General features: G+C 36.0%; 2 protein-coding genes across 2 annotated transcripts; both read right to left on the reverse strand.

Annotated features, from left to right (window-relative positions):
- Positions 1-11969: 11969 nt before the first annotated feature.
- Positions 11970-13914, reverse strand: LOC148847915 (protein STAY-GREEN homolog, chloroplastic-like). Its single transcript, XM_088948971.1, has 4 exons — positions 13452-13914; positions 13174-13347; positions 12784-12951; positions 11970-12685 (listed from the first exon to the last, which is right to left on the reverse strand). Exons 1-4 carry the CDS (start codon positions 13584-13586, stop codon positions 12332-12334), a joined length of 831 nt encoding a protein of 276 aa, XP_088805097.1. The 5' UTR covers positions 13587-13914; the 3' UTR covers positions 11970-12331.
- Positions 13915-26521: 12607 nt separating this feature from the next.
- On the reverse strand, positions 26522-56247 carry LOC148847916 (MADS-box protein SOC1-like). Its single transcript, XM_088948972.1, has 8 exons — positions 55875-56247; positions 55459-55710; positions 29108-29186; positions 27661-27722; positions 27436-27535; positions 27299-27340; positions 27114-27155; positions 26522-26940 (listed from the first exon to the last, which is right to left on the reverse strand). Exons 2-8 carry the CDS (start codon positions 55638-55640, stop codon positions 26794-26796), a joined length of 654 nt encoding a protein of 217 aa, XP_088805098.1. The 5' UTR covers positions 55641-55710; positions 55875-56247; the 3' UTR covers positions 26522-26793.
- Between the last annotated feature and the right edge of the window lie 1533 nt (positions 56248-57780).

Consider the following 57780-nt stretch of genomic DNA (forward strand, 5'->3'; position numbering starts at 1 on the left):
AACGGTTCGGCAGGTCTGTTGCTAGACTCGGGTGCATCCTTTTCTTGCTCCCCTTGCCGACCTGCTTTATTGTTATTGTTGTGCTGTACAAAATTTTTCAAGTATCCGCGACGGATGAGTCCCTCTATCTCGTCGCAGAGGTTATTACACTGTTCGGTGCTATGAGCATGGTCTCTATGGAAACTACAATACAAATTCTTGTTTCTATCGTTCGGATTTCCCTTCAGGCGAGGTGGCCACCTAACGTACGGAGCGTCTTTGATCGTCATTAAGATCTCTGTCCGCCTTGTGTTCAACGGCGTGTAGTCCATCCGAACTGCTAAGGGGGCCCGGAAGGACTGGTTCGGCTTCGGCTCCCGGATCGGGTTTTTTCTACTCACCGGGTTGGGGAGCTTGCCTTCTCTCTTTCTTTTCTCGTTCCCGCCTTCGGTTCGTTGGTTGATCTCTTCCTCACTCCTCATGAACTTATCCGCGAGTTTGAGGAATTCGGCCACGGTCGCGGGCTGGCTGGCCACCATGTGCCATTTGAACTCTTTGTGCGTCACCCCTCTTTTGGCCGCCGCGAGCTGCACTGCGGGGTCCAACCGTGGTATTTGCAAGCATGCCTCGTTGAACCGCTTGATGTAGCCCCGAATAGACTCTCCTTCTCTTTGGACCACTCCGAAGATGCTTTCCTTTGTTCTGGGGCACCGTGGGCTGGTGACGAAGTGCGTGGTGAAGACTTGCACGAACTGGACCCAACACATTATCGACCCGGGGGCCAGGTTCCTGCACCAAGTGCGGGCTACCCCTTGAGGGTGGTGGTAAAAGCCACACACATGCACGACTCGCTAGCCTTGGCGAGGTGCATTTGCGACTGAAAGGCGTCAACGTGGTCGTTGGGGTCGAAGGACCCGTCGTACTTGTCCAGAGGTGGGAGTTTGAAGTCTCTGGGTAAGGGGACCGCCAGGAGTTCCGATGCGAGGGGGGAAGGAACGGAGAGAGTCGGGGTAGCCCCTACCTCGTCCGAGCTCGTGGCTTTGCCTCTGACTTCCGACAAGCCGCGGGTGGCGGTCTGGCGGCTTTGCCGGCGCCTTCGCCGTTGAGCGGGCCTTGTGCTGGCGCTGCTGGCCTCCGTGTTACCGACCTCGATGGGCCCGGAGTGCTGGTAGTCCGCCGCCAGGGCGCTGAATCGATTTTCGGTGAGCGGGAGCTCGGGCTTGGAGCGCCGGGTTCCCGACCCACCCGCGGGTTGCGAGGCGGGGATGACATTTCTCTCTCTTCGGCCTGGGGACGAGGCCTGGCTGTTGGGGTGGTTTTGGGGCCGGGAGGCCTTTGCCTGGCGGGGGCGCCCATCCTGCGGGGAGGCCTTGACCAGCCTCGAAGCGGGGTGGCGAGGTGGAAGTAGTGGTTGGTTCAGTGGCAGTTGGGGGAACTGCTGTTGGTAGTGATACTGGGAGATGTTGTGCAGCACTTGGTGCTGGTGAAGTTGGTGTTGCTGGAACTGTTGCATTTGGGCTTGCATTGCCCGCATGCACTGCACCAGGTCCTCCAACCGGTCTTGGCTAGCTGCCAGGGGGACGACAGTTGGTTCAGTGAAAGTTGTCTCAATGGGGAGATGAAAGGGGACGTTTGTGGTAGGAGGGTTTACGGGTGCCACTACTTGTGGCGTGTTCAGGATGGGGATCCCATCCGCCGAAAGGGGGATGGTGAACTGTCCAACGCACACTATGGAGACCTGAAGTTGCTCCCCGGTGGCGTTTGTCTCCGTGCCGCGTCCGGTGTTGCTGGAGGAGGCCATGAGTATTGGGATTTTTAAAGAAGAAAGGGGCTATCGAAGTTTGGAGGGAGGCTTTTTGAAGCGTTTTCCCACAGACGACGCCAATTGATGGAGCGCGATCCGGCTGGTCTTAGCTGTCCGCTGCCTTGCTTTCGAATGAGGTAGCAGGGATCCTGAAACGGGAGAGATGGGAAAGCTCCGGGGGGAACCCGGTGTAGAGGCTCCGAAGCTCAAGTTAGAATCTTTCAAAAGCAAGGTAATACCAGATAGCGCAAAGTTTTTGCATACCTCCCTTATCGGGGGGGGGGGGGGGGGGGCAGGGGGCTCTTATATTCGCTTCGCGTACTCGTCCCAAGGCCCTTGTCAGATCGGGTATGATTACTCTGGCACTTGTCAACTCGGCTGTCGTCCCTTGTGCTGAGACAGAACCGTCACTGCCTAACCGTCTAACTGGAGATGGCGGCGTCAGTGGCGGTGGCAGGTGGCCGTTTAAAGTGCTGCTGCCAAAACGTCAGATCCCAAGTTAGTCAGGCGTGGCGCCCTCGGGCACGGAATTCCTTGGTGCCAGGCATGGTACTTGTTTGGCTTTGGTGCCTAGAAGATGATGCGAAGTGCTGAGCGAGGCCGTCTTGAGCTCGGAGGTATCCCGAACTGTAACAAGGTGGGTCAGTTCGACGAAGTGTGTCCCGAGCTGTTACAAGGTGGCAGTTCGGCGAAGTCTACCCCGAGCTGTTACAAGGTGGCAGTTCGGCGAAGTCTATCCCCCCGAGCTGTTACAAGATGGTAGTTCGGCGAAGTCTATCCCGAGCTGTTACAAGGTGCAGTTGGTTCGGCGGAGTGTGCCCTTGTTGCCGCCTAGGCTTGACCCCTTTTGCCGAGCTGTCGTTTCTGCCACGTGTCTCATAATAAAGAGGTCGGGCCAAATTTTCCTTCATAAAAAACCTAACGGAAAAAAAAAAAAAAAAAAAAAAACACTGTCGTGGCATCTTCAGGGAGGAGTTAACGCATTGGCAGCTGAGGCTGTGAAACATAGATAGCAAAATTTCCCATCAGTTCTGGATGTGTTGTTGGGTGAAGCTGCTACCCACGAACTGTTTCTACATTCTTACCCACACCTACATACATCTCCATGAATAATGAATAATGACAAAAGGGTGATATTCCGTATGCCCAGCTGTAATGCCTTGTCGGTAGGGATGTGGGTAGCAGATGCAAGCCTAAGCAAGTGTCATGTAGGGTGAGGCTTATAGTCAAAGTTTTCCCATTTTAGACAAACCATCCTACTAAAAACAAAGAGTCACTTGGGTTAATGAATAGTTTATAAGACATGGAATCAAATGCAAGAGAAAAGAAAAACCAGAGAGAAAAAAGAAGGTAAATATAATGTAGAGAGTAGCGGAGTAGGGACCAATGATCAATGGCGCCCTAAAATCTTTTTTCTCGAACTTCATCCACACGCATGTAATGTTTGCAAAAGGGTAGCAAAAGCATAACAAACTCATGCCCCACAGATTTGCAGCCCCTGAACAAAACAACACTCCCACCAGTCCCTCAACCAACATCAATCAACTTTATAAACATCTCCAACTACTAAATGAAAAAGAAGATATTATTATTTATTAGAAGGGGAAGAAGAAACCATTTTTGTCATCGGCGATTGTTCTAATACAAACAAATACCTGCCAGAGATTTTCCGACAGTTTTCGGACTTGTTAGGGTCATAATTATTTAAATATTTTATATAGCAATCGGCCTAATCTATACGACCTCAGCCATTATAGAAAGAAAGAAAAAAAGAAAAAAAAAGAAATTGTTTTTAGCTTTTGTGGGCAAGTGTTTAGTCTTATAGGATTGACTACTGATGCCGATCTAGAGGCTTGAGCTAGATTTAGATTAGAGTTTTAGTCAGAATAATAAAAATAATAAACGGGATACTAAGATACAAAACTAGCCACATTATTATATATTAGACTCTGACTGTGAGTTGTGGCTGCTCTAGCATCTGATATTGATATATGGAATGGTCCTCTACCCTATTTCCTTGGATAAGCTACAATTTTGGAATTACTCCACAAAGTATGTATTAAATGCCAGATGGTTCTTGATAAACATCACTCTGGGCTTCTGGGGTTTAGGGCTTTTTTCTATTTTTCTTCGAACTTCCCATCAAAGAGTTTAAAACTAATGAAACAAAGTAGGCGCAAACAAAAGAAAAGACAGCAAATTGGATCCTACTGGGCCCTGATTTCAAGCCCATGGCAGACGCTCTCTCAGACTCAGAAACATGCTAATTTAGCACCCAGAGAGAGAGAGAGAGAGTGTGTGTGATGGGCCCAAACACCCAGTTTTTCGTTGCCAGATGGACAATACAATAACAGACAGAAAGGCCTCTGGACCAACCCATGGCATCTTTATCTTAAACCATTAAAAATATGAGGATATAATCCACATTGTGTGCAGATCTTCACAATCTGAACGGCTGGGATCAACCCAATGTGGTGGTCATCCACTCTAAGTTCCCAACTAGCCTAGCACTAGTCTTCTCAATTTTTATTAAATATATTATTTTTGTCCAAAATGTATGTTTACAGATATTATTTTTGCCAAAATTGAGAAGACTGGTGCATTAGCCAAAATTTGTTTGAAGTGGTGTAAAATGCATGAGATGGCAAATAAGTTGAGTGTAAATTCTGATATATTTTTCCTTCAAATTTGACTGTATCTTTGTTAAAGTAGTCTAGATCTGCTGCGGACAATGCTGCCACAAGACACTATACTTTTTGTTTTTTGCTCCAAGGGTTATACATGACAGAAGTAGCCCATCCCCAATTCAGGTTCTGGCAGGATTCGATCCCAAAATCATCACTACAATCAACCGGTTGGAACTTGTTGTCGTAAGACACTATTGCCGTACATCAAGAACATCTCCCTATAATGGCAACTGAAATATTTCAGATGTGCGTGCATATGGCGGTAGCATTTTTGTGGGTAGCAGATTTGAGATTAGGAAATAAAATTATGTTTGCCCCCTCATTATATGAACGGGAGTGGAGATAGGAGGGTTATTTGTTTAAGAGTGAGGGGATATGGTTCTTTATATGAGAGAGAATTGTTGTAAGAGAGAAATAGTGCAAAATTTGTATCAGTTTTTGGAATAAATGTACAAATTAAGAAATAAGAATATTTATTATTTTGCTTATCCTAAACATCGAAAGTTGCATCCCTCCCATAAAACATGAACACAGCAGTTTTTTATCTTTCTTTTCTGCTACACAAAACAAGCAAAAGAAAGCGTTATGACCTTGGTTGTAACAGACTTGATCTCTCTTCAAACATGTACGATGTAGTGAGGTGTGGGGTCATCAAATATCTACAGATTCAGATTTGACAATTGTATAACTAATGCTAATGCTATGTTTGGGTTGAAGGAAAAAATAGAAAAAGGAAAGAAAAGTTAGAAAAACCTTCACCAATCTTATATAACTTTCCTTACCTTTCTTTTTTTTACTTTTTCCTTCAAACCAAATATAGCCTAAAGGTTTCGCTAATATTAGTAGACATTTCTCATATTAAGGAAACAAGATCTGCCATGCATTGAATGAATCTTACTATGCCGATAATTAGGTTGAAGCATGATTTCAAACAAGATCCTTTTCTGTTATGACTAATGACTTTCATGTAACTGTTTCTGTGATTCAAACTTGAAACACAGTAGTGAGCTCTGAATCTAATCAAACATTTGATCAATATACAATAAGCTTTGGAACTATTGGAAGCGTCAAACCAAGCCATTTAATGTTTAGGACTATAACTCAAAGTCTTGAGATTGCCCAAGCCCAAGATTGGAAGGATAATCTGGAATTAGAGCTCATCATGAAGTCGACAAGATTCATTCTAGTCAGCATCAAGGCTCATCCCCCAGAGTCTCCCTGGCTCGTGTGTTTCCTCTATGGGGAGCCATGTAAGGAAAAGAAAAAGGCTTTTTTGAAAGACCTTTTCAAAGTGCTAACGAACCTCTCAAACTTTAGAATGCCAATCCTAGGAGAATTCAATTTGGACATCAACCGAAGTTCAAAGTATTAATACGTATTGGCCAATATATCATTTCGGGACTCCTCAAATATGCCTCTACAGTGGGTGTATTGGAGTTTAGGGGGTGGAGCCTAAACTGCCCCCCCTGAATCGGTTGCAAAAAATAAATAAATAAATAAATAAAATCAAAAGCTGTATCGATTTGCCCGATATATCCATACCAGCGTATCGATATTTTGAATCTTGACATCGACTACAACTGTAACCTTGAGGATGATGTTACTGGTAAAGTAAATAGCTCTCCTCTAGCCAAGTGATTCAAAAAGGTGGTAGATGAGTTTCAGCTCCTTGACATCAACAGTTTTCCATCCCATTGGCATCAAGAACAAATTGATTTGACAAATGGTAAAAGGGATAGAAACTATTCCAAAATCTCTGATATTTCTGCTTATATTATTTGTGATGCAAATCTAAAATTCCTATGTGCGTTGGGTAACAAGATTGATTATGTTTGCAGCCCAATGGAAGCTGAGTGCATTGCGGTTTATCAAAGTTTACTTTTTGCAGAAAATCTGGAGCAGCCCAGCCTAAGGGTGTTGTCAATGGACCGGTTTTGGATTGGATCCGGTCCATTTCAAAATTAATTTGGACGGATTGGATTAAGATATTTATTAGATTGGATCGGATCTGGTCCGTGTGTAACAAATTTATATTCGATTAAGATTGGACTAAGCCAATATCTGGTCCATTAATATAAGATGAGAATATGTGTCAATACACTAGATTTGAGTAAAAACCAGTCTAAATCAAAATGAATTTAAACAGATTGAAAGGTCCAAACAATCATTTTGACTGGAGGCTGCTTCATTATCTAGGCAATGTTCTGTAAAGATTAACTTTTAGACCTAGGCATGAGACCTTTGCTACTCATCTAATAGCCCAACAGGCAAAAACCAAGAACTTTTATTGTTATTGGGAGAATATTCTCAACTGGCTGAACCTCTCTTTTGATTTTCTGATTTAATATAGTTATATCTTTTATTTATCAAAAAAAAAAAAAATCCCTTATATCCATTTCTAGTCTGGTTTAGCCCATTGAAAGATGAATGGTGACCTGATAAGTAGTGGTTTCTGTTTCTCTAAAGATGGTAATAGCATCGTCAGTTCGTGCATCTTAATCAACATAAAACTCATGCACAATAAATATTTAGCTTCTAATAAATTTCTATAAGGACCCCTGAAAATTTGTAAAGCAATCCATATGCTTTGATGTTACTAGTAACATACTAAAATAATATTCTTTATTGACTGCAGACTTATTCATTCATTAAAATAAGATTAAATTGGTTGAAACTCATACGATGCATGAACTTTGTTAAAAGAAATTGACGTATAAGGATAATATATATATATATATATTTTCTTTGTTGAAAAATAAGATGCAACAACAATTGAAAGCTGTGAAGTTATATTCGACGAAAGGCCCGAAAAGCTAAAAACATACATCCATGAGCTGGAAAACCAACTTTCCGATGAAGCTATTTTTGATAGTTTTTCGAAATCAGCTCAATCAACAACAATTGAAACCCTTTCAAATGGGCCTTGACAATGGTGAATCCTTTCCATAAGAAGACCTCCTAGCGCTTTGAGTTCATGTTTGGACCCAGCCTCTAACATCTAGGTTTGACCACATTACGGTTAAGAAGGTGGCTTCTTGTTGAATATGGGAGATATTGCTATTAATGGGTCGGGTCTGGCCTGGTCCAGGAAAGACCAGCCCAACCCGGTAAATAAATGTATAGAACCAGTTCCAAAAATTCTGTCATCGGTGCTATCAGATCTAACACAACAAGACCTTATTATAAATTGATAAACATATTTTTAACGTATAGAAGTACTACTTATTTGATAGATTTACACGTTTAGACATCATAATATGACAACATTGCAAATATATGTAAAAAATATAGGTATTAAACTGGGGACATCTTTGTACTTTGTCATCATAGTACATAAATTAATATATACAATCACAAAGCCCAGTCTAGACTGGCCCATGATCGCCCTTAAGAAGCACCCATCTGGGGCTTGGGCTGGAGCCTTACCAAGTATGACCCAGATAAGGAAATACGATGGGGATTTTGGGTATATATGTGCAACAAGATCACGATGCGAGACTACGATAAGAAATTGCGATGCAATGTGTTGTTACAGCTTCATTTGGAAGCATTACAAATACAAATATATTTGTAGAATGCAAAACTTTATATTTTGTATTATTTTGTACTGTGTATATTTATATTTATACTCCTTCCGAACTGAGCCAACAAGATTCTTCTGCAATGGAAGCTGAGAGACCATTGCGATGTGAATTTGCGAAGTAACTGTACCATGATTCCACTGACTAAGTATTGCCATCTCATCTCATCGCATTGTTACTACCATGCGATGACTGATCTAATAGTCGTATGGTATATACTGTTTTGTCACAACTCGCAAGAGGTGTGATATCTAAATCCATGTATTTTGCAGTAAAAGTTCTATCAATGTATTCAAGCATAACCATTTCTTTCCACTATATCCAAATGCGTATTGCAATTAGGTGTGCAACTCAGGCTGATTGGGTCGGATTGAAGAGCAACCTAGAACCAATCCAAGCTTAATCCAACATAATTTAGACTGGGCTTGGGATCAAGTTGGGCCAAGTTAGATTAGTTAGGCTTAGTCTGGTTTAAAAAAAGTTTATAATATTTATATTTTTATATAGCCATCTTTTATTGGTTTTTATGGCCCAATTTAAGAATAGAGTTAACTAGTAAAAAAATGATATTTTTATATAAACATAATACATATATATACGTATTTGTTTGGATGGTTAAGTCTGAATTGCATTGGGCCAGACTACCTAAAGCCTCAACCCAAGTCTACCCCAAGTTTAGGTTAAGCCCGAATTTTCTAGACAAGGCCCAGTCGCAACTAAAAAACTTAGGCCCAATCTAAAGTTGGCGTGAGGCACGCTCTTCACATCTAAGTGCTCTTCACAACTAAGTTGTAATTAGAGAAATATCCTGCTACACCCGTTGGCTTAGCCTTGGGAAAAAGCCATGAATTACAGCCCTCAGTGTATTGATGTGACCCCACCTTGCATAGAATAAAGTGGTGCTACAGTGAGGCCACAAAATACCATGATTGTAATTGGTGTCGCTGGTGTTCAAGTGAAAAAGCTATACCTCATGGTGAATCCCAATGTCCATCTACAAGTGTTATCAAGTTGGTGTGAGGAAGATATAAGGATTCAAGACCAGAGATGCAGTAAAATTTCCCAATGATTCCTTTTTGTGGTATTTTGGTGATTCATCTGAATCTCAGCACCACACTGACTGAACCCCCAAAAATTGATGGTTGCAGCAGGAATTGAATCCAGACTAGAGGTATCTACTGGGACAAACCAGCTGACGCACCAACCGAGCCACCACCCCTCAGCCCTCGGTTGGCGTTACATATAAACTGTAACTTATTCCTTTATGCCATATTAGGATTTCAATAAGGGACTAAGGCTGAGTTTGGAAGGAATACAAATGCAAATATGTAGAATGTAAAACCTTATATTTTGTATTATTTTGTATGTATTTACGCTGTATATATTTGCATTTGTATTCTTTCCAAACTGAGCCTAAACTACTGATCTGGGCACTTGACAGAAAAAGAAATCGGACATAGCTCGATTTGATCAAATAAATATAAAATATACAAACCGATCTAATAAAGAATATGATAGTAAAACGATTCAATTAAATCTGATCAATATTTGGATAATTGAATTTATAGGTCGAATTTAATTTGAATTTGATTATTTGGATATCCAATCAAATTCAAACGATTGTCTTTTTCTTAATTGGATTCGAATTTGAATATGATTTGATTTATTTCAAATCCGCTCTATTTTTTAATCCAAATTCAAAACGTTTACATCCATGATTGTAAGAGTTAAATCATGGGGGTTGATTCTGTCTTTTTAAATTGTATGATATGTTTCAACAGATTGGTGTTGGCTCAATTGGTAAATTTTCTGGCCCATTGTAGCAAAGACTTGGGATTAAAAGGTGTCAATGGACCAGTTTTGAATTGGACCTTGTCCAGTTCAAAATTAATTTGGACAGATTGAATGGACAAACGAGACATATTGGATTGGACCAATTTGGTCCAGAATGCTTATTAAATTGGATTGGACCTTTGTTCATCCATAATAAATTTATATTGGATTGAATTCAGCCAATATATGATCCACTGGACTGGGTTTGGGTTGAAACCAATCTAAACCAAAACGAATTTAAACAGATTGAACCATCCAGACAATGAACTGGACCGATCCAAAATGGTCTAAAATGTTTATTGGATTGGATTGGACCTAGTCCATTTATAAAGGATTCACACCGGACTGAATCGGATTGGACAAAATCTAGATCAATTGACACCCTAGTTGGGATCAAATGCCCGTGTCACCATGTTTGGGGATATGGATATAGAGATGGGCTACTCCCATTGTATAGTTCCAAAGGACTGTCAATGGGTCAGGTCTGATTTGGGATACGTTGTAATAGTTTTATTTCAATTATTAACCAGAACTATAAGAAAGATTTAGAGCCGAACCAATTATTAATCAGGAGAATGGGTCTGACCTGGTTATACTTAGCATCTACAATTACCAACAATAATAACAAATTTAGAACCAAGGTTCAAAATATCGATACGCCCAGTACGCCAGTAGGGATGTATCGGGCATTTTGATAATTGTTTTTTTACTTTTTTTTGTATTTTTTTTTTCAAAACTGGTTCAGGGGAGCCGCTCTAGGATCCCTCCATCCCCTGAACTGGTCAGACCCCTGATACACCCACTGTAGGGGCGTATCGGAAGGGTCCTGGAACGATATGTATCAGTTGATACGGACCGATACGTAATGATACTTTGAACCTTATTTAGAACTTCATTTTAATAATATAACCTTGATAAATTGACAATAAAATACTAAATTGTTTATATGTGGATAAAAGGTGTTTTTAATCATAATTATCTTACGTACTGTTTATAAAAATTATCCTTTTAGGCATAATTACAGAAAAAAAAATCAGATCTTTGTATGTTATTCACTATTAGTATGGGCTTGAATTGGTTTGGAACAAGAACTGGTCCCAACCCAATTCTTAATCAAAACAAAACCATAGAACCAGAATTGACATAATCGATTCAGTTGACTCAGTAGTTCTATCAGGTAGATTAACCCATTGACAGCTCCGAGTTCCATGAAGCCAAAAAAGGGTAAAAGACTTAACTTTCCTTGACATTTCACATAAATACTCAAACTTCCATCTCTTTTCAAGTCAGACTAAGTATGTTTTTGGTTCCACTTATGTTTATTGAATAAACGTTTGTATTTTATTTGCTGGTAAAACCGAGAAATGCAATAATTGCAGTCATTTATGACAACTAGGCGCCACTAGACACCACTTCAGCATAACAGTGAATAAACGCCTCGCTGTTTGTGAAAGCTTCAAAAAATAACTTCTACAAACGACTGTCATGCACATAAACCAAAGTTCACTTTTTACATTTTCGATGCATACAGAAGAGTAAGAGAGAGAAAATGCTGAGATGGTACCTATGTGGCACCATCGATAAATGTTTACTGAATAAACATAAACGGAACAAAACACCCTCTAAAGCTTTCCCTATTTAATGAGTGGTAGGGGTGCATGTCGGGTGAGCTGGGCTAGATTTAGCCTCAACCCAGGCCCAATTCTAAAAATTAGGCTTAAGGCCCAAGCCAAGTCTAACCCGAAATTTGATGCACTCGGGTTTCTTGGGCCCTAGTAGGGATCAGGTTGGTAAATTAGCCTATATTAAAATTTAACACAAATGTGATTTGAGTTATCTAAAAAGGCTAAGCCTGAATTCAAACCATAAAATAAAAAAAATGTCCAAACTTTTAGACCTAAGCCTAATCCAAAACCCTAAAATCCAAGCCCAACCCTTATAGAATTGTGGATTAGGGTTGGCACTGCCCAAGTTATACCCCTTAGTGAGTGGTGACATCATTTGACAAATAACTCCCCTAATCCATCAAGATTCAATTGCACATGATATCACGCAGATGAAACTGAATTATCACAATTACAATTATTGAAGTATCAAAGATAATGGAATTAATTTCAATTGGCATGGGATGGTGAATAAGTCATCATCTCAATTTTTTGTTTCCATAAATGAAGACACAACTCTTGTGCAGAGTGCAGTATTACTCAATTACAAACAAAAAGGAGACAATTACAAGTAACTGATACAAATTACAAAGGAAGACAAATAGAAAGAAATGAATTTCCCGACCCCTAGCTGTAACCAAACATGCTTGATGCTTGGATTGGATGGGTCTTTCGGGGTTGGAGTTAGACTGCTGGTAAATTTATTTTATTTACACTGAGTAGAACTGATCTATAAGCTTTAATATTTAAACCACGTACAACGTCAATCCAACACTTGCTGCGTTAAGTTTTGAACTTTTGATGTTTTTCGTGGCTTTCCTCTCTAAAATCACGGGACCATGGGATCAAGCTCGTTGAAGGGAAGCAACAAGTACAGTTACCTGGGCACGTCTCTGGTCTAATCCACATCTTCCTAATTTTATCTCCATGAGAAGAACTTTGCTTCTGGTGGAGGTGGAGGTGGACCTCTCCACCATCACCGTGGGAAGGTGCCGTTGCATCCTCCAGTGGACCCCAACATTCTAAATGATTGAACTCTGGAATGTTGGAATGGAAATAAACCCAAACCAGAGCTTCCTTCAACTCTGGGTAATTGTTGAAGAGGTACCCATCTCCATGAACAAAGGCCTTGAGTACCTTTTAATTTCATACAACAAACTAATTAATGAGATGGGGGATAAAGAGATGAATTAGTTAGCAACGAGAATACATATTAATTAAAGATCTGTACGTACCACTGGGAGCTCCTTGCGGAAGATGTAGTATCTAAGTCTGGCACAGAGATCTAACAGGAAATGACCTCCACTTATGTGACAGTGAACATGGAGGGACATCTTTCCTTTCACTTTCTTCCACTCTGCAACCACTTCATCTCTTTGGAGTTTGTGGTACCACCCCTCTAACTGCATGCACATAAGCTCTTATCTTATCAGTTTATTGAATCAACCTATTCTATATATTTTAATCTTTACACTTTCTAACAAAGAAAACCAATCGTTCTTTCACAAAGCCAAAAAGAAGAAAAGAACAAAAAACCCATTAGTTTTTTTCTTTTACTAAAATTCAAAGTTTCTAACGATAAAAGAATAAGATTTTGCATCTGGGTTCACGTAGAATTGGGTTACCTGGGAACTATTGATCGTATGAGAGATAGCCAGAGTGAGTTTAGCGGTGATATCGCTGTGGGTAAGCGTGTAAGCTCTCGGAAGATTACCAGGGTGTTTCTTTTGATCCACCCCTAAGAATAAAACATTCAGCTTCGATGCTTCAAAAATGGCAGGTCCAAAAAGCCTCGCAACCTGAAAAGCAAAAAAAAAAGAGAGACATCTAAATATCTAATCCTACAATAGAAGTCAACACCCATATGGATGGAATAATGAAAAGAAATTAAAGAAAGAAATACCGGAAAATTCGATCTGTAGGAGCGCTTCTTCACAGAGCGGTTACCATAAACGAGGAGCGAGCTTTTGTGTTCTGAGAGAGATGGAGATGGCTTTAGTGGCGTTGAGAGCATAAACATAGCCGCACTAAAACCCATCTCACAATCTCAGAATCAAGAGACGAACCCCAAGTCTCTGCTTGAAGCTCCAATGTAACTTCAATGGCTCCCTCTGTTTCTCTCTCTCTATCTCTCTCTTGTCTGAATAGTTCTACCGAACTTTCGGTATCTGATCAGGCTTTTGCTTTTGCTTTTTCTGGGAGTTTTTGTGTTGCTTCACGAACACGAATAAAGTTTGTTTTAGTCGGAGAAGGCGGAAAAGCGAGAGCAAGTCGCGGAAGCGTGTTGGACTGATCTTTCTTCCCCGGTAACGTAGGAGGACTGCTTGAAACTTGAAAGCCTCTAAGAACTTTATGGATAGCGGCTCTCGTCAAGTGGTACTAAACTACAGTCTACATGCTTTTCCCATGTGAAATTTTCTTTTCTTTTTTTGGGATGGAAATCAATCTGCCAACCCAGTGCTGAGATGTTTGTCGGCCCAGATCTGTGACAAGGCCAGACGTAGACCATATGTCAGTCAATATCAAATTATTACAGGGGAGAATGACGGTTAAGCCCAGACTTTTAAGCCCAAATTACAGTTCGGATTTACGTCTAAAATTTCCCTAATTTCCCTAATATTTTCACACATATTACGATTTTTAATGGAATCAGCATTTCCCCCGATGAACATTACGTAGAGTACAAGAGATGGTATTCACAACATATTTTCATTTTCACTTTCATGGTAGCAACATGAAATTTTATTAGAATTGGCATATTCCGTAGTAAACACTACCAGTACAAGAAATAGTATTATAACATAAGTTGGTGATAATATTGTAGATATGTGAAGTAATAAGTTATTATCCATTACAATTTTTGAGCTAATTCAATATTCATTTTGAAGTTAAATAATAGTTTTTGTTTCTGTAGTAGATTATTTGGTTGATCTATTACAACCATTTACATTTTCTATGAGTTTAAATTTTGCTTTAATTAATTCTATCATGAAGTTCTAAATTTTAAATTTTAAGGGTAACTTCAGAACATATTCTTTTGTCTATAACCTTAGTTTCTTGGTTTTGTTTAATAATTTAAAAAAGTGTGATTATGCTTCTTTTGTCATTTCATAAAATATAATTCAATATTTTGCATATTTTACAATATTTCCACCATTTCTAAAATTTTTATAATATTTCCATACGATATTTCTGACATTTCCAACATTTTCTTATATTTGGATGACCAACATTTCCACCAACGTAGACATTTTATACCTTGGTTCGGATAGGTGCCAGTTTAGAATTGATGCTAATTTACAAATCATCTTTGTAAACTATCAACGCTGTTACCCCTAAATTGCCATCTCTTACATGCATGTTTGAAGAATCAATTCCGACTGTTGGATTTGATTGGGCCCAATCAAAATCAGCATGATCAGATTTTCTTTAACTATCTGTTTCAGAGCTTTTACCCATAAAAAATGTTTTTCTCTCTCTCATCCTTTTCTTCTTCTGCAGACTCCTCTTCTCATCACCCCTATCCAATCCGATATATATTATATATTTATAAATATATATAATATATATATGGTATTTATTTATTTATAAATATATTTTTATATTATTAATTTTTGTAATAATTTATTAATTTTTAAAGGAAATAAGTCAGATCGGATCAGATCCAAGATCCAATTATTGATAGAATTTGAATTCAGATCGAGTCCTATCAAATTCAATCAGATCTTCGGGTTAGATCTGATTCGAAAATACCTAGTTAAAATTCAGTTTGATCTGATTACTTTCCTATGCTACTGTTCTACTGGGGAGTATATGTAGTCAATATCAAATTATAATAGTTACTGATCATATTTGTAAATTATCATCGTTGTTGAATCCTTAACCCTCAATTTGAAAGGAGTACGAATACAAATATGTACAATACAAATACATAACAAAATACAAGATTTTGCATTCTGTATATTTGTATTTGTACTCCTTCGGAGCCTAAGTTGCCATCTCTTACTTGCATGTTTCAAGAATCAACACCCACTATTGGGTTCGATAGGACCCAATCAAAATCAACATGACCAGATTTTCTTCTCGCAATTAGCTAGGGTTTTTCCAATACAGTATTGGTTTTTCTAATTCTAGCGCTGGTCGCTCATGAAGACTTCGGTGGTTTCTTCTCGCAATTAGCTAGGGTGGCATCTAAGGGGGTATTCGATACAGAGGTGATGTCTTGCCGTTGACGTTGCCTTTTGGGTTGATTAATGAAAATTTATGAGAAAGGGATTAATTTTTAAAAATGTTTTGAAATGATCAATAAAATTTGTTATTTCCACTTAAAACATCAAATTTCATTTTTCAATTGAAATGACACCCTAGAAATAAAAATTTCGTACATGTAGGTAAAAGTTAAACAGAACAATCCAATCGTCCGAGGCCCATTCATCCTTCCGGGAATCACCACCACCCCCAACACGACTGTTGGATTCAGCTACTGCAACTGAAATGTCCTCTTGCTGCTGGGTAGGTGGCCATTTCTATGGAGGATTATCGGAAACTGTTGCGTTAGTTAAGCCGCCTCCTCCGCTCAAGGAAGAAGACAGGGTTGAGGTAGATTTTAGAGGGCTTGGGCTCCTTCTTGTATTGGAGAAATCTCTGCAACTTCTAACACCCCCAACGCAACTGTCGGGTTCAGCTATTGCATCCAAGCTGTCCTCTTGCTGCTGGGTAGGTGGCCATTTCTGTGGAGGATTATCGGAAACTGCTGCATCGGTTGAGCCGCCGCCTCCGCCCAAGGAAGAAGACAAGGTTGAGAAATGTCTGCAACTTCTGAAACCCCCTTCCCCTGCAAATTAAAGGGCAATTACCCAGAGGCCAAAGCTCTACAAAAAACTAAAAGAACGCCCGGATTCATACAAGAAGAGCAGAACAAAAGAAAAGAAGAGAGCAAAACGTCTCTCTTTCTCTCTCTAAAAATTTTTCTTTTTATGTCATTGGATGGTCAAGAGGGAAATGAGGACTTGGACAACAATCATTTAGAGGCCGTGATGAACGAGGAAAATGCTAATTGTGACCAAGATGAAGGTCGAGAAGAAGAGGGGTCCAGACATAACGAACGTTTTCCAACGAAGAATCTTTGCTAGAATGTCCGTGGGGCTGGAAGGCCCAAATTTTGTCGTCAGACTTTGGAACTCCTAAGGTTGCATAAGCCTGATGTATGCTGTTTTCTTGAAACTAGAGTTAATCTAGCAGATCAAAAAAGATTATCAGCTCGTTTTCTTGTTTCAATGACCATTTTGTTGTTGATTCTGTTCGTTTGTCTAGCGGCTTATGGGTGGTATGGGATAATAACAAATGCAATATTGATGTTATATTTGATAATGAAAGACTTGTTCACACCCATAGATTTGTCAAATCAGAAATCATATTTATGCACTTTTGTTTATGATCTCCCTAACAATACAAGCCAAAAGCCAGTTTGGGAATGGATTAAGAACATTGGTGATAATAATAGTAGACAATGGTGCCTTATTGGGGATTTCAATGCATTCAGGTCAAATAAAAATAAGAGGGGAGGAAGAACCATTCATCCTTCTCGTATTAAGGATTTCAATAATTTAATTAGTGATTGTAACCTCCTTGAAATTAACATGATTGGGAATCATTTTACTTGGAAAAACAAATCTACTTGGGAAATGTTGGATTGGGTTTTTGTCAATGATGAGTGGAGGAGAGAGTTTGCTGATGCAACTCTCACTCATCTTCCTTTCTTATCATCTGACCATTCCCCCGTCATTCTCTCTACTGAGTTGTTAGCCCAAAGGGGCCTTAAGCCTTTCAGATTTGAAGCAATGTGGTGTGATGATCCCAATCTTATTGATGTTATTTCCCATTCGTGCAGTCATAATACTATGGGGTCTAGAGCTCTCCAATTTATTAAGAAAAATAATTTTCTTGTTCAAAAATTTTAAAAATTGGAACAAGGAACATTTTGGTAATATATTTACAAAAAAGAATGAACTCCTTCAAAGACTTAATGAAGTTCAAAGCAAATTACTTGAGAATCCAATGATAGAACCACCATTAATCTGGTGCTTGCTCTCCAAATTCAATTTGATAATATTCTTAAACGAGAAGAAATCTTCTGGGCATAAAAAGCCAAAATTGATTGGACGAATTTTGGTGACTAAAACAATAAATTTTTCCATACAATGGTTACTATTAGAAGAAATTCAAATAGAATATTCAGATTAAAAAATGATGAGAATGACTGGATAGAAGACCAACAACAATTAACAAACTTTATTGTCAAAAAATTTGAGGAGAGATATAAGTCTGAGAATGATCATGGGGTGGATGATTTCATCAAAAACATAAATCATTGCATCTCAGTGGAGCAAAACAAATTACTTTGTAACAAAGTTACAAACAAAGAGATTTGGGAAACTGTTAACTCAATGAAAGATCTCAAAGTTCTAGGCCCAAATGGGCTAAATGCTCTCTTCTTCAAAAAAATTTGAAATATCATTGGAAACACGGTGTGCAATGTCATTAAGAGCTTTTTTTAATTCTGAAAAATTAAATAAGGTTCTTAATGAAACATTCATCACTCTTATTCCCAAAGTTAAGAACCCAGATAATGTAAACAAATTCAGGCCTATAAGTCTTTGCAACGTGATTTATAAAATCATTACCAAAATTCTGGTAAATAGACTTAAGCCGATTCTTAATGATATTACCTATCCATTTCAGAGTGCTTTTGTCCCACACAAACATATCAACGATAACATTCTTATTGCACATGGAATGATCTATACCATGAAAAAGAAAAAAGGAAGTTCAGGCTTTTTGGCCTATAAGGTTGATATGAAGAAGGCCTATGACAAGCTAGAATGGTCTTTTATTGAGAAAGTTCTTACAAAGTTTGGCTTCCACAGGAAATGGATTGATTGAGTCATGTCATGCATAAAATCAGTCTCCTATAAAATTTTGATTAATGGCTCCCATTCTAGAAGTTTTGAGCCATCTAGGGGCATTAGACAAGGAGATCCTCTATCCCCGTACATTTTTGTATTATGTGTTGAAGCCTTAACTAGGAACCTAATTGATGAATCAAGCAAGCATAAGAGTCCAATTGGTTTTAAAGCCTCAAGGGATGGTCCTTGTATCCCTATTCTTCAATTTGCTGATGATTGTCTTATTTTTGCTAAAGCTACGATTCCGGCTTGTGTGAATATTAGGGAGATTCTTGATAAGTTTGCTGAAGCTTATGATCAAAGTCCAAACTTTACGAAATCAACTCTTAGAATCTCCAATAACATCATGTCTAGATTGCAGAAGATTCCTTCAAGAATGCTTAAAATCCTTCTTGAGAGAAAAGACTCCACCTATTTAGATGCTTTGGTCATCGATGGAAGAGTGTCAAAGGAAGTATTCAACAAACTTCGAGATAAAGTTAATAGGAAATTGATTGGATGGAAGAGAAAGACTCTCTCTTTGGCCGGTAAAGCCACTCTACTAAACTCTACTATTAATTTTATGCCTCATTTTATCATGAACTCATTCAAAATTCCAAATAACATGATTGAGAAGATTGACAAGAGACAAAGGAACTTTCTTTGGTCTAAAGGCAATGATAAAAAGTCCATTCATCTAATGAGTTGGGGAAAAATTTGCCTCCCCAAGAATTATGGTGGTTTGGGTCTTAAAAATCATCATTGGTTTAATGAGGCTTGCCTAGCAAAGATAGGTTGGAAAATTTTAAAGGACAAACATAATTTATGGGTCCGAGTGGTTTCCCACAAATGCCTTCGAAATGAATCTTTTGGGAATGTTAAGCCTAAAAATAGAATTTCTTAGGCTTGGAGGGGAGTTCTGAATTCTAGAGACTTACTCAATAGGGGTTTAGGTTGGATTGTTGGCAATGGAAGGAATATTAAGTTTTGAAAAGATATCTAGTTGGACTCGGGTCCAATTGAAGGTTTATTGAATATAGAGCCTTTGGGGACTAAAATTGAGCATGAGGAATTGCTAGTAAGTGATGTTATTAATCATGAAAGTCATATTTGGGAGGAGAATAAGATCCGTAACTTAGTTCCCCTCAATATTTGGAATGGCATTAGAACCATCTTTATTCCCTTTGACTCAAATGAGGATATGCTGATTTGGAAGTGGAATCCCAAAGGGTACTTTACTGTTAAATCGGCATACAAAGAAGATATTATAATGCACAAGGGTTAGAGTGATTTTAACCTTCAGGTCAACAAGACTTGGGGGCATAAAATTCCTCATAAAATGAAAATCCTTTTATACCTACTACTTAATTCTAGGCTGCCTTCTAAAACCTTCTTAAAGTCTTTAGGTCTTTCCATTGATGTTGGTTGTAACTTCTATGATGGAATTGAAGACACCGATCATATTTTTAAAAAGTGTACTATTGCTAAACAAATCTGGAATATCCCAAATATTAATGGGCCTAGTGAAAATGACTCCTCACTTCGGGAATGGTGGGATGGCTTATTTTTCAATCAGACTAATTCTAGGATCCCTATGAAATCCTGCTTTATCTTGTGGTAGATTTTGTTCTGAATTCCACTCTTCTCGACCAATGGTATCGAAGTCGCTGTTTTTTGATTGGTCGTCTCTTTTGCTCTGGACCAGAAAAAAAAGGAAGTAATAAAAGCAGTTAACGTACGGAGCTGTAACGAGTAACGAGAAGGGGTTTTATTCGGATTTAAGTAAGAACCCAATAACCCAATAAAAAGTTGAACTGTCCGTTTTTATATTCCAGGACTACCCTTATCTCTTTCATTCATTTCGTATTCATCGTTTTTCACGTTTAGATAACCTCGGGGTGATTTCTCTGCCGTTCATTTGAACGAGTAAACAAAACGAGTGGTCATCCTTGCGTCAATGTGCTTCACTATTCATTTCTTAATTTATAGGTGCTAGAGTATGAGGCTATCAGCTTTAATTCCGATTGTGCGTCTTCTCTGTTTTTTTTTTTTTTTAATGTATAATTAATTTTGGTTGCTTTCATTCGGTAAATAAAAATTAGTAAAATGAAAATTATTTAAGATAATTTTAACTATAAAAATAGTGATAACAACGAGACTAACTTCCAGTGAGTGCAAGAGTAGTTTGAACAACTTTTATAGCCTCACATTAGAGATATTTTCAAAATAAGGCTATAAAAGACTGTTCAAACGGGTCTTACACCGATTTTTGAAAAAAACTTTGATATTTTATTATTATTATTTTATTGAAATTACTAATGAAGGGACAAACTCCAATCTAGGATTTGAATACAGAGAGCTCACCTTATCTTCTGTGACCACTCTCTTGCGTTTTGGGGGATCAAACGCTCCGATCATCTGGTTTAAATGGATGGTTTTTTTTATAAAAAAAATAAAAAAGCTAAGAACCATTGTCCAGGCCAACAGTTTGACCACCCGGGTCAGTAGTTCATTGATCAAATCAACAATTTTTAACTAAAAACAGTTTTGGAGTGAAACAGAATCGATGAAATGACTGATTCCCAATTTTTTCCGGTCCAATCCGATTTTGAAAACCATCACCAATATCAACTTCAAGTAAAAGTGTAAAACCTTCCCCAGTAGATGTGGACCCAGTCCTGTGAGGTGGTCAACTGTGGTTAATTACTTACCTCTGTCCAGTGTCCACTAGAATCAATAATGTTGAATTCATTTTTTGAACTCTGAAATTTTCTCCTTTTAACAAATCTCTGGTTTCCAAAGGGGAAAAACCTTTGAAATTTTCAAGAGGTCAAAACAATTTGGAGGTCATTTTGGAACAGTACACTCTTCCATAAAATATGTGCATTCGCATTCCACATAATCTCTCGCAATAATAATAATAATAATAATGCATACATACATACATACATACATACATATTAAAGTTTTAAAGAAAGTTAAATGATACATTAATCAGTGAAAATCCATCAAAATTTACATAGTACTATGTGTATGGGTGTAACACTAATATCTCTTATCAAACAGACCCCTTATTTCATTGGTTAGCTTATGTCTTACCTTTATGTAGTTTTTTATTTTTATTTATTTATTTCATTCATTATCATCATCACCATCTATGCCTTATCCCTATTATATGGGATTGGCTACATGAATCATGTTTTTTCATTATGTTTTATTTAATATACCATATCCATTGCCAAATTATTGGCACTTAAATCATTTTCTTGTTACTTTTACAGTTTTGCTCATGTAATTTTTTGTCTACACTTAACCCTTTTAGCCCTTTCAATGTGCCACAAATTACTTCTTAGGGTGTTGTTGATGGCCTCTTATGCAATTGACAAATCATTTTAATATACTACTTATTTATTTGGGAAAATTCCCAATTAGTACCCTGTACTGTGTGCCTAATGCCACTTTGGTCCTCAAACTTTAAAATGCGATAATTCAGTATCCAACATCTCAAAATGTGACAATCCAGTACCTGCCACTAATTCAGCAGTTAATCTACAGTTAAGTGACACTTGAAAAGGATACAAATGCCCTTTGAGTGTCATTTAATTTTCTTTATCAACCACCTAAACATTCACAAAAAATTAACAATCACAAATCTTTGCTTCTTCTATTCAAAAAAGATCGGGTTACGTTTGAGTGGGCATTCTGGTGACCCCAACTTTCTTGAATAGAAGATGCAAGGATTTGTGATTATTAATTTTTTTGTCAATGTTTGGAAAGCTGATAAATAAAATTAGATGACACTCGAAGGGCATTTATGCCTTTTTAAAATGTCACCTAACGGCTGGTTAACAGTTAATTAACAACAGGTATCAAATTGTCATGTTTTGAAAGCTCAGATACTGAATTGTTGTATTTTAAAGTTTATAGACCAAAATATAGGATACCTATTTAATTTTAGTTCAATGGAGCTATGCAAATCTGGGGATCCTTCCCCGGCCCAAAACCCTAACCCATAACCCTCCAAACCCATAAGGCTACACAACCAGGTGGGGAGAGAATCCCATCCCCCAAACCTTTATAAGCCACCACATATGATCACATAAAGTTTTACACCTATTTCTATTAAAAAATATATACATTCCAAAAGGTTTGAGCTAAATTCATAAGTTTATCGATCCAAAACAAAAACTGCCAGTTACCTATCGAGTTCTATTAGTACTTAAAAAGTTTGAAGACCATTACACAAACAAAATCATCGGTTAGTGGTCAATTGGGAAGCCTAAAATGTCAGAAAAAAAAATTATGGTACATTGACCGGCATATGTCATTCTATTCAGTGGTGCAGAGGATCCACTGTCCTGAAATGTGGATTTATTATTATTATTATTTTTTTTATCTATGACTCTACAATGAAATCTATCAATCTCCCAACACCAAAGAAGAAGGAAAAAAAGAGAAGAAATCCATTATTTTTGTGTAATTGTGTTGCAATCTTCCACCTTGTCAAATGGGAAACCTAAGGGGTGTTTCCTCCAATATAAATTGATTTTGTGGTACTTTTCTTGTTTCAACAAATTCTGAATCCACAAAGCATGTTCTTGTTCTTGAATTTCTTATTTCCAAAACATGTTTTCCTATCAAGTTTCTTATTTTATTGCCAATGAATCAAAATCCATTTAAATGTGAGTGGATTTATGATCCATAGAAACATTAAACCAGTACTAGTTAGAAGATGTGAAGGACAATGGCCCATGTCAGTCTTATGCAAATGAGAAATCGAAGACATGATTTTGTTTGAACTTTGAAGATATCTTTTTGCTGGTTTCAGGAACAGGGTTATTTTTCTGAATCAAAATGTCTTCACCTCATTTTAGAAAAGAACACATCCAAGAATTCATTTTTGTTTTGTTTTTTCCTTATTGATGTGGCATTTCTTAGAAACAAGAAAATCAAAAGCATTCATGTTGAAGAATGAATAACACATCCTAAAACATCAGAAAAAATCATTACGATTTGTTTGTAGCTATTTGGTTGGAACTTGGAGCTTGCAAACAGAGAATATATCAAACAGCTGCAAAGAATGTGGACAATCTTTTTATTTTATTTTTCTCTTTTTGTCTAAGATCCACTATACATTTCTTAAAGAGATGTTTGCATGCAGAAGTGCATCATATCATTAAATTAAATGGAGCAATTATCAACACGATAGTGATGAATTACAAAATAAAAATATAAATGGGGCCAATGTTCCATGTAATAGTAAAACCTCAGATAAGCATGAGAACATGGTATTTGTGCAAGAAAATGACAAAGGTAATATTTGTATCGGATCTATCCGTCCAAAAACCCTGGATAATTGGATCATAATTGGGTAATAAACCTTTTACCTTAACTCTAAGAAATAAACTTGTTTCTACTTTATTGTCAATTTGGTGATGACTCTATTTGGAATATAATGTTAGCATTAGTACAATCTTGGCCGCCTCTTAAGCCACCTGAGCATAAGACATAATACCCTTGACCCCTTTGCATAAAGGTAAAGTGAACATTAACCGTCCATTTGGAAGCAAGGTTTTAAAAACCGAATCGGATATGAAACCGTTTTGGGATCATTTTCTGAGTTGAACGGTCTAATTGTTCGGTTTGAATGGATGGTCTGTTCTGATTTAAAAAATTATTAAAATAAAAAATGACCAAAAGTTGTTGTCCTAGTCGATGGGTCAATGATTTGACCGTCAGGGTCAATGGGTCACTAATCAAATCAACAGTTTTTGAACTAGAAATGGTTTTAGGGTGAAATAGAATCAGTTACCTGACTGGTTACCAGGTCAACTGGTCCGATCGTCCGATTCAGTTTGGTTTGGAAGGGCTAAAACCCATTAAACTTGAACCATGGACAAACACAACTCCACCCATAGTTTATGCTGAAATTTAATTAATTAATTATAAACAGTAAGGATCAAACACGAGATAACTTTGGTCAACCTAGCTTTGATACTATCTCAAGGAATTAAACTGTTAGATGAGAGGGTCCCTGATACAATGGCTTTAGGCTTTCTAGGGTGAACCCCACATGGATAGTCTATAAGTTGTATTTGGTGAAAAATCAAGAAAGTCAACATCTACTGCTAAATCAGTGATTTGAAGGCTATTGACTGTCAAAGCAGTTGAACCAGCTTAACTGAATCTTCAGCTCAGTTCTCCCAAACGGACCTTAAGTCAATAATGCATGGGCAATGACACACATGGTTGAACAAAAACAAAATCTCACATGGTTGATTTGAAATATTGATTTGGGTCTTATACGATTATTATATATGCCCATCGGAGCGGCTCTCCTTTGTGCAAACTTCCACTCTGGCTTAGTAAGTAAAACAATATTCCAAATCAACAAAGTGAGATGCATGTATGTATGTGTATGGTTGTAGAAATCATCTGGTGATTTGACATGTCCATGACAGATAAGACCCATGATCCATTTTGTTTCAAAAGGAGCCATCTACCTCTATTTGCAAATGGACGGTGTTAACCGGTTCAGTTGATAATTAGGCAATGTTTTTATTGGCTGATTGTAGCGGAAACTTATGATCAAATATTGGAACTCAAACAAAAAGAAAAAAAAAAAAAGCTAAAAAAACCCAAACTTATAACCTCGGGGACCCCTGTAATATATGAGGAAATCATGATTAAAAGATCAAAAGGAAATTCAAATTTTACATCATTTATCCTTCAAAAAAATATAAAAGATAATAAATTAATATAAGTGAATAATAACATAATTAAAATTTCAAATTAATGTAAGTCATAATAAATGTTACTAGAAAAAAAAAAGATTCTGAAAAATCTCTATATCAAGGTAGCTACCATATGAGTATTATTAATTTATTATAAAAGAATGCCGGAAGTAAAATCTAGTATAAATCAATTATTTGTGATGTAAACAAATATTAAAAAAATCCTCATCCTTCAAGAAATGAAGTCAAAATTGTAGCGCAGGACAAAATGGAACAAAACAAACAAAGGCTAAGTGATTGCACGGTTTGGTATCTCCCTTGCCACTCTAGTATGACTATAACTTTTTCGTTTGTTTATTTATTTATTTGTTTGTTTATGTATTATATATATACGTGTGTGAGATTTTGTATTGCAGATGCGTTAAATGCATCTGGTCAGTGGTCAACCGTGTTATCCCCTTCTGTTTGAAGTCTTCAACCAATAATACCAGCCATTGGAATTTTGAAATTCCAAAAAGAAGAAAAATTAGCAGAGGAGCCATTTTTCCGTCATGTGGCAAAGAGAAAGAGAGAGAAGCTAGGAGTAGGTAGGTGTTCATGGGTTTACCGGTTTTGGATTGGAGTCCGTTCAGTTTAAAATCAATTTAGACGAATTGGATGGGCCAATAAGGCAGATTGAATTGGAGTAATCCAGTCCAAAATATTTATTAGATTGGATTGGATCTGGTCCATCTGTAATAAATTTATATTGGATTGGGTTGGATTAAATCAATATCTGATCCATTGATATAAGATAAGAATATATGTGTCAATAGACCAGGTTTGAATTGAAACGAATCTAAATCAAAATGAATTTGAACAGATTGAACGGTCCAAACATTAAATTGGACCAATCCAAATTGGCCCAAAATATTCATTGGATTGGATTGGACCTGGTCCATTTATAATGAACTCACACTGGACTGGATCGGATTAGACTAAATCCAGTCCAATTGACACCCCTATAATCATAATCATGGGCGGTTTTTTATCTAAATTCTTAACCTGTTTGGTTAATTTCTCTATCCGGCCGGCACAGACTAATAAATTCTTAACCTACACCCGGCCAGCTTTCACTGGCCCGACCAACCTGGACTTGGACTAGTGTATTCGGTTGTTGTACCAAAGCAACCGAATACTACTACCTCAGTTGTCCAACACGTTAAGTAATTCTAAGTTTCTCACCCTTAATTGGGACATTTCTATCAAATCCATTTAGCAATGGATTTCATATATAAAGCCCAAATCAAACCCAATTTTCACACTAGAATCCAGTTTATTCATTGAGAATAAAACAACTAAGTCGAAAATGTACATGACACATTGAGATTGGAGTAGATAGAGGAGTTGTTACAGTTTCTGCTAGATCTCAATTCATAATCTACGCTACAACCTTTAGCTCACAACATACGTATAACTGCACCTATTATTATTTCCTTAGTTATGGTATGCTTGGTTGCAATTAATTAATAGTTTGCTGTTTCTCGGTTGAACATCATTGGATAGTATCATGCTAGGCCATTGCCAACTAATAGTCCTGTAATGGGTAGCGTGTGGTTGCTCTTTCAGGCCTCCCTATGAACAGTTCGGTCTCCACATCTGCATTTTGATTGCTCTGACCAAATAACTCAATTTGTCTATGGTGGTTCGGAAGTTCCATTTTCTGCCCTCCACACTAAAAATCAAGAAGCATAAGAATGAATCAACCAACAAGACATTGTTTATCAATTTTGAGGTGCAAAGCATGCTGTGGGATATGATAGCAGAATTTTCTATAATCTCAAATTTCTTGATGCTAGAAGGTATAAGATATTGATGAAAATGAGGGGAAGAAGATTAGTAGATTACCTTCTTGCGTAACACTGCAATTTCCTCGTCCAGGAGTCTTTCCTGAATTTGATGAAAAAATAGTAATTAGTGGAAAACTTGGTGCAATTCTCAGAAGTGTGTCTTTCAAGAGCTCTTTCTATGAGTTTCCATCTAAGGAAATAATCTGAGCGCATCTTTTTCAAACTTTCTGTTTTACAAATTACCTTTTCCTTCAGATCCTCAATCTGCTCCCTGAATAACTGAGTCTGGAGTACAAGTAACATCGAGTGTGTAAATTACCAGTTCAGGATATTGAAACAACTCTCCGAAAAATCTAGTATCAGTGGTTCAAATTGTGTACCTTTCTTGCTCTGATGGTGGTCAGGCTTCTCTCTAGCTGGTTCTCTATCTGTTGTAGTTCTTCTAGAGAGCATGACCCCAAGTTTTCTCCCAACAGTTTCCTGAGTGAATTCAATTTAAGGTTTTGAACAACAAAAAGAAAAAAATTATATGATGTATAGAAAAACAGAAGCAAGTGTTGTTTATAGTACGAGTAGGCTCAATGGTTTCAAAGTAGTCTTCAAACCTTTTGGAAACTTCAAGAAGCTCAATCTTCTTTGCCATGTTCGCAGCTTCATACTTCAAATGCTGTATTTGAACTCAATTATTGTGAGAAAGCAGAAATGAGTGCTAGGTAGAGTTTTGGTGTCTCGGAAATGCTTTGCAGTATCAAATAGTAACTTGACCCAAGTGATATTAACAAAGGGTGCCAATGCCTCAGGCTGGTTAATGGGCTGTCTAGAGGTCGTCCTTGACATCCCCAGAATGGGAAGCATTCGATAGAGAAAGCTTGGACCCATCCAATTTTAGGATACACTGAACCAATACATTGGTATTTGGCTATTATGTGACAAATCAAATGATGGTCAGTACAGGAAGTTTTAGTAGGAATAGCCACCTCAACAAGGCAACAGAGCTAGGAGCCATTCTCCTTAACGAGTGTAATTAGTTGTATTCTTCCATGACAGACAAAGATAAAGTTATATGCTGTGTGAATCCCATCCCGTCCTCAAGTAAGAGATATGCCTACAGGAGGTGGTGGAGCTTCATGGAGAAGTCATCAAATCCTGTGACAACTTCGTCATTTGCAAGAAGGTTTTCATTACTCTTATCTTTGGACTTAGCTTGGATCTTCACTCTATTTTTGAAATTCCAAGAATCATAAAATGGAACATGGCAATCCTGATCAGTACAGGTAAAGTGACAGTTGATTATGCAAGAAAATGAGAGTCGTAGATATTTCTTTCAGGAAGTCAAAGCCAAGGCAGAGTCTAATCAGTATTGGTGGTTTGTTACAGATTAAAAGCAGAGTCCGGACGTTTTCCTTGGGATCACTTCTGGCTCCTATAGCTCGAGGAAAACGAGGGAACAAGTAAGCGGTGAGAGCCACATCAAGTGAAATTGTTTCTCCTAATTAACACTCTATAATGTTCGGGCCAATTGAATAAAATTGGTATCATTAATTAAAGGGATGATTATGGGTGCAAATTTGAACTAGTTAGCATTTTCAAGAAACAATCTTATTTCTGTTTTTAGTTAACATTATAATAATTAATTCATTTAAAAATATTGATCTTATGCATTCAAATGCAGGGTGAAACCAGATGAAATTATTTCATTCCGGGTGGCATTAACCATTTGATTGATTAGAAAGACATCTTTAAGTTTGTGTTTTCACCTACTTCCCACAATTTCATGAATAATTATCAAGGTATCAGAGGATTTGTCATGGTTAAGCACAGACCTGTCAGCCACATCAATGAGTTACTGGAACCACTATAAATATAAGTACTCATGGTCTTCATTAACCATTTTGCTAATGAAAAAAAATAACAAAAAAAAACATGCTTAGAGAACTAAAAGTTGATTGTGAGTACTTCCAAGTAGTGTAAAAGGGGAATATACACCTACAACTCAATTCTTCCTAACAGCATAACAGATCATAGAAAAGAATGTTAAAAAGAAGGCTTGACCTGCATACTCTGTTCTACTGTTCTGTCGACCTGCACATCTTTTGAATATCTTTGGTAGCGCTCTATTGTCTTATTCATGCTGAAGCATCAAGAGCCAAAAGAGTAGGTAATTAGTAGAAATTCATGCTGAAGCATCAAGAGGCAAAAGAGTAGGTAATTAGTAGAAAGTTATATTAGAGCAGAAACAAAAAAAAATGCAGAATTAAGCATAAGATCACAATTACTCCTGCTGCAGCACAGCTTAGACCTAATTGGGTTGGGAGTTTCCAACCATCTAAATTGACTTTCCCCATTAATGCACTCATTTTTAGTTCTATCCTTTCTAGTTGTAGTCCTGCATGCATTGACAAAGTTTAATAGGGTTTAGAGCACATCTAGCACAAAAGGTTGATGATTTACAGTAACCCAAAAATTATAGAATCTAAGGCTAGTGGAAATTTGGGATCAGATTTGACAGGATGAAAGGTTGAAAAGATACACGGGGGCATCCAAACATGGAAGCAACTGAAGATGGTTTGGCACAGAATGAAAAAAATAAATAGAATGAGTGGCAGACGCACTGGTCAATCTAGCTTGTTACACCTATTCTAATAAAATTTTTTATCACTCTCTCCATCGACATTCAAGTTAAGATAAAGTATGAATGGACAGAGATTCCTTTTCCTTGAATTTATTCAAATTTTCTATTTTCAAGACCTCCCTTTTTCTTTTTATTGTATTTGAGTTAAAGAAGTTGAATGAGAATGGTTCGATGGGGAATCAGTTGAACCTCGTATATTTATAGATACAAGAGTTAGAGTTTATGTACAATACTCAATTAGGAGATCAGATTACACTGAGCTCTATCAGATAGAGTTTATCCAGACTGAACTCTATGTAATAGAGTTTACCAAGTTAGTGGAGATCTATCACAAAACAGATAGAGATATGTGATGAACTTACCACAAGTTCATCGCATATCTGTTGGCACATTATCTTCTGATGATGTGGCTACATCTGATGATGTGGCAATATTGTTTTCCTCAATATGCCCCCTCAAGTGAATGGGCATTGGAATCACATGCAGCTTGTATACTATGGATGTGAAGCACGGAGAAGCTAATGGTTTGGTGAAAATGTCAGCCAGCTGACCTAGAGACTGAGTGTGATGAAGCTGGAGAGATTTCTTGAGGAGATGATCCCATAGAAAATGGAACTCAACCTCTATATGGTGAGTTTGTGCATGAAAGACCGGAAGAGCAGCAAGATAACATGCTCCCACATTATCACAGTAAAGTGACAGAGCTGATGGGAGACAGATTCCAACCAAATTAACTCAGTAGTATTTGCAAGAGACCTGAATTCATCTTCTGTACTGGACCTGACAACTATTTGCTGCTTCTTGGCACTCTAGCTCACTAGGAGATAGACGAGATAAATACAATAGCTGCTAGTAGAGCGGAGGTCATCAGGGCATCTAGCCCAGTCAACATCAAAGAAGGCAATGAGATGAATAGAGGATTGAGAGGAGAAGAATAAAGCATGATCTAGGGTATGTTTAAGATACCGAAGAATACACTTGACTGCTATCCAAAGTTCTCCTGTGGGACTATGTAAAAACTGGCAAGCCTTGTTAACTGCAAAGCTGATGTCAGGACAAGTGAGAGTGAGATACTACAGTCCACCAACAATACTCCTATACTGATATGGGTCAAAGGGAGGTGAGCCATGAAGCCTGGAGAGCTTAGTAGTCGCCGCCATGGAAGTGGAGAGAGGCTTTGCACCATCAAGGCCAACACGATGAAGCAGATTAATGATATAGCAGCACTGACAAAGATAAAGTCCAGTGTGATCTCTATGAGTTTCAATACCCAAAACATAATGTAGGTCGCCAAGATCCTTAAGCTGAAACATTCGGCCCAGACTGGTCACCATGGATTTAATGAGTGTTGGGGAAGTCCTAGTGAGTATAACATCATCTACATATAATAATAAATAGATACGATGATCACCATGAGAGTAAATAAAAAGAGAGGGATCACAACGAGAGGTACGGAATCAAGAGTGCCTTGGATAATTTGCACACATAAGTAAGGCGATCAACATCTTCAAAACCCTTAGGCTGCCGCATATAGATATTCTCAATGACAATCCCATTGAGGAAGGCATTGTCAAAGTCCAGTTGTCGAATGACCCACTGATGGGAGATTGCAAAAGAGAGGATAGTATGAATGGTGGTAGGTTTAATGATAGGACTAAAGGTGTCAGAAAAATCAACACTTGGTATCTGAGTGAAGCCCTAGCCGGGCTTTATAGCAATCCACAGATCCATTAGGTTTCCTTTTGATCTTATATACCCACTTAGAGCCGACCACATTCATTGAAAATTGATATGGTACAAGGACCCAAGTCTTATTTTTAATAAGAGCCTGAAACTCTTTGGACATCACATCACACCAATGACGATGCTTAGAGGCTTGGGAGTAAGTAGTGGGTTCAGATTCAGTAGCCACAACAGATGCATTATAACAAAGAGGAAGAGGATACCAGGTGGCCAAAGAGGCCTTAGACCACATGGACCAGGTAATCATAGAGTGAGTTCACTGATCAGGAGCAAGGATCAGTTGCGTGGAGTCTAAGAGATCCTGAACCGGCTGAGTCCAGGGTCGAGTGTGCGGCAGGTCATCCGATGTAGGAACAAGTCCAGCACTCGCTGCGTCATTGTTGCAGTTGTCCAATCTGTGTGCAGAAGGTATATGATCAGTCCCAGGAGATGTCACCGAAGGAGATGCAGGCGTAGACCCCCTCTGCTGATTTATACAAAATGGAAGGAAAGTGATGCCATCAGTACTAGAGTCCGGAGATGATGTCAATTGTTGCAAACCAGGAAAGAACTCTTCATCAAAGATAACATGGCAACAAATATAGAGACGACCTGTCTTGACATCATAGCAGCGGTAACCCTTGTGAGAGGAACTGGAGCCTAGAAAAATGCAAAAAGATGACATGAAGTCCATCTTGTCCCAATTGTACGGGTCGCAGAAATGGGTAACAAGCACAACTGAAGGTGCAAAGAAGAATGTAGTTTGGTGTGTGATTAAATAAAATTTCATATAGAGACTTGCCTTTGAGAGTCTAAGAAGGAATGCAGTTAATCAAGAAAATCACAGTTTTAGTCATATCAGACAAAAAATTCTAGGGAAGAGAGGCAGATGCCAGCAAGGTGAGAGTGGACACTATCACATGGCGATGCTTCCGTTCAACGGTTCCATTCTGCTCATGAGTGTGAGGGCAGGTGAGCCTGTGTCCGATGCCTTGTGAATTGAGATACTGTGAGAGCTGTCGGTATTCCCCTCCCCAATCGGACTGAACAAATAATTTTTTCATCAAACAAATTCTCAACATGTTGTTTAAACTTTAGAAAAATATCAAATACATAAGACTTTTGACGCATAGGAAAAATCCAAGAAAATTTAGAAAAAGCATCCACAAATAACACACAATATCTAAACCCATTATCGGACTTAATTGGGGTTGGCCCCCATACATCTGAATAAAGCAATTCTAATGGATGACTATAAGAAGTAGATGAAGCAGAGAGGGGAAGACGAAGACTCTTTCCTAGTTGACAAGCATGGCAAATTGGTAAATTAAATAAACCACTATAGGGAAGACCGAACTGAGATAGCACACGACGAACCACTTTAATGGAAGCATGTCCAAGACAATGAAGCAAGATCCGAACTAATGATTTGGCACCAATAAATGCAGTACTACTTGATGACGGAGGAGAAGGGATAGATGTTGAAGTAGAAAATTGATAGAGTCCACCTTTATTGGGCCCGCGAAGTAGAACTCTCCTTAAATGGTCCTTCAAAAGAAAATGAGAATAACGAAATTCAAAGACAACATTATTATTTTTGGTAAACTTGTTGGTAGAAAGCAGATTCTTTGTAATTGAGGGAACATGATAAATATCTTCGAGATAAAATTTATGGTCATTATGAGAAATAACAAAAGAACCAATATTTTTATCTCCAAACCTATGCCGTTACCAATTTTCACCTGATCAAACCCACCATAGTTTGATCGAATCTAAAGATTGTCCAGATCGGATGTAATGTGATATATTGCTCCAGAATCTGGATACCAAGCTAGGTCAAACTGAGACAAGGTACCAGTGTGAAAAGCAGCTGGATCAGGAGTAAGATTCTGAGTAGGCTATAGATCACCACCAAGATAGGAAATATCAAAATGATGCCAACACTTCAAAACACCATGGCTAGGAATGTTACACAGTTGGCAAAATTGTTGGGAATGATTTTTGTTGGTTGAAGCAAGCTTGGTAGAAGCACCATCATCTGTCTTAAGATAGTGATTTCTTGGAGCCAATACTCATGATTAAGTAATTGGCCAACAACATAAAAAACTCCCAGTTTATCAAAATCAGGTCAATTAGCAATAGTAGTAATAATGGATTCATATTTAGTTCCAAGTCCACTCAAAATACACATAACAAGATCTTGTCCAGAGATAGGTTCAAAAACAACAAAAAGGTTGCCAACAATACCTTTGGCTTTCTGTATATATTCGGAAATGGACAAGGTACATTTCTTGAGACTCTGGAATTGTCTCTTTAATTGCAAAATTCTAGATCATGAGTGTGAAACAAATGACTCTTCCAATGCACCCCATACTTCAGCTAACGAAGACATACCAACAACTTGAGCGAGTATAACTTCAGTGAGGGATGAAACAATCTAGCTAAGTACCATCTGATCTAGTTGGTTGGTAACAATGATCAAATGCTAGATTGATAATTTTCTTTGTAGCATCCTCTAGATCATCAATTTCTTCAGGAGGTGTAGGGGTTTTACCTTATTCCCATAAGTTTGTGAGTTCTGAGAATGGGAAGAAGTTGTGCACGCCATAGGAGATAGTTATCATTGTTCAACTTGATGGGTAGATAATGAGTGATGTTGGACATCGATCCTGGTGTACCTGGAATAGCTTCTAAAGTCAACGACCCTAGGCTATTGATTCCTCCTTCTATCGAATTGTTGATTGAAGCCATGGTAATGTGGCTCTAATACCAAGTTAAAGAAATAAAGTAGAGAGTTAAGTTGAATGAGAATGATTGGATGGGGAATCAGTCGAACCTTATATATTTATAGATACAAGAGTTAGAGTTTATGTACAATACTCAATTAGGAGATTAGATTACACCGAGCTCTAGCAGATAGAGTTTATCCATACTGAACTCTATCTGATAAAGTGTATCAAGTTAGTGGAGATCTATCACAAAATAGATAGAGATATGTGATGAACTTATAACAAGTTCATTGAATGTCTCTTGGCACATCATCTTCTGATGATGTGGCTACATCTGATGATGTGGCAATATTGTTATCCTCAATAATTTGGAGTTCTTATTGTATAGCTTTTTCAAATCAAAATAGGTCAGCTCAGGTTGGTGGTGACATGGAAGAGCATGTTGAAGTTAGATAATCCAATGTTATGGGTGCGGACTAGGAACATATGGCTAGTGATTTGAAGTTTTGAACAATCAACCAATAGAATAACCAAGAAGAAAATAAGAAGAAAAAGAGAATGCACCAAGTTTGGCTGGATAGATTACTCAAAGGGAAGAGAGAAAAATATCCACTATGAGAACAAGAGTACATAGCTGATCTCTTATAGTTTCACAACAAAATGTCCATCCTCACTAAACCTTAATCCTGCATAACCTAGCTTAAATAAATAAAAAACCAATTCTATCAAAATTATACATAGGCTTTGCTTCCTTTCATAAATACATAATAAGTCTTTCAAAAGTTTACCAACATTACAAGTATATAACCTCCAAAACCCTACCTGAAAAAAAATACTACCAATCACAAAATATCTCTCTACATCCTCCCTCAAACTCAAAATGAAGAATCCAATTTGAGTTTGCAAGAAAGGATGCTGAAACAACCTCCATGAAAGCTGATTAACCATTGAAACAGTATCCATAAAACTCAATATGTTGAAGTGGCCTCGTAGAAACCAAAATTGGCTTTTAAAAAGCTGAATAGGGTAAAAACATGATATGAGCTTGTGCAGGAAAGCTGGAGTACAGCCATGTCATGGTCTAGTAATCACCAAACAGAAGCTAGCCAATGGAAAGACAACAAATGTCATGCTAAAAACTAAAGTTAGCCAACGAAGGCCAATCACAATCACTGAATTGAAAAGCCAACAAAATAAGCAAACCAGAGTTGGCCAATGGCAAGCCAACTATGAAAATCGAACCAGATTAAGCAACGTTCATTTAGAACAAACATGAGCTGGGCAAATCAAATATTAGTTGATGATGGTAACCCAAAATTCACCAGAATATTCCAACTATCGAATCAAGTCACAAATAGGATCAAATCAAAATTGATCATGATGAAGGATGACTATTATTGAAATCCAACACCATTGGGACATTTTCTTAAATACCAAAATAGTTACCTTAAGATTTAAACTCTTTATTGAGATTAGGTTTGATGCCATGAAGCACAAATCATAAGTCAAAGAAAACAGCAAATATAAATTTTTCCATAGGGAGAGTTGTTTACAAAATCCAACAATATAGAAAACCCAAGAAATGGCCACAATGGGATTAAAATAAGAACTAGAAAATGCCATAGTTTACCAACCAAATTAAATTGCCTTGCACAAATGTCCTTTTGGTCTTCTTTCCTATATGTAACAAACCTAAACTCTAGAAGATGAGAGGATCAAAAGAAAATCAAATCTAAATTTACTTTGTGATGGTTTTCGACAAAACCAAGAAGCATTATCACCCCTTTAGGGTCTAGAAAAATGATAGAAAAAATACTCATGTATATTCCTCATTGAATGATGCAAATACCTAAAAGATTTTTTATAGGTTCAAGCACCATAGACCTTGCATGAACAGTATAACGTAAACAGTATTCATGAATAGAAACTCAATGCTAATCCTCTTTAATTCACCAAACTGATTCCAACATTAGACTTGTTTTGGTACTATGTCAACCTGAAAAAAAAAAATAGTAAACCAAGAACATAATGAAAATAGAGAGAGAGAGAGAGAGGGGGCATCGGGATTTAATGTGGTTCGGCTTGATAGCTTACATCCACAAGAAGAGAAGGAAATATATCCACTATGAGAATAACAAATACATGGATGATCTCTTATGGTCTCACAATAAAATGTCCACTCTCACTCAAACCTAATCGCACACAACTAATGGTTTAAATAAGCAAAACATCCAATTATATCATAATTATAAGCCCATCTTTCTTCTATGTAAGTCCTAAAACGTTTATCAACATTACAAGTATACCCCTATAACATCCAACACCCTTCCTGAAAAAAACCCCAGATGCAACCAAACACAATATATCTCTCTTCATGAACGAGGATCAAAGGATGAAAACATGGTGGTGGAAGACTAAATGTAGAGGATTGAGGAGGGTTAATGAGACCCTAAACAGACGTATCAACGCACTTGGAGTAAGTCTTGCTATATAGGTGAAAAATCTTGATAGAGTGAAGTACAAACTGCCTCCTGGGTGAAGATGTAGACTTGGAATAAAAAAGTTGAGGCTAATTCAGCAATGATAGAAATTCAGAGTGTTGAAAGATCTAAAAAGGAATGTCCAAAAGAGGAACAAGAGGCTTTGCTAGATAAAACAAATGGAAGCATTTGTAGATCATGGAGACAAAACAAAAGCTTTCAACCTTCGTATTCATCATCATGACGTATTCAATTAGACACATGTTTGTTTAAGAGTGAAATTAATGCTCTATTGTATAGTTTCTTTTCTAGGCTTAGGTTTTAAGCCCTCCCCTCCTATGTCCTGTTTTATTATTAATAATCTTTTTTCTTTTTCTTACAAAAAGAAAAGGGTTATGCACATCAAATAATGAATTTATTATACATGGTGTTCAAATTTGGGTACCAAATTGAAAAGGCCAATTCAGTTTGGTTTATTCGATTTTCGGCTCAGTTCAATTTAGTAATTTTAAAATATCGATTTCCTATTTTTCAGTTCAGTTTGAAAAAAAAAATTCAACTGAAAAATCAAATTAGCTGAAACAAAGACATGTTTAATATTTTAATTATAAATGTTGATATCAGTAATATATATATATATATATATATATATATATTAATATATAATATGTATTTTAATTATAAAGGTTGATATTTTTTAATAGTAAATATTAATACAAATATAGCATACATTTATATTTTAATTAATCAAATTAACCGATCTAAAACTGAACCAATCCAATTCAAATTCAGTTTGATTCGATTCATGAAAATGGCTAACTGAAATATCGGTTAGATTTTATTTCCAAACCGAACTGAACTGACCCAATGAACACCCCTATTGACAGCCCTACTTCAATATACGTAATTGTCTAGTTAAGAATAAATTTAGGATAAAATATGATGATCTTGCTTTTTTGCAGTTTTATAAGTTCTATTATGATAACTACATATTGAGATTTATTGTAGCTTTTACTGTCCACTCTATCTCAGCTCACGTTATAATACAATTAGTTTGAAATGGTATTTTCTATACGCCTACCAAAGAAATGTGATTTTATGTATAAAAAATTGTCCTACTAAAAGAGTAGGTATCCAACAATGAGTAAATGACATTGTCAAGAAGAAGAAAATAATACAGTATAAATCTTAAAAAATGGACTATCCAGACCTTTATTATTGTTTAATTTTTTTAATAAGCCTATTCTTGTTTCGATTTTGTAAACACAATGATATTTTGCTTCAGCATCCATTTTGGAAGGCCTATATTTTTGAAATCATCATTGATCTGCATGATTTTAATGCTTTTGGACTAATTTGACCTTCCATATAAGCATATGTTATCACCTTAATGGGTGGATTTCTTTGTGTATTTGTACCTGACCAAAAAAAAAAAAAAGGTAAATTGCTGAAACCTTCCTTGAAGTTTGGTAATGGCAATCACCTTCCCCTAAATTTTTTGGAAGTTGCAAGTAGACACCCTTTGGTAGAATTTTCTAGTAAAAGGCATTAAAATGTCTAAAATACCCATGTAATTACTTTTAACGAAAATGTTTATTTTCCAAATTTTCTCTTCATATGAATCATTATCCCAAACCCTTCCAATCTCTTTTTTGGAATTGATTCATTTTTTGAACTTGCCTTTCATATCAATCACTCAAAGGTAAAGTTACAACTTTAAATTCTCTTGGTTTTTGTTGTTCATAAAGTTTGTACTGTTTTTTCCCATAGAAACCAGCCTCAAGAGTAACTGCATGGGTATTTTGGACATTTTCATGCCCTTTTTTGAAGATTCTACCAAAAAGTGTCTACTTGCAACTGTATTAAAAAGTTCATGGGAGATGATTGCAATTACTAAACTTCAGGAGAGGTTTCAGAAATTTACCCAAAAATATAATTTTAGTGTCACTTTTCAGTCATCGTGGCCATTGTTATATATTAGTAAGTTCTAGGAAAGAAAAAAACACTATACAGGATGTGCTTGGGACCATTTCATTTTAAAGATTTAGTATAAAAAAAGCAAATGTATATCAACTTGTCTTAAACAATTATTAACTCAATTAGTATAATCTCCGCACTGTGTTAGTTTTCGTTTTAATTACAACTTTATTTTGGTAATATTTGTGTAGTAGGCAAAAGAGAAAGCCAAGCCAACAACTCCAAAAACAAAACAATTTTTAAGGTAAAAAAAATTATTAAAATAAGAGAAAGAGAGAGAGAGAGAGAGAGAGAGAGAGAGAGAGAGAGAAACCAGCCAAGCAGGACAAGGCTAGCCAACTCAGCCCATCAAAAATAGGCCATCAAAGGGGCAACAAAAACTAAAAATCCCAACAGATTCCGGACAAAAACCTTCCCTTATAACAAAAACTAAAAGCTCCACTACACCTAACAAAAATTCGGCACATCTATTACATATTCATTATATTAAACAAAATTAAGTATGAAAAATAAGTACTTTCATTGGTAATGGAAATGAAATACAAAATTTAAAACTAACCCAAATTAAAGTATAAAACCATTTTCCTATTCAGTTAGTGGAAAATTAGTGGTTCAACCTCTCAACTTAAATGGGCCAAACCAGTTATGTCATTGTTAGACAACAAGATTTTTAAAAATAAAAATACACAAAATTTTAAAAAATAAAAATATATATACAAAACTTGGCACATCTCTAAAATAAATATTATAAACAAAATTTTAAAAGGGTATAGTCATAGTTGATGTATAATGGCCCAAAGCAGTGAGGTGTAAGCCTCAAAACTTAAGAATAAAATTAATTAAAGTTTATAAATTGATAAAAATAACATAGAATATAACAAATTAAAATGATAAAAGGCATAAATATCCATAAAATAAAAGTTTATAAGCAATAAGTTTCAGCATTTAAGTACTAAATAAAATAATAAATAATCATAATAATCACAAGCATTCTACACTTCAGCTTTTAAAATACAAAGTTATCAAATTATTCAAATGACCAAAAGGAAATATATGAAGAATCATCCATATAATTGGATATTAGATTTATGGTCATTCAATAGTTTAGAAGAAAGAAAACAATTTCATTAAGTTGATTAATGCAAAAAAAAATTGATAAAAAGGAAATAATCCATTAGGAAAAGAAATGAGAAAAATAACAAACTTGCGATGTTAGAGTTAGAATAATAAGGAAAAAATCTCACATATATTCAAGAGAAACTACAACTTGATTGGCCTTCTTTTGCATTCAAATCTCCCAATGACACTAAGAGAAACTAATAGAATTTGTTTTTCCTATTGGTTTTTCATTTTTACTCTTTTTATTTATTTGGGTCATAATTATTTAAGTGCTTCTTCCATATATTGTGAATTATAAAAATGCACAAAATATATCTTTTTTGAATTAAGTCACTAAATAATAATTGATACTTGAGGTCTGCACCTTTTTATGCCTCAAGCTACACTTCACACCTTGAGCCTTGAGGCTTGAGGTTTATGCTTCATTCTGACCAAGGCTTAAAGCCCCACATCAAAGTTGTGATGTTTAAGCCTTGAGGCAAAATCTATGTGCCTCACGTCAAAGCTTAAGCCTTTTAAAATAACAAGAATTATTTTGTTAGTGATAGAAATGAAGTACAGATCTTAACACCAACCCAAAAGCAAAATTGTTTTCTTGTCCATGTTGTAGGACAATGGTTCAACATTTTGAGTCAAAGGTCCATCTCATGATGTCATAATTGAATAAAAAAGATAAAAAAAAAAAAGAAGATAAGAACACAAAATTTGAAAAATACTGAAATTTTGTAAAAAAATGTTGGAAACATCTCTAATACTACATACTTATCATATTAAACAAAAAAGTGACAAAAATAATTACTTTATTAATGCTGAACATATAGTACAAATTTTAAAATTGGCACAAAAATAAAACTACTTGACCCAAGTGGTGGATTTATAGCTTAATTGTCTAGTAAAATGGATAAGCTCATGCTTTCATAGTTAAAGAAGTTAAAGTAGATAAAATAAAAAAGTTTTCTATACTACATAAAGCGAATACTTGTCTTGGTTTCATTACAGCTCATGAAAGTTAAATACAAATATCATATATAATATATGGTTAATACTTAACTTTAATGTGTATATAGCACTTGCTCTTACACTAGTAGAAAAATAAAACATTCATAAAAATGTTTTGGATGAATCCCTAATATTATATATTTATCATATTAAACAAAAATTAGTGTGACAAGTAAGAATTTGTTTTCACAATGATGGAAGTGGAATACAAATTAATAATCAACTACATAAATTCTAACATGTAACAAGCAACAAAACAAACAAAAAAACACTAGTCAGGTTACACATTGCTAACCAGACCAATAGCATTTTTGTGGGCAAGCAGAAAGACTTGGAAAGGCCTAAAAGTACAACAAATAGAAAAAGAGAGTTAATATCTCACCCATGGTCTATTAACTAGGTGTCAAACATGTCTATAGTTCCACCAATCAAGTCATCTTGTTGTTAACCAAGTCAATGGGTTCTTTAAGCAACAAAGTTATTTGGGTTGAAACAAACTCAAAAGTTGGTTTGTGGACAGTAAATCAATCCCACTAACCGGTCGAGTTGTAGCTGAAACCATCAATATAAACTACAAATAGGAAGATTTTAAGATGGGAATTTAAGTTGAAAGGCAACAAACCCACTAATACACCAAGCTTTGATTACTTGTATTTGTTACTTTGTTCTATTAAGGACACATGTGACAATTTGTTACTTTGTCCTCATCATCATATCACTCGTGTACCACATCAAAGTAGAAAGATTGATATAGTTTTGATGAGGGACAATTTGGCCCATCAAATAATGTGACGGCACGTGGAGCAATGAAATGATGTGAGGACACCTCAGCGGCCTTGGCAACCTTGGCAATCCCAGTCACCTCGTGCACCTCAGGTAGCCCAGCTGGATCGAGGCTCAAACAGCCTAACTGCGGGCACCGATCTGCTGAGGTGCCATGTAACTTCCATTTAGAAGCTAGCCACCTGTCTCTAATTTCCTCGGGATTATGACACCACATTGATGGAGTTATTTTCCCCTTGCCCAAACCGAACAGAACTGAATCTCAAAACGCATAGTGAGGCTCATGGCATCTCACCTACATAAAGGCCTTACCTCCATCCTCACAAGGTACACATAACTAAGCTCTCTAAGTTCTCTAGAATACTATCTTTCAGCTCTCTCAAAGCTTTCACATCGCTAAAGTCTATCCAAACACAGCCTGACTTGGGCTATAAGAATATATTTTTCACCATTTAAAACCAAACATTCAAGAGTTAATCGGGTGCAATGAACAGCTATTATTCAAATTTCTTAACATCACCATCTATTAAAATAGTTAGACCATGAAAAATTATTTAACTTAGATCCATAATTATAATATGGGAACCTCTTAGAAGTGACTCCCTAGTATCTATAAATTGGTGTAAGTAAAAATAATTTTACACACCAAAAACTTCTTTCTTGAATTGTTTCTATCAAGACAAGATGTTATTTTCTTGAAGAAAATTTATCTAAATGAATTTCAGCTCTGTTGGTTGACATTCATTGCCAAAAGCTCTAATATATCTTAGAAATAAATTTTCCTACAATCCAATAGCAAACTTAATTTATTGAGTAGGATATATATGTCGGAGTCCAACAATATGGTCCCTCGAGAACATTTTAATGCAAAATTTCATTTCTATTACTACATTATTTTGGCATAGATGAACAATTGATGTACAAAATGATTTTTTTTGCAAGAAAACAACTTTTTTTTTGCAAGTATATATTAACCTTTGAATTCAAAAGAACGAATTGTTTTAAATATAGTACATACTTTTCCATCAATATGTTTACAAGCCCATGTTTTTTCATCTTGCCCAGTCAGACTATTGGAGACATGATGGATTCCAACTAGTGGTGATAATTTCCAGCACAGACCGAAACCATCAAGGCTTGGGCCTAGGTTTTGGTGTTCAAAGCCCATTCCAGACTAGAAAGTGTGATTTATATATTAAACATATACTTACACACATGTTTTATATCATATTATGTATATAAACATTATAAAATGACGCACATAATATATTAAATATAATATTTTGTATTATAAAATTATATCATATATTTTATAATATATCATATCTTATCTAAGATAAAATATTATATAATTATATATAATACCCAATAATCTAAGGCCCGATTCGACATCTGATCCAATTATCTTGAACTCGGATGATGTATTTATGTAATCGGATCAGGTTTGGATTTGACTCCATCCGATCTGATTAAAATGAAAATCCAATTATACTATAATATTTACTGATATTTCATATAAATTTTATAAAATGGCATTTAAACTATAAATATATATATATATATATATATATATATATATCTTATATACTATGTTATATATGAATTTATATATAATAAGTTCAGTATGTTATATTTATATTAATTTATCATATATAAAAATTGAAAAGTAATTAACTTTTTAATTTTTTTTGTATTTAAAAAAATTAAAATACAAAAAAAAATTGAATCCAATCCGAGTCTACTTGGGTTCAAATTCGAATATAACGTCTTCAAATCTGATTGAATTTTAAATCAGACTCAGGTGTAAGTATTTAATAATTGCATTGGATACAAATTTTTTTTGAATCCAATCCAAATCTGATCTGATTATATCCCTATTTACGCCCAAAGCCTGACCCAGGCTCGGCTCATGATCACCCCTAATTCCTACTCCTATATGTCATGTCCATGCAACCGTGGCTCACAATTCAACATCGATGGACATTTCACCAAGTACAGAGATGGAGAAATTTTATAGATATTTCACTAATTTTGCTAATATATATAGAAAATCTAAAAAATTAGGAAGATTTCTACAAAGATAAAATTAATTGTTATAGATATTTCAACGAATCGTTAAAATAAATACAATTGCACAGTTAAGAATCAAAAAACCATAGCAAAGAACTGTATAAATCAAATAGGACAAAATTGAGAGCCATTAATAAATAATAGTTATCTTTCTCTTTGTTTCCCTATTAGTCTTTTCACCATTTTCTCTTCATTAAATATGTCAATTACTTGCCGTTTTGACTTTTTTCTTTTTTCATACTAGATGTTTTAATTCATTTGAGAATCATTCACACTTAAATGCATTTTACATCTTTCATTTAAATTATTGTGACTTAGTAAGCGGATAATATCAAAATACTAAGCCAATTATCTAATCACCAGTTCCCCAAGGTTCTTTTTAGGAATTTTTAAAACTTATTAAAATTATTTAATGAAATGTTCAAAATCGTTTTATAATATTCTATAATCTTTAGCCTTCTAAATATAGGGGATGTTTGGAATCATGGCCATTTTTCAAAAAAACGGTGCCATGTCGGTTCTACAAAGGTGTTTCAACAAATGCCCATGTATCTCATTGTTTGGTTCAACCAATTATTAAAAAATCGGACATGCCTCAAAAATCGGGACCTCACCGATGCATGATGAACCGTTTCCCCCAATGGTTGACTGATGGGTATCCAATGTGGTGCTTATCTGTCAGTACATACATAAAAAACGGTGATGAAAATCACCTTACCAAACAGCATAGTGTTGCTCACTGCCTATGTGGCAGAAGCGTTTTTCTTTTTTTTTTTTTTTTTTTTTGTGTGTGTGTGAAAAACTGGTCTTAAAAGTATGAGCATTTTTTCTTGAAAATCGGTCCCAAAAAGCGCACACACTTCCAAACACCATGATAATCCATCAATAAATTCTGAAATATCATCAATTCCCCATAGCTCTACTAGAAAAGTAGTTTTAAAAAATTATAATCATTTTAATGAAATATTGAAAATTTTTAATAATATTCTAAAATTTTGAACCTTCAATATATAGTCTATCAATAAAATCTGAATTATTGTCAACATATTGGAAAAATATCGGATATGTTTTGAAAAAAGATTCCCAGTAAATTTCGTATTGCCACTCAGCAAAATGGGTATATTTTGCTAATATCGCCGACATTGTAAACCATGCATGCTAGCTACTTAAGGCATGAAGTGAAATCTGTCCAAGGTGTATGCATTGAATACTTCTTAGTTCTCATAGGAAGTACACAATGATGGTCTTGTCAATAGAAGACTGAAAGCTGCACCCAATAAAGACTAATCTAACACAAGATGAAAGGTTTTAAAAGATCTAAAATAATGCTAAAAATGAAAGGATTCTAATCCAAGTACCAATATATATTCAAAAACATTCAAGTTTTCTCAAGCTCAATTATATTGCAATCTAAAAGACCTCTATAGCTAGAATTTTGAGGATCCCAAATGCAAAAAGAATGAGAGAAGCATGGATTAAAGTGTTGGGGTTGCAAATGAAGCAAAGAATAAAAAAAGCAGCAAATCAAGAAAAAAAAAGAAGATAAAAGCTCATTTCCTCTTTTCTCCTCTCTTTAAGGAGCTCAAACCCCAGTTCCAAGCTCAAGACAATTCACATCAAGAGAAGACCTGGTCTGAGATAGAAGCCCTACAAACCAAAAGCAAATAGGGGCTCTCTATTTAGAATAAACTTTTGGTGGTTAATTGAACCTTATTGTCTTTTACTTCTTACTCCCCAAATCATAAGTACAAACCACTTCAAAAAGGGCATGTTCTACACTTTTTTATATTTCCGTATCTATAAAAATTATTTTTATTTGTCACACTTATTTTTATTAAATATGCTAAATATATGATATTAGAGACATGGGCAAATGTTTTCTACAATTTTTCTTTCTAATTTTATCATTTTAATTTTTATTATTATTTAATTATAACATGTAGGGTTGTTACATTTGACCCAAAAGGTTGACTTGTTGACTTCCCAACGAACAAAAAAGAAAACACAAATTTGGGTTGGTTTTAAATTTATATTTTATTTCTATTATCAATAAAAATAAAATTATTCTTTATCATACTTATTTTTCTTTAATATAATTAATTAATATAGAATTCAATGAAAGAATGAAAGTTAATATCCTAGATATAAGACCTAATGAGAGGGAATTGAATAAGGAGAAATGTACTAGTTCAAATTACATTTGGTGCCCACACAATTGAAGAGTGACCAAATTGAAAAATAGGGATATATTTCAATGAATGTTAATGAGAATTCATACCTTAAATATAAGACTTAATGAGAAGGACTTGAGTGAGGAGAAAAATGCTTATTTAAATTACATTTTTATCCTTAAAATTAGAGATGGCCAAATTCATAAATTGGGGTATTTTTAGTCAAACAAAAGTTCCACACTAACATTCACACTTTTAATAATGGTATAAATATTTGCCAAAGGATATTAGGCTCACTCACTAGAGCATCACAAAGTCGTTGTACCAACCAATGGTTCACTAGGCACCCAATTGTTGTAAACTATAAACAGCTATACTAGGACAAACTAGAAAGTGCATGATTCTTGAAATCAAAAGATACCTAGAAAGAACTAGGTTAGAAAATAGGCATATTGATAGTAAGAATAACCTCATTTTTGCTAAAATATGGTGCAATAAGCCAATAACCTCATTTTAGGGAGATTTTTTTCTTAAAATATTTTTCGACTACTCAACCATACTAATTTCTCCTGGTTAGGTTAACAAGAATATTAATTTTTTACCTAGTGAATAGCAGGATAACCTAAGAATTTAAACCACATTCTTCTATATTATATCCTTGAATATCCCAGGTGAAGAGGGAGACTAACAGTGAATAATTAATCTTTAAGTTGATGTAGCAGTCCTCTTCCTTCCACATCATCAACACTATGTAACTAAATTTTTACAGTATGGATCCAATGGACAACCCTAGTAGTGATGAGACTTGTCAACATTATTAATTCTTTCTCCTTATTGGAGGATACTTTTGGCATTTATTTCTTTCCGTATGGACCAAAAGACAGCAGCAAGCTTTCAAATTCCTCTATTTAATGTTGTAGTTTCTTTCTTATACATTTTCATATTTTATTTTTTTATGTACAATTTCAAACTGGATAACCAAAATACTGAACCATGAATTAATAATTTGACTATTTTATGTTTGTTTAAGTTTTCAAATATATATATGGCATCTTTGACAACTTTGTTCACTCATAAATAGCAAACTTTGTTCTGAACATCCATACGACAGAAGTTTAGTTTCCTTCTCCAAGACCAACTTTATAAGTAACAACTGATCTACAACATAAATTACGGAAAATAAAAAATTAAATTAAAAATTAAAAAAATAATAAAAATAAATGTTAAAACTAGCGATAGGATTAGGTACCTACTAATCTATTTTTAAGCTCAGGATGTCCTTAACGTTAAGAAAGAAACTAGGTTGGCCATCGCACCCTTTATCAATCTGGATGTGCAACTTTATCAATCTCAATCACGCAAATGATAACCCGATTCCATGTGCTTTCAATCACTTGATCACCTAATTTGAATAACCTATACATCCAACTGGAATATCATCAAGATTCGACTTTTTACCATGCATATTGATTATGTTTTATCTGTGCATTGCTTTTTAATCGATAGATAGATATCTCTTACATTTTCCATGAATTACAAGAAATCTCCCAGCAATTGCTTGAGTGGGTAATTTCGTTCGTCTTGATGTATCGTTGACCCACTTAGTCAGAAAACTATTCTATTGCTAGTATATATTATCTCCATGATTTAGCTATAGCTCTGTGTTAACAGTAGTACATCAGGATAAAGATAACTTCAATGTAATCCCATTATATCAGGATAAGTTTTTAGGATAATCACTCTATCCATAGTCCTATCTTATCCTACTAATTGGTTCTTCTTCTTTATCTTATACACACAGTTGTAATCAACTTCTACTTCTAAACTAACTGAATCCTAGAATACTTTCTTCAATTATTCTTTGTTTTATTTATTTGTTTTTGTTTCTTTATTCCAACTTGGTATCAAAGCCAATGGCCACCGACCCACAAGCAAGAAACGCTGCCTCCAATATGAGTAGCAGTGGGGTCACACCGAATGGAAGCTCCTCAATTCAGAATGCTCTGCATTATCTCCCAATCAAGTTAGGGAGTGTTCACTATCTTCTCTAGTGAGCATAGTTCCCTCCCATTCTCAGACATCACCATCTAATGGAGATGGTAGAAGGTATTAAGAAACCTCCCCCCCCCCTAGAGATTGAAAATCCAAATGGAACTAGAACCATCCCACATCTAGAATTCAAACGATGGTGTGATCTAGATCAACTCATGCTGAGCTGGTTGGTTTCATCTCTTACTGAAGGCATCATGAAGCAAGTAGTCGGCCTCTCCACTTCAGCAGAAGTTTGGGGTACACTTGTGAAGAGCTATTCGACCTATTATAGGTCAAAGATTCTACAGTTAAGAAGACAACTTCAGAGTTTAAAAAAGGGATCCCTATCTATTTCCGCCTACCTTCAACGGGGGAAATCAATTGCAGATAGTCTCTCCACCGTCTCTGAACCGGTAACCAAATATGATCTAGTTCTTTATATTCTTGTTGGTCTTGGTAGTGAATATGAATCAACTGTTACTACTCTTACAAATTACTCAACCATGAAAATTAGTTTGAGCAACTATCTCGCTCTCTAAATGATGGATATGTTAATGCTAATTTTGTTGGTACAAAAAATAAGAATTCTTCACAACAAGGAAAACCCAATCAACAATTTCAGCACTTCTCTAATTCTAATAGTAGCTGCGGTAGGGGTAGGGGTCGAGGACCCTTCCTATCCAATCATCAACAGTTTTATCAAAATAATCAACAATAGCAGTTTCTAACTCAATTTTCTGGTGGAGGTTGTGGCAATAAAAATTGCAGTATTGTGTGTCAAATCTACAACAAAATTGGTCATGGCACACTACAATACCATAAAGCCATGTATGCTTTTGGTTTGTAGAATGATAATTCAGCTAATGATCCTTCAGTGTTTTATGGAGGGTTGTTGACTCCTCAGTATCAATTCAGTCACCACAATGGGAATTCAATGTTTGACCCAACTTGGTATCCAGATTTGGGTGCTACTCATCATATGACTCCAAAAATTGACAATTTATATAACTGATCAGAATACATGGGTTTTGGTCCAGCTAAAGTTGGTAATGGGAAAGGTTTGCGAATTCTTCACTCTAGCAATTCATATCTTCAATTCAATCAATTTGCTATTAGTTTAAAAGATATTTGTCATGTTCCTGCTATCTGCAAAAATCTGTTATCCATCAGTAGTTTCACCAGATATAATGATATGTATTTTGAATTCCATCGTGATTGTTATTTTTTGAAGGATTATACAAGGACAGTTCTTCTATGAGGGGTCAATAGAGATGGTTTATACTGCTTTCCGTTGACTACTACCACTTCGTCATCTGCTAGCACTTCCATATCATCTTCGCTAGCTTTAATTGGAAACTGAACCTCAGTTCAAAGATGGCACTTGTGATTAGGACATGCAACTCTTCTGATTGTATGGCATGTTATTTCTTAGTTTGGCCTTCCTTACAGTTTGAATAAGTCGCTTAGTTCAGTGTGTGAGTCATGTCAAATGGGTGAAAATCATAGGTTGTCATTAAAGCCTTCTTCTTTTTTAGTCTAGAAGTCCTTTAGAGTTAATTTTTTCAAATATATGGGGACCATCCCTAGTTAAGTCAAATAATGGACATTGCTATTATGTTTTATTTTTTTATGATTTCTCAAAATTTTCTTAGATTTATCCCATTAGTCGAAAGCCAGAAGCATTTGATATTTTTCTAAAATTTAAGCAACATGTGGAAGTACTATTTAATGCCAAGCTCCAAGCCTTTCAATCCGACTGGGGAGGAAAATAATGCAAATTGTCTAAATACTTGGACTCGTAGGGTATCACCCATCGTCTCACCTGTCCTCACACTCATGACCAGAATGGAACAGTTGAATAGAAGCACCAGCACATCATTGAATCGACCCTCTCTTTATTGGCCTCCTCGAAGCTCCCGTTCTCCTTCTGATGTAGCCGAAACTACAATTTATTTGATTAACAAGATTCCTACTATATCTCTTCATGGTGGATCTCCTTATGTGGTACTCTTTCAACGACCACCGGATTATTCTATGCTTAGATGTTTCATATGTGCTTGTTATCCTCTTCTCTGGCCATATAACAATCACAAGTTCATGTTTTGATCACTTTAGTGCATCTTTCTTGGGGACAGTCATACTCATAAAGGGTATCAACGTTTTCATCCAACTTTTCGCAAGTTATTTAGTTTAAGGCATGTTGTTTTTTATGAGTCTTTTTTTCTGGGTTTCTCATCATCATCATCAGCTCTGGAGGTTTCCTCCACTGGATTTTTATTTCAGCACCACCATGGACCTCTCCTTCTACACATGTCTCTTCTCCATCTGCAATTGCCGACCTGCCAAGTCTTGAACATGCTACCTCTTCTAATTCTCCTACAGTTCAGCAATCTTCAATCTCTGCCTCTCCTCCAGTCCAATATCGCAATATCCAGCTTGTACACACTTTATGATCACACGACCCATGGATGGCACATTACCTATGCGTTCTAATCAGGTATCGCGATAACCTCTCCCCAACTCCATTATTTCTTTTCTCACCTCACGAGAGGCAGAACCTTGATCTCACATTGAAAACATGAGATACTCTCATTGGCGGAATGCTATGCAAATAGAGTACAATGCCTTAATTCGTAATGGGACATGGTAACTTGTTCCGTACACTTCATATATGAATGTTATAGGCATTAAGTGGGTGTTTAAAACAAAGCAAAATTCATATGGTATTCTGAACTACTACTACAAAGCTCATCTTGTAGCACAAGGATTTAATCAGATTTTGGGTCTTGATTATTTTGACACATTTAGTCCAGTTATTAAACTTATGACTATTTGCACAATACTAGCCCTTGTTATTTCTCACAATTGGCCGGTACGTCTACTGAATGTTAATAATGCCTTTTTACAAGGTCTTCTAAATGAGGACATCAATGTTCACCAACCCAAAGAGTTTGAAGATCCTTCTTATGCAAATCATGTCTGCAAACTTCGAAAGTCCTTGTATGGTCTCAAGCAGGCCCTGAGAGCAAGGTATTCTTGACTCAGTAACACTCTTTTCCATACGGGTTTTCGAAACTCCACTATTGATCCCTCTCTATTTATTTTTGATCGTGGTGGAACTAAATTGTTTATTCCCATTTATGTTGATGATATTATTCTTACTGGGAACTTCTCCACTACAACTGATCATTTCTTACGCTCTCTCTCTAACATTTTCCATTGAAAGGTTTGGGTACCTTGCATTATTTTCTTTGCATTGAAGCTCAGTTCAACTCTTCCGGATTGCATTAATCTCAACAGAAGTACATTGTTGAATTACTTCATTGCACTCATCTAGATGGCATTAAATTTGTCTCCACTCCTATAGCCACTTCAGTGAAGTTGTCTAAGATTTCTAGAGCACCTCTATCAGATCCTACAGAATATCGTAGCATTGTTGGCACTCTGCAATATGTTACATTGACAAGACCAGACATCTCCTTTGTTGTAAATAAATTGTACCAATTTTTACATTGCCCATCTGATGAATGCTAGAGTGCAATGAAACGGATACTACAGTATCTAAAACGTACTATTGAATATAGTATCCAGTTTTAGGCATCACCTAATATTGTTCCACTAGCTATTCTGATGTCGATTGGGCAAGCTATCCTGATGATCAGCGTTCTACTAGTGATTACTCAGTTTACCTCGGACATAATCTAATTTCATGGAGTTCCAAGAAGCAAGCCACTATTGCTCGCTCTAGCACAGAATCTGAGTTCCGTGCTCAAGCTAATTCCATTACTGAAGTCTTATGGATTCGATCTCTTCTTGCTGATTTGGGATACTCTATATCGGTTCCTATTGCTTGGTGTGACAACATTGGAGCTACTTACTAAGCTGTCAATCTAATCTTTCATGCTCGAACCAAACATGTAGAAGTCGATTATCATTTTCTACGAAATCTAGCTACTAGAAAGCAACTTGCAATTCGGTGCATTCCCACCTCTGATTAGATTGCTGACATCTTTACAAGATAAAGATAATCTCAGTGTAATCTCTATCTCAATGTAATCCCATCGTACCAGGATAAGTTTTTAGGATAATCACTCTATCTAGAGTCCTATCTTATCCTACTAATCGGTTCTTGTTCTTTATCTTGTATACTAACAATTGTAATCAACTTCTACTTCTATCATTATAAATAGATAACTAGGATCAGTCCAAACTCTCTGAATCCTAGAATACTTTCTTCAATTATTCTCTACTCTATTTTTTTGTTTTTATTTCTTTGTTTCAACTCTCTGAGATAGAAGATGGAGAAATTACTATTGATCAGACTTCTTCCGTATCTGCTTGTTTTAGGGATTAGGTTCATCATTTTCACTACCTGACAGTTCAGCAAGCATGTCAGCAATGCCAAGGATTGAAGTAGTGCCAAACTCTTCCCAAGTGGGTGAAGGCAGATTATCCTAGAGGACCCATCCTTTTATAGAAGAAGAATTTAAAATCTACCACCGGATTAGATTTCACACCACAAAGTCCAAGTCAAAAATTGTTTAGAGTATTTATATAGGTTCTGACGAGTTCCAGCGTTTAAAATGCCACTCTCGTTGGGAATATTAACGACTTAAAGTAAGATATGTAAAAATTTCATGCATAACTATTGTAAAATTTTATACCATTTAAATATTAATTATAGAATATTTGCTAATATCTATTTGAATTATAAAAGGGCATACTCTTTTGGATCAATATATTATTATTAAATGATAAAAAAAAAAGATGTTCCTGAAATGATTATATACAATACCCATATTGATATTTTAGTTAATTATAGATATTATTGTATCATGTTTTAATTAATATAAGTTACTATTTACATTATAATTATTCTTCTTATGCAATTATATTATTTAACACTAATTTTGTGAAATCGTATATAACTAAAATATATTTCACGAAGAAAAATAAAAATGAGAGTCACCTATAATGACAAAATAGAAAAATATTTTTTTTGAAAAAGAAAGATATAATGGACTAGAGAATATGATAAAGTAGAATTTGTGAAAAACAATATAAAATATTTCAATGCACTAGAGAATATGATAAAATATGTCCGTTAACTTGAACTTCAAAGCTCTTTCTTCTCTCTAGACTTCTTATTCTAATAAAGTTTAAAATTACTATATAGAAAAAAAGGTCTACAATTCTGATCATAAATATCATGGGTATTTGAAGATGGGAACTTTTGCATGAATTTTACAAGAAATTTTCATATTGGCATAAAACTTTTCTGTTTGAGAAAATACTTAGATAAATATGCAAGTTCAAATTGGAAAGGAATTTACAAAAAATAAAAAATGAATGGTTACAAATCAAGACACAAATACTATAAAAGGCCATTTGCTATATATGGGAAAATATAAAAGGTAAAGGTGTTCATCAACATAAACCTATAAGACACAGTGTTGTTCAAAGTGAAAATAGTATGTAAATAATTGAAAATCTAGTACCAGATAAAATCTATAGTTAGTAGAAATGCAAGCAATATTTAGAATGGTCATGCCTTGCAGTTCAAATCACCATGTATTTAATCAAATCCCAGCGCCCATGATCAAGCATTTGTCTGTGACAATAAGGTTTAGGCTAGCAGGTTCACTTTGTGTGCTTTTAAGGACTACTGTTCAGCTATTAGATGTCACAGTTGTCCTTGGCATCCCTACTGTTGCAAATGGATTTTCAAATTCGAAGAACTAGGCAACTAAATATGCTGAGGCGTACCTTCACTCTAACATGACCTCTAGTTTATTTCAGGATAGATAATAGCTATTATTGTTAAGCTTTCTCCATCTATATCGAAGGCCGGTAATTTACCAAACTTCATTTCAGGAAACTCTCTTACACTGATTCCTATGGAAGAAGGTTACACTCTTTATCCAACTTTAATTGTAACCACATTTAACTCCAAAAAGCTCTTTAAAGGTTTTTCTTTCTTTCTTTTGTTTTCAGAAACTAAAGTTCGTTAAACGGTTTATATAACTAGTTTTTTTTTTGGGTACATATATAACTAGCTTTCCTGAGTATTACGGTGAGGAGGAGCGAGATCGATATGGAGTTTTGAAGTCTTTCCCTTTGATTTCTCCTTTTCTGTTGCACTCGAATTCATTCACTTTTAGGCTCTAAGGTACGAAAGCGTTAAAGTTTTTTTTTTCTTTCATGAGGTGGGCTCCTAAGAAGTTATGGTATTCGGCAACGAGATTGGTTTTTGTTTTGCTTTTTCCCCCTTAAACTAATTAAAATTAAAAATAGAAGGGATTTGTGTAACTGTTTTACCACCTAAAACTGTTGAAAGGTACACAGACAAAGATTGACATACTATTTTTGCAGGAAAAAAAAGATCAACATACTATTTCATTTCTGAAAATTTTGCTAGTGAACTGACCAAGACCTCAAGTCTTTATATTCCTTCTGCATTTTTATTTTTATTCATTTTTCCTTTGGTAAGATGTAAAAAATTATGTCTCATACTTTAAACGATCGATCTAGGTAAAGAGATAGTTCAGTTCAGGAGACGTGAAGGTACTCATTTTTCTTTCTACTTTTGTCTTCAATCTTCCTGGTTAGCTGCATCTTTCTTTTTATCTTTGATATTGCACTACACAGCTTACCCCACTCGTACCCACCCAAATACGAATTATTGAGTACAAACCTGTAAAGTTCCTAAAGAAAGGGAGAAATTTGTCAGCAGCAGTTCTTTCAACAAAATTCTAAGCCTTAAACCCTAATATTAGTGCTCAGATTGTAGTGAAACGAAGACGATTCAAGTTTGGAAAACAAAGAAGAAAAAAGTACTGGGTAACGAAGTTCTCCATTAACATTGAACTTGTTATTGTAAACTAAAAGAATCATTGAATAACCTACACATATAGGTGTAAGTTTCAGGTTGAATGTCGGAAACCAGAAGACTAGCAACTGAACAAGAGCTGAGCAGAAGAACGATAAAGACAGCTGGCATCTCTTTAGATAAAGAGAAACGTTCAGCCTCGAGATGTAAACATACAAACGAAAGAAGGAGCGAGCCTCTAGCTAGAGAGAAAGACAAGTTGTATTTCTTTACCGTAAAGAGAGAATGTACGGACTTGAATATGCAAGAAAAACGACCAACAGAGAAAGAGCGAGAGAGATTTGAGCGGGTGCACCAGTACGAAGAGAAGCAATGAAGTAAAGATATTTCAAATCAGACTAGACAACTTCATCATAGTCTTGTTCTTCTTCTGGTTTGTCGTCGTTTTCTTTCTTATCTTTTTCTTTTCTATTTCTCTATTCCTCTTCGAGTATAAACTATTAAAGGAAAGAAGATCGAGACAGTCACAAGGAAAGCAACCTCGAGAATCAAAAGAGATCTCTAAGATCATCTGTGGGTACAAAATGAAATCTGTGCTCAAAGATCTGCTCCTTATAGAAAAGGAAATATAAAAAATGAGAGCCTGGAATCATAGTACGCTCGAGTGCAAACCCGTACCCTATCCATCTGTTGCTAATGTCTGATATTTACTGCTGCTAATTTGTCCGATACACAATAAAAATTAGAGGTAAAACGCTCAAACAATTCAGCCGCGGAGTAGTGGAGAATTAAAAAAGAAAGAAAAGATGAATTTCGTGAAGAATTTCATGGAAGAAGGTAACTAAAATAACTAAGGTGTACCTGGAGCTGGAGAACTCATAGAGCTTCCCTCTGGGAGAGAAGACGATGAGCGCAACTTCAGCATCGCAGAGAACCGAAAGCTCGAACGCCTTCTTAAGCAGACCATTCCGACGCTTTGAGAAGGTTACCTGCCTGCTGGTGGCGTTCTCTATCCGCTTCATCTGCGTCTTCCCCCTCACCATCTTCACTCCTTGAGAAATGCGCGCAGTGAACAGCGAAATAGGAGGAGGATGAACGAAGATGATCAAAAGACTGATCGTATATTTGCAGATTCAGCGGAGGAAGCAAAAGACAAGAACGAAATTTTAAGTCAGATCAGCCGAATCCAGGAGAAGTTTCAAGTCAAGTTTTCAAGTTTCAAAGCAGTTAGCTTTGAGGGAAGAAGGTAGAAGACATGATAATAACCAAAATCTTACCTGAGACTGCTGAAAATCTCAAAAAAGCTTCCACCACCTCTAAAAATAGAGAAATCCCACAAAAACGTTTCCAGAACCAGAAAAAGGGAGGTTTTACACAAGTGTTCAACACTCCCAGACTTGCCTTTTCTCCTTATTTCCTTCTCTCTCCTTTAATTACTTCTTGACAAACAACAAAAGAACAGGAGCAAGTTGAGGAAAAAAAAGCCCAGTATCTCACCTTACCTCTTTTCCTGTTTTGGTAAATTCCACAGCACAAAGTTACAGGCATGAAACCAGAGAGAGAGAAAGAGAATGAAATAGAGAGGAGAGAGGAGAGCCAAACAACCAAACGAAACAAAGGCTAATAACAAGACTTTGTTCGCTCTACCAAAAGGCTGAGTCGATCCCCAGTAAAAAATAGTTAGTCCGTACACATGTTAGAAACACGTCAACATCCTTCGTACATTAACGTATTCGCGTGACTAGTAACATTTAGACACGTGTCTGCGGTATTCATCGCCATTCTCCGCCTCGTCAAATGTGAACGGACCGCGTCACGTGTCTCCTCCTTGTGTGTCGCGTCCAAACCTACTTTATTCTATCGATCAATGTTGCTCGCTCCACTGGCGCAGCAACGCTCGACGCTCTGATCTCGTTCAGATTGGAGCTTCACAATAAACTAGGTGGGACCTGGCGTTGTTAATTTGAAAACAGTGAAATATTCCCGCGTGAATCATGTTTATTGGATTTGCTTCCTACTGATGCAGTTACAGAGTATCACTACCCATTCGACATCTTCTGTCCCTTTTCTTTTCTCGTTTTTCGGTTGGTTGGTGGCGGCCCCACGAGATGATTATTTACGGAAATGCCATTAGATAGTTAAATGAATATATTTTTTCTTCAGATATATTTCTCTACTCACAATAAATAAATAAAGATAATTCTTTTTACTCTTTTGTGTTGTAATGATGGCACCTACTTGGCGGTTTTTTTGCCATTTATGCTATTGGCGTAGGTTTCTCGTTTCCCAAATCCTTTTTTTTTAATTGTATAATTAACGATAGAAGAAATAATGACGTGGGGACCACAGCCTGGACACTCGACATTGGAGTGGCTTTAACTTTTTCTTTATTTTGACTTTTGGAAGCGAAGGCCACGGGTGGGCCCTCCTTCTATGTCTGGAGAGAGTTCGCTTCCGTCAGGGCAACGTCCGTTCGATCAGCCTTTACAGCCTTGAGAAATGAAAAATCTCTCCCTATTCATGATATTCTAGATGCGAAGTTATTAAAGGCTATTGGAACGATGTGAGCACAGGCGTGTCATATTTGAAGCCAATCTCGTCAGGAGCTATGGTTTCATGAGCACGCTCCCATCCGTAGATATCGTGGGCGCCCCTGTCGTGTCCATCCGTCATTGTCTAAAATTTTCGGGCATTTTCAAATTTTCCGCCTCAGACAAGAAGGGGAATTGTAAAGTTTTCTATTTAAAGCCAATACATGGACAACACGTGGGGAATACGTGAAATGACACAGCTTTTCTTAAGACCATTTCCCTCAAAAGGGCTGAGGTCTAAGACAGGCTGTCCTTTGTAGATCCAACGGTCTACAATTGATCTCAAATCCCATTATCTCTCCATCTGATCTGACTATTTCTCTATCCCTTCCTACGTCATGCCTCAGAAATAGGGTGTCGTCAACTTTATTAAATGCCCAATAATTCTCATTCCGGTTCAGGTATCTTATATTTAATTGTATAATAAATTTTGGTTTATTTTAAGGAAATTTACGATCATACCTGTATTTGGCTCGATTTACGACAATTCATTATTCAAAATTTTAAATTGGGATAATCCATTACTTGAATTTTCAAAATATGATAATTTAGTATTTGTCATTAATCAGTTCATTAATCAGTTGCTAAGTAA

Source organism: Nelumbo lutea, chromosome 6 (genome assembly GCF_056320005.1).
Source record: "Nelumbo lutea isolate HS-2025 chromosome 6, American lotus-T2T, whole genome shotgun sequence".
Classification (NCBI taxonomy): Eukaryota; Viridiplantae; Streptophyta; class Magnoliopsida; order Proteales; family Nelumbonaceae; genus Nelumbo; species Nelumbo lutea.

What these genes read in the sequence shown, in the direction of transcription:
- LOC148847916 (XM_088948972.1), bottom strand. Translation starts at nt 55,640, where the DNA reads ATGGTGAGGGGGAAGACGCAGATGAAGCGGATAGAGAACGCCACCAGC. An exon ending in CAGTAGAACAGAGTATGCAG is followed by an intron (nt 27,723 to 29,107) that starts GTCAAGCCTTCT and finishes GTTCAAATACAG; the next exon opens with CATTTGAAGTATGAAGCTGC. An exon ending in CCACCATCAGAGCAAGAAAG is followed by an intron (nt 27,341 to 27,435) that starts GTACACAATTTG and finishes CTTGTACTCCAG; the next exon opens with ACTCAGTTATTCAGGGAGCA.
- LOC148847915 (XM_088948971.1), bottom strand. Translation starts at nt 13,586, where the DNA reads ATGGGTTTTAGTGCGGCTATGTTTATGCTCTCAACGCCACTAAAGCCA. An exon ending in ATACGATCAATAGTTCCCAG is followed by an intron (nt 12,952 to 13,173) that starts GTAACCCAATTC and finishes ATGTGCATGCAG; the next exon opens with TTAGAGGGGTGGTACCACAA. An exon ending in TCCGCAAGGAGCTCCCAGTG is followed by an intron (nt 12,686 to 12,783) that starts GTACGTACAGAT and finishes TGAAATTAAAAG; the next exon opens with GTACTCAAGGCCTTTGTTCA.